Below are 60,948 nucleotides of genomic sequence, written 5' to 3' on the forward strand. Positions count from 1 at the left end.
GATCCTGTTAGTCGCCTCTTACGACAAGCATAGCCGACTTTAACAACAAGCATGAGTAGCTGAAGACCTATTCTACCCAGGATCTTCACCGGTCTTCTGAGCATAATTCCACAGCAAATATTTAGATGCAGTATTAACATCGTATATATATTTAAGAGAAACTAAGGTAAAAGAGAGACTAAAACATCATCATCATCATTAAAATACTTTAATGAGAACGTTATTTCGGACAAATTTTCAGACAAAAAACTCATGACTGTAATACAAGTTTACTGAGTGATATTTTCTTTGAATATTCTACACATAAACGATATGCCATCCGTAGAGCATTGTACTAACGTCTGTTTCAGTGTGTGCTGAGTTATCCATCCATGTTGTTGTAAGAATATTATTGTAAACAAATTTCAATCGATTTCTTTAACAAACGTGTACCAAACCATAGCCATGCCTCCACCTTATAGAAACATACACATTTTCACTGTTGCTTGCTTGGTTTGTTTGTGTGTTGTTTAACGCCGCACTCAGCAACATTCCACCTATATGACGGCGGTCTGTAAAAAAATCGAGTCTGGACCAGACAGTCCAGTGATTGATATCATGACCATCGATTTGCATACGATGCATCAACCAAGTCAGCAAGCCTGACCATCCGATCACGTTAGTCGCCTCTTACGACAACCGTAGTCGCCTTTTTACGGCAAGCATGGGTTGCTGAAACACAGGTCTGTGGCGTGATGACCAAACACATTAAGCACTAAGTTTCATTGAAGAAGGGTTACATTATATCAAAACTTAGCATAGAACAAAATATCAATGAAACTAGAGACAGTGACCACGAAGGTACGTTTAACTATGATAAGCAAATTGACACTTTAATTTGTTTGTCTATCATTCTATATGGATATGACGAACCATAATACGTGTAGTGGTCAAAATTTCATCGTTTTCTTTTAGCTTCTAAAAAGGGTATATTTATTTTTCGTTTCTTTGCAATTTGTAATATTCCCATTCCGTTTTAAGTTCTAAAATTTGTATTAACTGGTCTTAAGCCACTACCCTTCTAAATATATAACAAGGGGAGGTAAATGCTCTGGAGTCAGTTTTTCAAGCCATGTGGTAGCCAGAAGGCACATGTCCAAGTCACCAAGTCATATTTTTGGTCTAAAACAATGGTAAGCCAGTTTCACAATTTCACACCAAGCCTCAAACAACTAATGTAAATGCAATGTAACATTACATACATAATGCTAAACTTTTAGTAATTCGCTAGTGTTAGAACTGATAATTGTTTCATCTGTGTGTGTTAGTTCTTCTGTAGAAGCTCACCTTGCCTTACTTGCCCATGAAGTTCAAATGGGAGCCTAGTCCTCTTGAAGTTAACTATTGTTTAATATGTATAGACATTTAATTGTTTGTTTTGTTAAGCACTGAGACAGCTTCTCATCTGTTTCAGTCAATCTGTATGTGGACTGTATGTGCAAAAGAGCAAAAGAAAATAGATAAGAAAGAATGAAAGAAACCAAAATAAAGAATTAAGAACACAAGAGACTTGGTTGTTACAATACGAATAGTTAACAAACAGTAAGTAATCTTAAGCTTTATTATGTAACCCTAGTTGCTTGGATTCAAAAGTACGTACAAAGTAAGTACAAAATCGATAGAAATATTCTAGCATTGAGTCCCGTATGTGTCGCATTCGGTGGACTCACATATTAGAGCGTGGACCGAGTAACCAATAAAATGTATTTGGCGTAACTCAATATCGTACTGTGCCGTTACGTTCGTGTTTCAGTCAGGAAACGTTTCAAGCTTTGTTTGTTTGTTGTTTAATGCCGCATTCATTAATATTTCAGCTATATGACGGCGGTCTGTAAATAATCGAGTCTGGACCAGACAATCCAGAGATTAATATCATGAGCATCGATCCACCCAATTGGGATCGATGACATGCATCAACCAAGTCAGCGAGCTTGATCACCCGATCCCGTTAGTCGCCTCTTACGACAAGCATAGTCGCCTTCTTCGGCAAGCATGGGTTAGCATTCAGTCGCTGAATCAATATATGTACACCATAGCAATTATGCTCACCCTTGTGAAATATTAACACATGTTTGTTATAAATATCAATAATAATAATTGTTCATCAGCGTTTTATGAAGGGCTCTAAGCAACTGGTCGCTTTCTGGCCTAGATAGATAAATGCAGCTTGGAAATCGATAGCAAATGAATAAATACATTTACAAGCGGCAAACAAGTACAAACTAGTTTGTTGATAAGTTTGCTGTATACCGATCCCGTTAGTCGCCTCTAACGACAATCATGGGCTGCTGAACACCAATTATAACTCGGATCTTTGCGGGTGTTGTCCTTATGCCTGTCATTTATGATGTACATGATATTACATGAAAACAACAGAATTTGTTCACTTAATGTCCTGAAGGAAAGAAGTTTTAGGCATGTTTAATCAAATTGTCAAACATTCCAAATTGTGAGACAAGTGGATTTCCGAAGAGATGGTGCAAATTATTGTATCACTTTTTTCAAACAAAGATGAATAAGAAATGCAAGCTGTATATGACAATATACATTTATGTGTTGAAGAAGTCGTCTGTTCTGAATATATATTCTTCAAACAACCAACGGCCCGGAAACGTATTTCACATTGTCAGATTTTAAGTTTGTAAAACCTTCACTGTCTCGGGGTATTGAAAACAATCACGGATTTAGAATGTGCAATAAATATCTATTGCACATTATATATCTTTACATGTGATCCGGGTAAGAATTGGTCTGCAGCAACCTATGCCTGTCGTAAGAGGTGATCATGCTTGTCGTAAGAAGCGACTAACGGGATCGGGTGGTCAGGCTCGCCGACTTGGTTGATGCATGTCATCGTATCCCAATTGCGTGGATCGATGCTCATGATGTCAATCACTGGATTCTTTGATCCCGACTCGATTATTTACAGACTGCCGTCATATGGTCACTTTTTACGGCAAGCATGGGTTGCTGAAGATATATTCTAACCCGGATCTTCACGGATGAATACACTTATCACATTCCAGTTCATCACTGCCATCAACACAGTCATGCCGTCCGTCACAAAGTCTTTTGTAAAAGATCCACTGTCCGTTTCCGCAGGTGATCTGGATAATTATATTTCATAAACACATACCAAAGTCGGAATCGTACAATCAACTCTGCTTTCAGCAGAGCTTTCTAGTGAATATGGAAAGGGTTTTGTTGTTTATATATCATTAACAAACGTCAATGTTATAATAATATGAACATCCTTACTGTTGCTTGGTATAGATGGTTGCAGAGTAGTAGCTTGTGGGACAGGTCCATCATCTGAAATGAAGTGAGTTGGGTTATTAGCTGCTTTCAACATACCTCCAGCAATATCACGGCGGGAGACATCATGAACGGGCTTCACCCATGAGGGAAATCAAACCCAGGTCTTCGGCGTGATGACCGAACGCTTCAATCACTGCGTTTCATAGACAACGCGTCACATTATATCAAAACATAGAATAGAACAATACACATTACTAGTGAAAGTGACCAACAAGGTACGTTTTAGTCTGATAAAAAGATTGACACTTGAAATTGTTTGTCTATAATTCTATGTGGATTTGAAGAACCACAACACGAATAGTTAACAAACAGTTAGGAATCTGTATCTTTATTATGTAACCCTAGTTGCTTGGATTCAAAAGTACGTACAAAGTACAAAATCGATAGAAATATACGTCAAGCATACAGTCCCGCATGTGTCGTATTCGGCGGACTCACATATTAGACCGTGGATCGAGTAATCAATAAATGTCTACATGTTATCCCTCTAGCCTTAATCGATACCGTTACATTGATGGTACATCCGGGACAAGAGATGAGAGATGTGAATTTGGCTTTGCTATTTTTTTATCTCACAGGCCAGTTGTGTTGTGAATATCTGTCGTGCGTTTTATCATATCCCAAGGATAGCTGACGTTATACGAGTGAGTGAGTACGGTTTTACGCCGCTTATAGCAGTATTACAGCAATATCACGGCGGGGGACAGCAGACATGGGTTTCACACATTGTACCCATGTCGGGAATCGAACTCGGGTCATCGGCGTGAGGAGCGAACGGTTTAACAACTAGGCTACCCGACCGCCCCTGACGTTATAATACATTAATATCACATAAGTTCATACCAAAACACCTAGTAACACAGAAACGATTAGATCATAATGTTACAAAACGACAATGAGCTGGACCTGTGAAGATTCCGGGGTAGAATAGGTCTTCAGCAACCCATGCTTGCCGTAAAAGGCGACTATGCTTGTCGTAAGAGGCGACTAACGGGATCGGGTGATCAGGCTCGCTGACTTGGTTGATGCATGTCATCGATCCCAATTGCGTGGATCGATGCTCATGATATTAATCACTGGATTGTCTGGTCCAGACTCGATTATTTGTAGACCGCCGTCATATAGCTGGAATATTGCTGAGTGCAAACCAACCAACCAACCAACGACAATGAGCTGATACTGTATTTTATGAAATACAAGAGGTTCTTCATTGCTTTTATTTTTTGTTCCCCGAACATTGCAAATGTTTTTGTTAGATGTGAGTCGTCCTTTGAAAAAGAAACTAAACATAACATCAAACATTTTCGCGGGAAATACACCCCTTATGCACCCTTATGTTTTAGGTGTCAAGTCAAAGGTTCTTTCAGGAACACTAATCATACCTTTTCCGATATCATGATGATCGTACTCATTGAATAAAATATTGACTTTGAACATGGCTATTCACTAACATTACAAGAGCCAGTGTTTTGCTCCCCCACGCATCCCCGCCACCATCCCATACTTACAATGGAATGTACAGTGTTAGCCCCACAGATTATCTATCGAATCAATGTCATAACTAATATTAATTAAGTTTTAGTTGATTGATGTATCATTGCTCTTTAAACCTAAACCAGGACAGACGGTTTCAAACACGACAAGCATGGGTTGCCGAAGACGAATTCTAACCCGGATCTCAACGGGTGGTATCCTTATGCTTTGTTTGTTTGTTGTATAACGCCGCACTCAGCAATATTCCAGCTATGACGGCGGTCGGTAAATAATTGAGTCTGGACCAGACAATCCAGTGATTGACATCATGAGCATCGATCCACGCAATCGGGATACGATGACATGCATCAACCAAGTCAGCGAGTCTGACCAACCGATCCCGTTTGTCTCCTCTAAACGACAAGCAGTCACCTTGTACGGCACGCATTGGTTGCGGGAAGACCTATTCTAACCCGGATCACATGCAACGGTATATAATGTGCGTCATTTAATTGGCGTCATGTCAATGACCACTTTTGCTTGGATCATAAACACAAAATGAACTGAATCTTAGAACAGTGAAACATGATGTCAAGGTGGTAGAAATAAAATTAAGTGCACAATCTCTCTGTAAGAAGTACCGTGTCACTTTGCTGCCTTTTGGGGAAATCATTCTCCTGGAGAAGCTAGTTAGGCATCTTCCCAAGGCAAGAGAGTTAACTGACTATGAAAGTCCAGTTGGCTTGAATAACGAGTCTATGCATAGTCCAATCAAATTCGCGCACCGAAATCGAAATCCGGTTCGTAAACTGTCGTGCAGATTTCGGTCTCATTCGTGACCAACTCGTGTTATTCCGGGACAAGCCGAAAAGCGACTCGTGCCCCTCTCATGGCCATTTTAGCGACCGGGTTCCGTCTAAGCGCAAACGGGCATACATAAAACAATTGTCAACTCGTTGCGTAATGCTTCACATATATTTCCCCATATATTATATATATTTCAGATGCAATTTATAGCACATCTGGGCATGCGGAATCATACTGTATGATTGAACACATTTAACTGTGTCATGGGCATATTTCTAGATGCAAGACAAATGTAAAATCAAAAGTTATTTCTGAGGGATTCTTTGATGAAGAACTTGAAATCATACGCGCATTCTGATTGGTTTGTCGTATTTTCGCACATAACATTCATCGATAGGGGGACGAGTCTTCTTGCAGGTTTCGGAAAGGGGCGAGTGGTGACGAATGACTTCGGTCCATTGCAGGATTTGCAAAACATGTGCACCGCCAACTCGTTGTCAGCAGATCTTTTCATGTTATAATCAAGGTGCTCACGTGATTAGACGCATTTCGCGATGTGAGACCCGTTTTATTACAATATAGATCTTGAACATCGATCAGATCGTCTTGACTGGGCGCCACCATTTTATGTGAAGCAAACGCAAGTGATACGAGAGTTGGAATCTGATTGGCCTATAGGAGAGGCTTAGAAGGGACATAACTGGTAATAGCCACTGGTGGCGCTACGATCGAGCCCAGTAATTCCAGCCAAGTTCGGCAAGGGTGAAAACTGGACTTTTATAGTCAGTTATCTCTCTTGCCTTGGGAAGATGCTAGTTAGGTTGATCATATGTATTAGGTGTCATTTATGAAAGGGCGATTTTGCTAACGATAGCATCTATCTATGTCAAATAAAGTTGGATGAGTCAGTGGGAATTCACTTACAGGATTCCGGTTCACCACTGCCATCAACATGACAACGTCGTTCGGGAGGGAAGAACCACAAACGTTTGCAGGGAGCTGCTGTAATATAATAATAATTATCACTTGAAAACGTGTTCCATTTTTACTGGAATCCGGAGAAGATAACATTTATCATCATATAATATTTTGTTTTATGCATTTAGATCCGGTATGCTAAATTCAGAGTCGATTGTACTAACACGGGGTTGTATTTTACGTAAGGTTTTGCAACAGTGTAACTATATCATGGCATAATAATGGGCCTCACACACATGTCCATGTGGGGAATCAATACCAGGTCTTCAGCATCACAGTCCAACGCTTTCACTAAAAGGCTGAGCCACGCATATGAAAGACCAATAGTTGATTCAAGCGTTCAAGTGACATATTGACAAAACACAAAACGACCAATAATGATTAATTTTACACACCCGGAAAAGGTTAAGCACCTTTGTTTATAAATTGAAGAAATATTGTTTTTAAACGGGGCCCACACATATTACCCAACAGTAACATGAAACGACAGTTCAGGATATTGACTGACATGTCTTTGTTTTAAATGTGCATCTTAAAAAACGGTGTAGATCTCTAAAGGCGACCGCCTCCGTGGCCTAGTGAGTATAGCGTCTGAACGGAGAGCGGAAGGTCCGGGATTCGACCCTCTGCCGCGTCATACCAAATGACGTTAAAAGATGGTACTTGTTGTTACCCTGCCTGTCGCTCGGCATTTAGGGGCTGAAACAAGGACTGGTCGGCTCAGTATACTTTTTCTGAGTGGGGTATTGGTGGTTAACTGCAGCATACTATCTCAGTGGGCTAGCACTATAAACTCGGCATTAGTGAGTATAAACCCACCACGTGCGGCGGTGATCTGTAAAGAATCGATTCTGGACAAGACAACCCAGTGGTTGATATCATTAGCATCGATCTATACAATTGCAATATGATGACGAGCATCATCCATGCAAACATGACCACTCGATCCCTTTAGGCGCCTCTTACGACAAATGGGTTGATGATGTCCAATTCTGGCCCGAATTGAATAGTATCTAATAACCTACCAGTTACACTCGATGCTACACTTACGGCATTGTGACCCGTGAAGCTTCGGGTAGAATAGGTCTTCAGCAACCCATGCTTGCCGTAAAAGGTGACTATGCTTGTCGTAAGAGGCGACTAACGGGATCGGGTGGTCAGGCTCGCTGACATGGTTTATGATGCATGTCACCGTATCCCAATTGCGTGGATCGATGCTCATGATGTCAATCACTGGATTCTCTGGTCCAGACTCGATTATTTACAGACCACCGTCATATAGTCGCTTTTTACGGCAAGCATGGGTTGCTGAAGACATATCCTAACCCGGATCTTCACGGATGAATACACTTATCACATTCCAGTTCATCACTGCCATCAACACAGTCATGCCGTCCGTCACAAAGTCTTTTGTAAAAGATCCACTGTCCGTTTCCGCAGGTGATCTGGATCATTTTATTTCATAAACACATGCTTATGATATAGTCGGAATCGTACAATCAACTCTGCTTTTAGCCGAGCTTTTTGTTGAATATGGAAAAGGTTTTGTTGTTTATATATCATTAACAAACGTCAATGTTATAATAATATGAACATCCTTACTGTTGCTTGGTATAGATGGTTGCAGAGTAGCAGCTTGTCAGACAGGTCCATCATCTGAAATGAAGTGAGTTGGGTTATTAGCTGCTTTCAACATACCTCCAGCAATATCACGACGGGCTTCACCTTTATGGGAAATCAAACCCAGGTCTTCGGCGTGATGACCTAACGCTTCAATCACTGCGTTTCATAGACAACGGGTCACATTATATCAAAACATAGAATAGAACAATACACATTACTAGTGAAAGTGACCAACAAGGTACGTTTTAGTATGATAAACAAATTGACACTTGAAATTGTTTGTCTATAATTCTATGTGGATTTGAAGAACCATCACACGAATAGTTAACAAACAGTTAGGAATCTTTGTCTTTATTATGTAATTCTAGTTGCTTGGATTCAAAAGTACGTACAAAGTACAAAATCGATAGAAATATACGTCAAGCATACAGTCCCGCATGTGTCGTATTCGGCGGACTCACATATTAGACCGTGGATCGAGTAATCAATAATTGTCTACATGTTATCCCTCTAGCCTTAATCGATACCGTTACATTGATTGTACATGCGGGACAAGAGATGAAAGATGTGAATTTGGCTTTGCTGTTATTTATCTCCAAGGCCAGCTGTTTTGTGAATATCTGACGTGCGTTTTATCATATCCCAAGGGTATCTGACGTTATACGAGTGAGTGAGTATGTCATCGTATCCCAATTGCATGGATCGATGCTCATGATGTCAATCACTGGATTGTCTGGTCGAGACACGATTATGGAATGAATTATGTTCAAGTCATTTATCATATTAAAATTTGCAAGATGAATATCATGAAACATGAAAATATAATTAGTGGGTACCTTTCTTCCCTTTTATATGAACTGATAGCCATTCAGTGTTTTATTTTGCTCTATATTGTTATTGCTCTTCTACCACGATTTCAATAAGCGTGAAACAACTCTTGCTAAGAACTTGTTTGATCACGGTTACAACATTCAAATAAAGCTTTTAAAACGTTTTATTGTAGACATGTGGAGAACATTTCCAAAACTTGACGCATCAGTGACAAAAACGATGGCCGATGCAGTTCCCAATTTTGACAATTTTATCGCCCTTTGCATGTGTTTGTAACTGTTGAAACCGGTGGTAAAGGATACGCTCACCTTTTCGCGAACACATGGTATCATCGCTTTTTGATAGTAATTCATAAACACATGTTCAATGTATATTCTCTGCCACACAAGAAACGTAGAAGTGATTATAGATATTTCTTTTTCATATAAATAATCAACGTAATAGATTGTTGCAAATGGGCACACATAATTGTCATTGACCAAGGTTTCCTGTGGTACACATAGAACAGTAGATTTACACGATTAAGGTAGTCTGTTCTCAATATCGTGTATGGCCACCAATAGAGTCCAAAAACTCATCCCATAGAAGCAGTCAGATCCCGAATTGTCTGGCGAATGTTCACCCACAGTGCTTGTGCCATCTGTTGGAAGTGGTTGTTTCTGACGTGCTCGCAGTCGTTGATCCAGTGCATGCCATAAATGCTCGATTGGGTATAAATCTGGAGACCTGGAGGGCCGTGGCAGGACATGGATGGTGTCATTTCTGAAAAGGCTGTTGTCAGTCTCACCATGTGAGGTCGGGCATTGTCTTGTTCGAAAATGACGTTCGCTTGATGCATTATGGGAAGGACGTGTGACCAAGATTCTCATCCACCTAACGTTGTGCCGTTAAATTCCCCAGAACTTGCACCACGTCTGTTCTACCAGTGTCGAAGATGGCTGATAACATCATCACACTACCACCACCAAATCTGTCCACTTTCTGTTTGCAGTTTCGTGTATACCGTTCCCCGCGACGCCTGTAGACACGACGTCTACCATTCGCACGTCTCGTCACTGACCAAACTTGTCTCCGTCGCAGTTGTGGCCATACTCTGTGACCTTGCCACCATTGACGTATCAGCCGACGATGCAGTCCGTCAAAATGACACCTCGAAGTTGTGGTCTCGCGAGAATTCCTTTAGCACGTAAACGGTTCCTTATTGTCTGGGCAGATATCCTACGCAATCCTGGTATTGTCGAAGTTCTTGGGGTGGCCGTAAATGACGTAGCAAGATGAATCCGTCCTGTGCTGTAGTAGTGATACGTGGTCGGCCGGATCTGGGAAGGTCACGTGTTGTCCGGCGGCGATAAACAACAAATCAAGCCAAAATACTACAATAACGCCGTTCAACTTATCCTTGATAATACATTTTGACCAGAAAGCACAAAGACAAACGAATGAGAGAGTGCAATACATATTCCGTCCACATCCGATGGCCTTAGACTTTTTAGGGATATATTTGCTTAACAGTAGCTTTATGACAAGATTGTTCATAAATTTCATTTATGCCATTTAACAAGGTGCTCGAATACCTACATTCTCTCTGGTTAAAGATGCTGAACCATATCGACAATCTATTGAAAATATTAGACTCTTTACCTTCGCTAACATTAAAGAGTTCGTGCTAACTTCTTCAAGAGAGGGTGAAGACAAGGCTACTGAATTGTGTTCAATTATGCCTTACGAATAACTTTTAAGTTATGAATTTGAAACCTCGTCAACAAGCTAAAGTAACCGATCTCAACTAAGATTTAGATGTCTCAAAATCAACTACACATACCTTAAAATTAAGTTAGCTATATCTCATTAGAGCCTGATTGTTTTAACTAGGAGTGTACCAATACGCCGTATCTTTATTTGTTCAAATTTGTCAAATTGTGCATTTGATTAGTTCTAAATCAGGGAAATTCAATCGGCCACCAGAATGTACAGTTTTCTGGTGCGTAGAGCGATGTTTTTATCAGCACATTGTGCATGTGCAGTGCTGTTTATTCCAGTGTTGCGTTTGTAGCCAAGGTGTTGATACTTGCAGGTTTCAATGACAGGATGTAAACATTTATTATTAAATTTCTAATGACCCCTTTGGAGTGGATTGCCAAGTCACAACGCCTTGCATGAGATTATAAGGATTATCAATACTATGTTTAAATTATTCACTATTTCCTACAAGTGTTTGTGGCAGTGCTGCCATTGGAAATTGCAGCATGAATATTGTGACTGAAAAGTATCGATTAGTTACACCAGTTCAGGCATATTTTTGCATCTAAATTCATTCAGAGCTTTGTTGGTTATGTCTCCAAACTGTCAGAACTAGCCAATTATAAATGGAAAGTAATACCATCATTCGTTGTTTGGCATTGCCTGATTCCAGAGTAATGTTTCTTCACAAGTGTTTGTTTATAGGCAAAGAGGATCTACTAGAAATCAGGAAAACGTGTTTTTTTTTCACTTTATATTAAACTGCTGTCAATATTCCAAGACAATTCAGATTACCTACAGTGCCTTCTGATGTCCTTCACATCAAATTACACATATTAGTCAATATCTTTGTTATATCCTTTACACATCAAAAAGTAATTTTTTTTTACTGAAATCAAGTCATGTTCTGTGTGAATCCACCACAATTATCGAGTCTATTATAATAAATGTGCAGGACACATTCGCCTCTTTAAATTCATTTATCTCCGTTGGTCCTATCTCTGAAGTAACGCAGAATTTCTCTGGCCCATGACAGTTATTTCACTGGTTGGCTATTGTAAGCATTGTGCTATTGGAATTAGTCTCGAAATAATGCTATTGTATTGAATGGGCCCTAGATTATTTTTTATACAGAACAGAGATATATATAATTCACTGTTTAGTACGAAATATAAAAAGGGTCACCGGGATGTACTGTTTCCTGGTGCGTAAAGCACTGTGTTTATTATCACGTCCTATTGATCATTCCAGTGTTGTTATACTTTGTGGTTTCAGAGACATGACGTAACAATGTAGTATCAAGTTTATTAGGGGATTGTTTGTCAAGTGACCGTAAGACAGCTTCATCCTTTCTCAAAACATCCAGGTACCAACAGCATCATGTATAAGATTAAAAGAGCCACCAACGCTATTATTTTAATAATCCATTATTTCTTACTACTGGTTCCGATAAACGGGAACTCATGCATGGTAACGACTTGTATTGGCCCCACCCATGACAATGGTAATCCATCAGTAAATGAAAAACATATAAGGGAGTGATCATGTAATTTCAGGGCGAGGGCCAGGAATAATAATTATTAAGCACCAGTTTTACTGAAAAATGTTACATATTCCTCGCATTGTTGGAAAAGAATACTGACTTATTTCTTTCAGACAGTGGATATTTATATATTAAAAAGTCAAATATAATTTGCAACTCCTATTTAACTGTGAAGCCGGAGTGGTTTGGGGGACAAGCAGCTATCTAGCACCTCAAAACCAGACGCTTCAGAAAAAGGGGTCTCCTCAGCCTTGGGTGGTTGCTCTCTTAGGAGAAGGAAAACTCTCATTCCCAACCCTGATGCTTTTCGGCTGTACCCATCCATGACGAAGGCTATGGGAAAACCAGAGTCGGAGTGGTATGCTGTATGCTGTTGTCTCCAAAACCCTTCATGACCTCGGAGAGATGAGTGATGTACGCAAGACCGCTGTCATCAACAACAAACTCTGAAGACATCGCTATGCTACAGGAGCTGATCAAACCAGAAAGCATGGCGTTGGCCTTGCTGTCATTGACCAAATGGTCAGAATGGCAAGAACAGAATGGAGAGACTTCTGAAGCTATGACTCGTCACAACCGACAGACCTCATTGGGGTGTACGTTCCAACCTTCTGCTCCACACAGAAGGCGAAGGACGAGTTCCAGTTCTACGGCCAGCTCCACAACAACCATCAGGTGATCCGATTCCAGCCAAATAGGATGCAACAGACTAAACTAGAGGCAAAGGCTCGTATCGATGTCAGCAAGATGTCACATCCGACGAGACTGGACTCTTTTACTGGTGCCTTGTTTGATTATCTGTTTACAGAACCTCCACAGGAAGATGCCAAGTGGCACGGAGCTGTGCTCCAATAAATCAGGGTGTCATAAAATAAGAATATAGTAATAAAGAAAAAATGGTAATAGGTACACGGGTTAATTAAATAACTACTAATTGTACTAATAGTTGACAATTACCGATAAATCCAATCTCCGCTCACACAGATCACAAATGAATTATGGCAAACATGGGTTGCTGAAGACCTATTCTACCCCAGAATCTTCACGGGTCTCCACATAGGAGGCGAAGGACGAAGGACGAGTTCCAGTTCTACGACCAGCTCCAAAACCGCCATCAGGCCGGGTGATCTGATTCCTGCCAAATAGGATGCAGCAGACTAAACTAGAGGCAAAGGCTCGTATCAATGTCAGCAAGACGTCACACCCGACGAGACTGGACTCTTTTACTGATGCCTTGTTTGATTATCTGTTTACAGAACCTCCACAGGAAGATGTCAAGTGGCACGGAGCTGTGCTCCAATAAATCAGGGTGTCATAAAATAAGAATATAGTAATAAAGAAAACGTGGTAATAGGTACACGGGTTTATTAAATAACTACTTATTGTACTAATAGTTGACAATTAACGATAAATCCAATCTCCGCTCACACAGATCACAAATGAATTCTATCAGCGCATATATATAAACAAGTTTTAGCCAACAAACTGCATAATAGCTATAAAAGGGAGGGTAGCTAAATTAACACTTTGACAAGATACGGACCAGATGCGTAGACTGAAAATACAATCGATTGTGTCCAATTTACACCACACTTGAATGATTGAATAACCTCGGCTGGTTATCCACGGATTGCCAGAAAAACTGAATATTAGAAACAATAGTTACTCAGAGCTAAGAAATCACGGGAAGGTTGGTTATCCATTGATTACTAGATAAACAGTGTATTACAAACCCTAGTAACTAAGACTAAATCAGAATCAAGATCGACATAGCCCCGAACCCACTTACTGACGAAACCTGAGTTTCGACCTTGACCACACAAGCAGCGAGACCATCGTGAATGAATTAACAATGTGAGGGTGAAGATACGAGATCTTACAAAGTTTATATGTACATTGCGCGCGGACGTCAGAGGGGTCGTCCTCTCCTGGACCGCCAGGGAATACAACGCACAGGGGTGCCTAGCTAAAGAATAGCAACTAACTACTATATCATCCCTGGATAGGTAAGTACCAAAATAAAGCGCGAACGGTATTATTCAAGATTTACAGGAAGCTATGTACAATTATTGATGAGGCAAAAATGACCATAAATCTGAATGTAGATATATGTATTCCCTATTGTTTGCAAATAATTATCAAACGAGAATATGGTAGCGAACATATATAAGAGTTAACATACATGCAGTCATTACATGATTTAAGAGTGTCATTAGATCACAAGAGAAAGAAATTGTCGAGCCATTAATTCCCTAACACAAAACGATCTGACTCGTGAGAGATAGCGACCGTCGGCGTTTGACGAGCAGTGCCGGAAATAAAACCGGTGAACAGAGCGGCACTGGGCCGTGACATGAGCAAAACTGATGTATGGTGACACCAAGCAGAGATGGGACTAGAGACTAGTACAAGCAGCCATCTGAGAGACGCTCTCCACGCTGCTTCATCCGTGGTCTAGTGGTCATACCAAAAGACGTTAAAAGGGTACTTGTTGTTACCCTGTCTGGCGCTCGGCATTAAGGGGCTAAAACAAGGTCTGGTCGGCTCGGAGTCAGTATACTGTGTCTGAGTGGGGTATTCGTGTTAAACTGCAGCATGGTATCTCAGTGAGCTAGCACTATAAATGGGCATCAGTCTGGACTAGTACAAGCAGCCATACACACACACGTACATGCACGTCGTTATATAAGTGCAATAATCTTGGACGCGACGTTAAACCCCATTTCACCTCACATCACCTCACCTCAGCAGGGGAGAACTCAGAGCCCACTCCTGCGAGCTCATCCTTATCACTGAGAAAAAGGCGTAAATTCAAACACTACCTCAACCAAAAGACCCTGCAAGCTCTCACAACAGACGGAAGTAAATTACAGTGAAAAAGCAATAATATAAGAAAACATGCTGCATATCTGTACGGGCATTCAATAAGCAACTGATGATGGGATCACCCAAGCTGCATATGACAGCATCAAGAAAGATATTGGTCCAACTCAAAGCAAGAAAGAAAATCTACAACGAGCAAAACGATCAGTGACAGTGGCAAGCAGATGGGTTGAACACTACACAGTTGGACTGAAGGCAAAACAACTGACTCAGCAAGTAATGGAGGAGCTGAGCAAGGTCATTGGGGACAGTTTTACGGATTAGTGCTCGGAATTGATTGGATCCCTACAGATATCGATGCCGTCAACTAAATAAAGAGGCTTCTGCTAAGCCACCTGTATAAACCTCTGTGTCAGCGGTTGGAAGAGGGAGTGGCGCCCCAAGACATTAGAGACAATATCGTCACCTTGCACAAAAACAAGGGTGATAGATAAAGCGTGCGTACGTAACAACTAATTGTGGATCTCTTTTCTGGACCCGTGAAGATTCCGTGGTAGAATAGGTCTTCAGCAACCCATGCTTGCCGTAAAAGGCGACTATGCTTGTCGTAAAAGGCGACTAACGGGATCGGGTGGTCAGGCTCGCTGACTTGGTTGATGCACGTCATCGATCCCAAATACGTGGATCGATGCTCATGATATTAAACACTGGATTGTCTGGTCCAGACTCGATTATTTACAGACCTCCGTCATATAGCTGGAATATTGCTGAGTGCGGCGCTAAACAACAAACCAACCAACCAATCTCTTTACTGATCATCGCAGGAACGCTCCTCGCTTGTGTGGTCCTGAACAGACGACTGAAACTTGTTAATATGGTTATCTCTAATCACATTATGGATTCAGGGCAGAATGATCCACGACCGACATGATTTTCTCAGTCGACAGCTGCAGGAAAAGTGTTGAGAGCAAAAGCAGCCAATCTTTGTCCCATTTATCTACCTCACAAAAACCTGCCGAGATTATTTCCTAAGTATGTTCCAGTCACAACATACGGATATGAAAGGTACCGTGCAGTTTGATGGCACGTCCTCTGAGGTTTTCAACATTTGGAGTTGAGTAATATAAAGCAGGGCCGTGTACTTGCACCTATCCTGTTTATTATCTGTACCCTGAAATTGCGCCGCTTCTCACACACGGGGAATCCGTGATTTCGCTTTGGAGATGATTTCATTTGTCTTTTTTATCGTCTGTTTTACGCTATTTCCCTCTTTCAAAGTGAATTTTCGTCAAGTGTTCGTGATTAATTGTGCCCAAAAAATGTGAAAAAATCTACAAAGTTGTTATGTTGCGTACGGTTGCCCTTTCATGTATCTAGGAAAATTTATATTCGCAACAATATTGCAGAATCAACTGACACTACCAGCAATCAAGTACAGTACACTATGGTTATAACGAACTCAAAGGGACCAATAATTTCTGTTCGTTATAACCGTAGTTCGTTATAAGCGTTTCAACTGAAGGATACCGCCAATGGCCGAGACCAAAAACGACAGTTCGTTATATCCGTCATTTCGTTGTGAGTATGTTCGTTATAAACGTAGTTTACACATCAGTGCTCGTATCTTCAGCATTCAATACACAGAGTGAGTGAGTGAGGTTTTACGCCGCTTTTAGCAATATTCCAGCAATATCACGGCGGGGGACACCAGAAATGGGCTTCACACATTGTACCCATGTCGGGAATCGAACCTGGGTCTTCCGCGTGACGAGCGAACGCTTTAACCACTAGGCTACCCGACCGCATCTTCAGCATTCAATACACAGACAGAAAGATATGCACAAATTGCGATGTGCGAATTAAACAAAATGTGATTAATACAATTTCGGCATGTTACTATTCTGGAATGTTTTTGTGGTAAGAGCATCTGTGATAAACCAAGAAAGATAAGTAGAATAGTATTTATGCACACGCACACGCACACGCACACGCACACGCACATGCGCGATGTCGAAAAACGATTTGTGAGTAAAATACGTAAGATAATTAATAACTATATTTGAAGATAACGGCGATGATAAAAACAATGAAGTGAGATGATGACGTGTAAGATGTTATTTGCACTAACCAGCGAGGTAGAATATGATATGAATAGTCACACACATATACAGACATACGTGTTTTTGTTTATAGTCCAATACTTCTTATGTTTGTGACAAGTAAAACGATTTATGAACAAAATACATTAGACTTTTAATAACTATATTTGATGATGACAAAGATGATATTTTTACTTACGTTTGGGATGCGGTCTCACAAGACTTGTACACGAGAAAGTCAAGAAAAGTACAGAAATGACTAGGTTCATTGTAAATGTTGATATCAGTACTTCTGTAAATCACATTCGGAGAGCAGAACGAACCCTCAACTGATAAACACCATACCATCAGTTCAAGTATAGAATACTGTAAGGGACATTCTCGCGTTCTTTTCTTTAAACTATTTCTTACACTGTTCAATCAATACACGTTGATTCCTCAGAGAATATAACATATTGTTCACTGGCTTATTTGAAATACAATTATGCATTGCTCGCTTCTGCAGCACTGCTTATTAAATCATGTTATGTTCATATCAAGTATCAGTATTACACATGCATGGCAATACCGTTTCATACGCGAGGGATTGAGAACACAAGTGTGTATGCGATGACAAATTTAAATTATTTCGCCGTCAATGATAAAAAACAATTGTGACCAAAAAAAAGAGTAAACATGTACCTTATTAGGCTTAGCAGCAATCACTATTCAGTCTGTCAACTCGACAAAAAACAACAAAGCGCCACTCTCGCATCAAGCTTGTTAATTCACAGCTTACATATTGTGAGTAGTGTCACTGATTATGATTCCTGTAATCCGACTTTGATTAGCACTGCCGCTGTGATTTTACTCATGTTACTGTGTTTTGTTTCTCAATAACGATTATGATTGTCTCCCCAAATCCCTACATGCCAAAAACCCTACACGTAGTTAAAACAACGAGTGGAATTTACCTTTGTAATAGTAGACTAGTCCAATGAAGGTTTAAGCTGATTAACCCATGAGAGTAACGATAAGCTGAGACGAAATACGCTGAAGTTTACAATATTATTATTTGTTTGATGTGATCAAAGATATGTATGCTGAATATATGACCATAACTATTCATTGTGCTTAGAAAATGATATTTTGTGTTTAAAATATGTATTTCCAACTACGGACACACATTAAAAAAGCAGTATTGTTTCAACAGCTGAGGGACAACAATCACAGGAATCATCAGTTTTGCGTTTTATCATTTTCAAATATTTATTTGTTGCTATAATTCTTTGTTGTATTCTAAACTGGAACCGTCAGAATTTGGCCTTTGTGTTTACATTTAAAAGTGTATTCCATTCTTCAGTAGTAAAATGAGTTCCGAACATATCATCCTATGTAGTGATTTTCCTTATATAATTGGCTTGCTATATATATTTTCATTGAATTTCATATTGAGTACCCGTTTCCTTATTGGTGGTACTGTTATTACACATTGTCATTGTCTTGTAAAAAATTCAGCTTCTTTCTATATTCTTCTTAACGATAACTATTCACCTTGTTCTTTCATTGTATCATTAACGTTTCTTATTCCTTGAGCGTCTTAACTCCCACTTTTATTTGATCGTTGTACCATAAACTTTGTGATACAATATTAAGTTGGTCATTATAACTTATACAAATTTGTGCTAATAAGAGCACATCTGCCTATTTTTCATATTATTTGATATTTCCCAGGATCTAAAAACATCAATTCAATTCTTGGATGCTGTAGACCATTTAATCAAACTTGGATATTCACTTGAAAGCATAAGTCGAATCTTTGTGCCTGATGAATAAAACGTGCAATGTATTTTGTCATTATTAATGGATTAATAATACAAAAATACATTATTATCTCCACACAAATTGGTTCTTCGTTTGGAGAAATCCATTTAATTAAGAAGGTAACAGACAAGGATAAGTTGCACTCGACTGTGAAGTTTATTGTTTTGAGCTGAAGGATTTTTTGGAATGTAGGATTTGGAGGAGGATACCAAGATTACGTTTACAATTGGATTAAAAGATAAGTACATAATTGATTGAAAGGTTGGTTTAAATTGCACATTATGACACCGATGTAATTAGATTGTGAGGAAAGGTACTAGATGTACTTGCGCTTCTGAAAACTGTTTATGTGGCCAACCCCAACTTCGGGATAAAGGTACAAAATTCAACAGTAAAGTCAAAGTTAGAACCGAATCCAAGTTTCGGGATAGCGCTACGTACTTTTATCTCGATCTTAAGATAAGCTGGCAAATTTATATGTATTCATGTACTGAGCCGGTCGGGACCGAAGAATAAGTTGGAGATATCGATACATTCGAGATAAGGGGGTTCGTTATTACACGTTTCGAATGTATATATGTATTTTATTTAATGTAACATGGTCACATATTATATTTCGTCAAAACGTCTTCCCCAGTGTGTAAAGGTGGTTTCTTCATAACACGTTCAGAACTACATAATGCATGTAAAACATATTCCCATGTAGCCTGTTACAACGTGATCCGACCCGTGAAGATTCCGGGATAGAATAGGTCTTCAACAACCCATGCTTGCCGTAAAAGGTGACCATGCTTGTCGTAAAAGGCGACTTACGGGATCGGGTGGTCAGGCTCGCTGACTTGGTTGATGCATGCCATCGATCCCAATTGCGTGGATCGATGCTCATGATATCAATCACTGGATTGTCTTGTCCAGACTCGATTATTTTACAGACCGCCGTCATATAGCTGGAATATTGCTGAGTGCGGCGTTAAACAACAAACCAACCAACCAACAACGTGATCCGAAGAACTATCATGAATATAAGCGGCTGTCAATAAACGAATTATATTTAGGTTAATGTCAGCTACCTTCATACACTTTACTGGCAACGTTAAAGGTATCATAAAGTATGTCGGGACATAAAGTCAAAGAGTTGCTTCCCTTAGTCGTGTCGGGATCCGCTAATCGCTCTGATTATGATCTGATATACATGTATATCAGCACATTTTGTCAAGGAGTATCTGTGCCTGTGGTGAAATTGTTCCTGTGTCCTATTTTCCTTCATGGGATTTATATTTACGGAACACTTTTTACTGTTTTCCACGCAACATTTACAAAGGCAATATTTGTTCCGGATGGAACTAACTCCACGTCGATCTGATCATCGTTGAAAATAATTTTTACTCTTGCTCCTACGTTTCAACAAAGTGTTACCAATCACAACGCTCCTCTAACATTAAACTGACATGCTGTGACGCTAAAACATGCTGTTCAAAGTGGCGTTAAACCAAGTTCCCTCATCTCAATGAAAAGTGTAATAGAGTTGGCTTAAATTTGAATTAAATATTACATCAACGCATATACAGTAAGTAACAATCACAAAGACGGAGAAAAATGTCAGTGAATCGGTGAACCCCAATTCCTAGTCATGTTAGTATTCGTATTCATGAAAAGAAACAAAATTGAAGAGAGATTTTATTTTAAAACACATGCCAGGTGAAATGTTTCATTTGAAATCAGATTTTGGTCAATCACACACCCTTTGGAAAAGAAATGAGTCAATATCACCAATCCATGATATTTCTAGAGAGGAAATTTACGCTTTTTTTCAATAATATACGTACCATACGTGAATACCTCAATATTGGTGATTAAGCGTAAATAGATATGAACTCTCACAAACTGCTCAGTAACATTATTGTAATTTGTTGATATTCCCGTACAGTGCATATGTTTTAGTGTGTTTGTTTGTTGTTTAACGCCGCACTCAGCAATATTCCAGCTATATGACGGCGGTCTGTAAATAATTGAGTCTGTAGACAATCTAGTGATTGTTATCATGAGCATCGATCCACGCAATTTGGATCGATGACAAAACAATAGGAGCATCTCAACTGAGCAAGAGCAGCTCTGAATTTTGAAACATTTACTACCTTGATATAGCTTTCTAAGCCAAATGAAATTTTGTAAAGAGAGTAACTCTGGGATTTAGTGCTAGATGAAACAGCTGCATGCCAATCTTGCTCAGACGAGGCTTTTAAACGGTTTACAAATTCCAAGATAAAGCTTCTATTATTATTACTAAATTGCATCTCCCATATGTAGCAAAATCCAAACGAACAGAGAATGTGTTTGATTTTAGAGACCCAGTTGATCTTACCATTATTAACATCAAGTAATAATAATCTATAACATTTCTTAACTAATCTATTTTCAGGCAAATGTAAAATTCTGTACCAATAAGTCACTACACGCTTAAAAGCACATATGTACATAGGATACCTTCCGCATTCCCCCCGAACCACATGATTTGATGAAGATTGTTTAACCCCAAGAAAGCGTTAACATGCTAGTATCTGGATTTGCTCTAATTCTTTGTAGGTATCTACACCCCAAATCTCGGCACCGTATAAAAGAATTGGAGATATTTTAGAATCAAAAACTTTGAAAAACAAGTCATAAGGAAGATGTTGAAGCATTTTTAGAGATTTAATGACACCAAATAGGACCTTTTTAGCTTGTAAAGCAGCACTATTAACATGCAAAGACCAGGAGAGAGCTTTTGAAAGAATTGTACCGAGATATTTATAAGAACTTACACACTGAAGTTTTTTACCCTTGAAATACCACTTTTCATATTTTGATAAAATACCCCCGTTTTTAAATACCACTACCTTAGTTTTATTCAAGTTGACTGTTAGATGATAGTTACTACAAAAACTTTCCAGAGCTTTTATGCGTTTTTGAAGGCCATACACAGTATCAGCAATAAGTGCAACATCATCAGCAAACAACAATAGAAAAATCTGTACAGTGTCAGGGTGTAGCTGTACACCTGGAGTGCATGTTGATTCTATATACAAAGCTAAGTCGTTTATAAAAATAGAAAATAAGAATGGACTCATTACGCAGCCTTGCCGAAGTCCTAGAGGGCGGTTTTAATTGAATGGTTGTCTCATCCCTTTTCTGGTATTTCTGGAATTTCACCGATAACACAGCATTGTGTTCCAATCAATACTAAACTAGTTCCTGCGTATGGAGGTTTCTAGGCCTCTAATGCCCCTTTTCAGAGGATCCACTTCTAGTTAAAGCTGTATAGTTTACACCAGGTTGTGGAACGTGTTATTTGTCAAGGCGACACTTCTAGAAGATTGCTTGGAGAAATTATTTATGTGATTTACCGTCCCGGTTTCTATACGAATAGGAGATTTGCAGTGCAAAGTTCGATTACGATAAGCGGATTTTCTGAGAAATATTGCTTTTTTTTGTCTCGAACAAAGTTGGAGACAAAGTCAGGGGTATTAGTGATCCCTGCTAACCTTTAGCCTTGTTTGAAAGGATTTTTTAGTGTGGATACAAAATCTATGGAAAAGCAATAACATCACTTTCGTTAACTTGGTTTCTCAAGCAAAGGACATTTCTGTTTGGTTGAGTTAGCGAGTGAATAAGTGAATTTGATTTAATCCCGCTGAGCAGTTTTCAGTTTTTGCATTGTTTCATTTTGATGCGTCAGGAGGGTCCAAAATGAAGCAGCCCATAGACGTGTACTGCTTTTGAGAAACCATTGAGCAAGGCTATGGGTCGTAACTCGGCACGACGAATTGTGATGCTGAAGTAGACTTGGTCACCCGGGTGGACGAATGTTTAGATATTGTAGCTTTTGGCCACTATGCTAAAACACCAACTATGTCGCTCGGCTGGGATCCCAGTTACTGCTGCACGACCACCTGCTTAAGTTGCCTCGAGATCCGTCAGGTATGCTGTATGTATAGAAGCATGGCAGGCGCATAATATCAACCTGGAGGCAATGAGTATTTTCTCACGCGTCTTGGGGGCACACAGTTTGAGCCTGATATCAAAGAATCGGATATAGAACAGGGGGAGTGGTTTGAGCCTAATATCAAAGAATCGGATATAGAACAGGGGGAGTAGTTTCAGCCTGATATCAAAGAATCGGATATAGAACAGGGGGAGTAGTTTCAGCCTGATATCAAAGAATCGGATATAGAACAGGGGGAGTAGTTTCAGCCTGATATCAAAGAATCGGATATAGAACAGGGGGAGTAGTTTCAGCCTGATATCAAATATTTGGATATAGGTGAGGTGAAATTGGGTTTAACGTCGCGTCCAAGATTATTGCACTTATATAGCGACGTGCATGCACGTGGGTGTGTGTTTGCCTGCTTGTACTAGTCCGGACTGATGCCGATTTATAGTGCTAGCTCACTGAGATACCATGCCGCAGTTTAACATGAATACCCTACTCATACCCCACAGTATACTGACTCCGAGCCGACCAGTCCTTGTTTTAGCCCCTTAATGCCGAGCCCCAGACAGGGTAACAACAAGTACCATCCTTTAACGTCTTTTGGTATGACGCGGCCGGGGACCGAACCCCGTATCTTCCGCTCTCCGGGCGGACGCTCTACCACTAGACCACGGAGGCGGTCCTAATTAGTTAAAGAACAGGGGGAGTAGTTTTAGCCTGATATCAAAGAATCGGATAAAGAACAGGGGGAGTAGTTTGAGCCTGATACTCAAAAAACGAATATAGGTCAGGGGTAGTAGTTTGAGTCTGATATCAAAGAATCGGATGTAGGACACAGAGAGTATTCTGATAATAAATCATAGGTTTTTTGTATGGTCATTTAAGAGAGGCACCTGGAGTTTTTCCAAATAATGTTAAATATAAAACTGTAATAAAATAACTGGTACTAAAACACCTGACAAACAATATGTGGGATTGTTCTTAACCTGACATTTCAGAATAAATGAGGAAGAGGGGTTGAACACCTTTATAATACAAGATATGTTTGATCTTTTCTGTAATTATTTTAGTTCAAAACAAGGGGAGTCATTTGGACCCAGTAGGGGAGTTAGCTTAGCCTAGAGGGAGTGGTTTGAGCCTGGCTAGGGGAGTCATGTGAGCCTAGGCCCATATGACTCTAGAGTCAAATTTAGGAGGAATCGTTTGAGCCAACTACACCAGCACTAAGATATTATATGTAGTATGGAGAAGGGTTTTTGTTTGTTTTGTTTGTTTGTTGTTTAACGCCGCACTCAGCAATATTCCAGTTATATGACGGCGGTCTGTAAAATAATCGAGTGAGGACCAGACAATCCAGTGATTGACATCATGAGCATCGATCCACGCAATGGGGATCGATGACATGTATCAACCAAGTCAGCGAGCCTGACCACCCGATCCCGTTAGTCGCCTATTTACGACAAGCATAGTCGCCTTTTACGGCATGTATGTGTTGATGAAGACCTATTCTACCCCGGAATATTAACGGATAAGGGTAGAAGTATCAGAATAGAAGGTGAACGTGGGACACAAGTTGGTCTGTCTATGTTCATGTGTGTGTCGTGCATTGTTGCTATAAGAGTTACCTGCCTTGTCCCTATTCGTGTCCGTGCAGCAGTTGTGTGCATGACCAGTTTCATTCACAACACAGCACGAGTCAAAGACAGCAATAGGATGAGACTTCCTGCGTATGACTGAATTTAGACGGAATCTGATTATAACCTTAAGGCAAAAGACATGAATGTCACACTGACCAGAACATACTCGCTGTGATTCATTTTCCCCCATTGTAAGTGGAAATAATGTGATAATACCGAGCCCTTAAAACCTCAATGGGCCCCAAATCTCTCATGTCAATGTGTGCTAGTCAATAGTTTCATAAATAAAAAGGACTTGTTTCAAAAGCGTCAAAAGATGGACTAAGTCATTGTATAGCGTTACACACTTGACAGAACATTAATAGTTTTCACCCCATTTAAATTTTCACAACTCTTTCGACAATTTACACCCAATAGAATCTGTATCGGGGTATATTAGAGGCAGGGTATTTTCTGCATTTTACGTTTTATATTTACAATGGGTTAAACATGTAAACCAACAACACTGCATGGCTACGGTACTGGGTTTAAGTTTTTTGCGCTATTGTGTCACTGGATTTACTGGTCGATCACTTCAGTCTAGTCAAGTCGCGATTGTTCACAGGTTGCCGTCGTGTGGCGGGAGTACTGTTGTGTGACGTCACGCAACAAACACTTACTGTGTAAATAACACGCAATGAGGTGTAGGATTACATCAGTGGGTTGCAATCAGGGCATACCCCATGTTTGATGAAACTGATGAGGAACCGATAACAGCCTAGCTTGCATCCGTTCTGCATTATCGAACTGCCATCCTAAAAAACTTTATCTCAGCACATGTTTGAGTACAAGAGATACAGATGTCTTTGTCAGCTGTCCTGTTGCGTAATTGTTATAATATAACTTAACTTACAATAGATTTATGTAACCGTTTGTCCTCCCGAAATGTGACAATTTTTGAAGATGTGTCAGGGTAAGGTGACCCTTTTCTCAATCCGGCAAATATCACAGCAATTAATATTACGGCTGGGATTATTAAGGCAGAAAATATAACATTCATGAAAGAGCAATTGACACATATAAATGTACAAAATATCAAATATTTATTGAACCTACCCATTATAACATTGTTGAGGTCAAAGATATGACTCTTATATTTCTCTGGTGATAGAATTATTCATTGAACCATTTGGTAAGACAAAACAAATGTTTATCGATAGATGTTTGTTGAGACACACACAGCGATACCACCAGCCTGTCTGTGAATAATCTATTCACTGAAGCATTGCCGCCAGCGTATGATGAGATGCTATCAACTAAATCGCAACACCTAAACACCGACCCATATAGTCGCCTCTGAGTGAGTTAAAATTTAACGTCGCATCGGCATTATTTCAGCGATATAGCAACGATATTCACCTCTGACGATAAACACACATGAATGTTGCTCAGTAGCTTTTCAGACCTGGTGTCACTCCGGTGTTCATTTGTGTCTGTAATTATTCAAAATCTCATCTTCTCAATAGTTTCTTGAACCTTTTATCCACACCCAACCTGTTATGACTCAACCCATGTGCAGTCAGCTCAAATATTCACTCGCCTGTCACCTATGAAGATCCGGGTTAGAATATTTCTTCAGCAACCCATGTCGAAAGAGGCGACTAACGTGATCGGGTGGTCAGGCTCGCTGACTTGGTTGATGCATGTCATCGTATTACAATTACGTAGATGGATGTTCATGATGTTAATCACTCGATTGTCTAGTCCAGATTCGATAATTTACAGACTGCTGTCATTAAGCTGTGCGGCGTTAAACAACAAACAAACAAATACTCGCCTGTCCGACGTCTCCTAATGTTAAGATCTTCAAAGCTACAGCAAGAAGGACATTGTGGTTGCTGTGTCAATATGCTTCATAAATCTGTAATATATTTTGTATTATGAGTACCACTCGGGTGGGCAAGGCACGGGTCGTCTACAGAAGGGAGGTAACTGTGTAAGTCACATTCATAAGGGGTATCCGACACCTGACCTTGACAAAACCTGAAATAAACAGCTCCTCACAGCATAAACTAGGTAACCTGAGAAAGGCGTGTTATCTCCCGAAGACGCAGGGTCATAATATATCCGGGTCTACCCTTAACACTCCATACGCCTCTCTCGGGTATTCCCAGTCTCGGGTAATTGTTCAGCTGAATAATTGCGATTGGCTCAGTCTCGTATGTCTCTCTATCGTCACGTCAGGTGACGTATATGTACATGTAGTGCAGATATTTATTCCTACATCAGATGTTACAAATACTGTTCATGTGCGGGCTATTTGGAGAATGGGACAGTTGAATTACATGAATACTTACTGACACATTGAAGCGGTACAAGTTGAAAGGCGAATCTTCAAGGGCCGTGGCTTCGCATTTCTGTCAGGCCTGGTAAATGTATGTATGAATCTGATACACCGTTGTGGACAGACATATCTGTTTATTGAAGGAGCCTTGTGTCTCGTGACGACAACAGTGTGAATACAGATGATTCTACTACCAAGATGTCGGACGCTCGCGTACATATAGTCACATGATTGAATGTTGACTGTGAAATACAGTATGCTCGAATGTGTGAAGATCTGGAGACCCGGGGGGTCGTCTGTGTCATGGAAGGGAGGGGGGATTATGGCATCGGGTCTACTTTTGTGAAGAGGTTCAAGGAAATTGTGGAAAGCACCCTTGTGACAATAATACACCTGTGCCCTGACATGATCAACCGCCTATCGAGTTTAACTGACGTTCTCCGAGATCACCAAACTCAGAAATATTTATTCATACACGTCAAATCTACGCCGAAAGAAGTTCCGGAGGTTTACAAAAAAGTTACAAAGATGCTCTTAGTGAATGATTCATACTATAACAAGATCATTGACAAGGTTGTGGAGATTGCCCAACAGCGTCCTAGCTGTGTGTCGTTTGCTACTGAACTGGCCCACACGTCTGCTTCAGATTTGTCGTCTGCTACAAGGGAGGAGGATGGTTATGATTCTGACTCTGGTACTTGTTCTGACGTCTTTGTCAGTCATGTAGAAAATCAGCAGTGTAGAGACACCGGGGTTTACTTTCTGTCCAGCAAGATACAGTACAAGCCTCACCATCTCCTGAAATGTGAGTACATGTAAATATCAGATCCGGGGTGGGAATAGGTCTTCAGCAACCCATACTTGCCGTAAAGGTCGACAATGCTTGTCGTAAAAGGCGACTAACGGGATCGGGTGGTCAGGCTCGCTGACTTGGTTGATGCAGGTCATCTATCCCAATTGCGTGGATCGATGCTCATGATATCAATCACTTGATTGTCTGGTCCAGACTCGATTATTTACAGACCGCCGTCATATAGCTAGAATATTTCTGAGAAGGGCGTAAAACAACAAACAATCAAACAAACTAACATGTAAATATCACGTAAATGTGATATATTTCACTGATATTCAATGACCTAATCAATCAAGCAATCAAAGGTAGCAGAACACACGAGATATGATTATATATACAAATATATATATATATATATATATATATATATATATATATATGTGTGTGTGTGTGTGTGTGTGTGTGTGTGTGTGTGTGTGTGTGTGTGTGTGAGAGAGAGAGAGAGAAAGTCGCTACGTAGCTTCAGCAATAACATTTTCGAAACACACTTCCCTTAAGGACACATTGTACAATAAAAAAATAAAATTTACATTTCAAAAGATATATCAGTATATCTCAAACGTCTGTATCACAGATGCAACGTTTGTTTGCTTGGTTGCCAATACATTTTCTGGCGGTTGCTGCTGAAGATCACACCAATATATTTATACTGATTTACAATCTCAATAAGTTCATTACTAACTTTCAAGCTGTGTTTACATCCTACTGCCAAATAAAACTATTTGCGTGTGTTTTCTTCAGATTCATTTTACAAAAAAAATCATTTATAGAATTCAGTGAATTCTGTAATTCTAGAGGGCTGTCAGCTAGCAGCACAGTTGCTCGCATATAACAATACTAGCAGACAGATAATTATATGTTTGTTTGTTTGTTGTTCAACGCCGCACTCATCAATATTCCAGCTATATGACGGCAGATAATTATAGACAGTTCATCACCACCAAGGCTATAGCTAAGTGTTATACTTTCCATATTATTGGATACAAGTTAATTTTCTATGTCATTTATGTAGTAGTCATAAGTAGTGATAAATGTTCACCTTGCATTGTCTTACACCACTTTTACAGAATATTTGTCATTATGTTCCACACAGGGTATCGTTCATAGATTTGATTAGTTTAAATCTGTTACTGTTTATATTATATCTCAAATGTTTTCGCCAGTGACAAGTTCTCCAACCATTATCGAAAGCCTTACTAAAATGTATGAGTGTGTGAGTTGAGTTTAACGCCGCTTTTAACAGTATTCCAGTTATATCGCGGCAGTGTCAGCTTAATGTGGGAGGAAAGCCCGAAGTGATGCAGGTCTCAGACGTTTACCACTTCGGTGAAACCCACGAGCACGGGTATGGTGCTGACAAACCTAGAAACATAATCGGTGCGAACCGGGATTCGAACACACAATCACAGGTTTCTGGCGCGCCCAAGGGACGCAACTCTGCACAGCGAATCGCGGCGCGTCACACGACTGGCTGAAATGTATGGAGGCACAATTATGTAGTATATCAGATAGTTTATGGAGCATAAATATGTGTTTATAGGACTATCTGAAGTATGGTTTCAGCTTGTAAGACTGTACCTAGAAACGTAGATTTAACGACTGAAACAAATTTTGAAAATTTGAAATCAGTGCACAATTTTATTTCATCTTCTTGCCGATTTAGAGATATTGTCTCTGGTGTTAGTTTTGCTATGTGATACTGCGATGTTGTGCTGGATGTAAATAATAACGTAGCTGTAGTTACGAAAGATAATCCACAGAGCAATACTTATCTTTAATGTCAATTTTATAATGTATGCTATGTCTCATGTCACTTTCAATTCATTGTAATTTGTATGTTTATCATGTTTGGGAGAATTTGCTTGTTTGCCAATCCCTCTACTTTATGGAAGTAAGTATGTTTATACCTAGAAACGTCGCTATTTGCAATGAACCAACTTTGATAGAATGCCAAGCAAACAGAATAATATTATGTTGACTAAACACTCGTTTAAAAAGGTTGCTGATTGTTTACTAAAGAAACTTATAATCCATCATGTGATGATTACACCTTAACAATACCACGTCTATTTGGAAAGTACTTGTTGATGTTGGTTTGTTGTTTAACGCCGCGCTCAGCAATATTCCAGCTATATGACGGCGGTCTGTAAGAATCGAGTCTGAGCCAGTCAATCCAGTGATTGATATCATGAGTATCGATCCACGCAATTGGGATCGATGACATGTATCAACCAAATCAGCGAGCCTGACCATCCGATCCCGTTTGTCGCCTTTTACGACAAGCATAGTCGCCTTTTACGGCAAGCATGGGTTGCTGAAGACCTATTCTAGCCCGGAATCTTCACGGGTCTATCTGGAAAGTAAGTGGATTAATGTCACCGAAATCTATTACTGAGAATTATAAATGGCATACACTCATTGGCGTTAGTTTGTCCGACACTAAACTGTCCAGGTAGAGAAGTGTCTATATTTGCTACTTTTGTACAGAAAAGCTCTTTAAATGTGTTTTACTGAAACAATTGACGTTAGTTTTTTTTCCGATAATAAACTGTCCGGGTAGGGATGTGTCGATACTTACTTCATTTGTATCAGCAAATATTTTTATAAAATGGATTATTGATACAACAATTGATGTTAGTTTTGTCGACAATAAACTGTACAGGTAGAGAAGTGTCTTCAGTTGCTGTTTAAATGAGGTATTTATATTACAATATAAGTGAACAGCATAGCGGCCATGCTCGATGATCGATCCAGTGTATTATGTATCACTGTCAAATTATAAATACCCCGGAACCATTTGGTACCGGATATTTTCATGCGAATGGCAGGACGCTACAGACAGCCATGGAAGCAAATAGTACTCTCACGTGCGAGATAAATGATTGGCAAAGTACTGATGTCGGAGATGGAGATGCAACGTCATATCAATAATTAAACTAGGACAGCGAATGGGTTCAGGGTATTTATCATAACTGAAAGGATACTAGTATATATTAATACATTTGATAACGAGTATACATAGCGCAGAGCATCAACGTTCACACAAGATCATAGATATAAATCAGTTTGAATGTTGCATCAACAAAAATGTAGTGAATGGGCATAAAAAACAGTCATATATGCAACTTCACAATGATATCGAAAACCATGTCACGTTATGTCGCCATAAGTTTGCACTGTTCGTTAAGAATGCAACACTGATAACTGCGCGCAAAGATAACAACCGAGAGTGTATGACTGACTGCTGTAGCGTGCGTTATAATAACAGGCCTAGGACGGGAACAAAATCCGCCTTTCGCAATAAGAACCTTATTTTGGAGAGGTGACAAGCAGGTTCTTAGAAAACAGGTCATTGTTATAAATACGTAGCAGCATGCGTCACCGCTTTTTATCTCTTTGCTATCGTTAACTTTATAAACTGAATGAATGTGAGTCTACAGAATTTGTATTATTCCTTTACGCTGGTCATTTGATTAATTTGGCATACCTTCTACTCGAATTGCCAAAACAGCAACCGATGTTTACAATGTAGAGCTAAGTTACATGAAGACGTGGTATTCTAATATCACGTGTCGATTGTGTGCAGGTGTGCAAGAAGATCCAGTTTCTAAACACCAGTCGAGCGTTCATCATCTGTCTATATTGTCGCAAAGCGGACAAATCAAAACGCTGCATTTACTTCCCTTTTTGGCGTCAGTCATTTAATGTGACCCGTGTGTACTGACTGACTATATAGTGACACTAAAGAAAAGTTTAAGAGGTAAAATCAACAACCCTTCCCATGAATACACTGTACGTCGTAAGAGGGATATCTTCAGATAGAGTGTTGACCTGTCATTTATTGCTCTGGCAGTGAGATATGTCGGGTATTGTTTGGTGCATATCTAGGCCTACATGTGTGTGACCTTCCCAACTTTATAATGTCACCAAATAAAAGTATAAGTGGCAATACAAATACACTCTGCACTTAAACGCAGTGTACATGTACGTTGTAAACTGGATGCTTGCACTTCTTTTCTTTGTTTGTTTGTTGTTTAACGCCGCACTCAGCAATATTCCACCTACATGACGGAGGTCTGTAAATAATCGAGTCTTGACCAGACACTCCAGTGATTGACATCATGAGCATCGATCCACGCAATTTGGATCGATGACATGCTTCAACCAAGTCAGCGAGTCTGACCACCCGATCCCCTTAGTCGCCTCTTACAACAAGCAGCGTCGCCTTTTACGGAGGCTTGCAGACAGATGGTTGATTAATTATAGTCATAGCAGTGGAAGTGAGATATGTCGGGCATTAGATATAGACTCTTCTGGCATTAGATATACACTCTTCAAAAAAAGAAACGCACAGATATATTTTTAGTAAATGTATTTACCTAATAAAGTGGATATATTGTTGAAGACCTATTCTACCCCGGAATCTTCACGGGTCAGTCTTCAGCAACCCATGCTTGCCGTAAATGGCGAATATACTTGTCGTAAAAGGCGAGTAACGGGGTCGGGTGGTCAGGCTCGCTGACTCGGTTGATACATGTCATCGATTCCAATTGCGTGGATCGATGCTCATGATGTCAATCACTGGATTGTCTGGTCCAGACTCGATTACGGTTCAGACCGCCGTTATATAGCTGGAATATGCTGAATGCGACGTTAAACAAGAAACAAACAAACAATCATTTATTAACCAACATATACTGTATTCGCGTTTCTTTTGTCGGTGAGTATATGAACATCAAATGATTCTTTGTAGACTCAGTTAGTCTTAGGGATATATTTAGGGCACCTTTTTCTCTTTATCTGGTCTTATTGGTCACTGTTCTTAATTCCACATCTATTTTCCAAATTATCAGGGTCATCCAAAGGTGAACTTCGAGAGATGTGCCGCCAGTCTAGACTTTATGACAGTAGCAACAGATCAAACACAGTTCGCTGTCTTCTGACCAAAGTCCTTCCAGAAATCTTTGCAAAGAAGGATATATCTGCAATAGTGGAACTTCTGGCGGTTCCAGTTCCTGTGATACAGAATAAAGTTTTAACTAAACTCGGGGACATCCTACTTTCAACTAAACACGACACTATTGATCGGGATGATCTGAAGTCAGCTGAAAAGGCTTTGTTTGAACGCTGTCTGACAGAGACTGATGTTATAGACCCCGTATTCCTGCATAATTTGATTTGCACGTACCTTCTGACTCTCACCTATTTGGCAGTGTCCCAAGAATCTCGTCATTCATCCTTGGATTACACGATCACACGGGTAAAGCAATACATTTCACAGCCAAGCTCAGGAAACGAGGTTCCTCTGAGTGACATCAGTGTGTTTGTCGATGACATACAAAAACGTATTGATGACGTCACCAAAGCAGTCACAGCATGTGGAACGAATTGGAAGCAACTTTGGTCCGTGAAGAAGAAATCCTGGCCTGTTCATTTCTCTATGATCTTGGGGACACTTATGGAGGTAAAACAGCAACTTATGTTGATAGTAAACATTCTAAAACACAATACCTAATTTCAAAACTCTTCATTTCCTCTTCAAGTCTTCTAAATTGTGGAATTTGTTTCTTGAAAGCATAGAGATAATTTTTGTTTGGTGTATCAACTTGCCTAGAATTGTATTACCCTTTCAGGGATTTCCGTTTTGTAGACTATACACTGGAGCACTGTTATCATACATATAACAAAGTACATGTATGGCACAAGGTCAATATGTTTGCCGATACATTGCCGGTACATTGACAAACACCTCTTTGATACCGACCTATTATCATGCCATATTTGAATAGTGAAGTGACATTTATATGCTTTACTTTTCTTTTAGATAGAAAAGTTTGATGTTGCACTTTGTTACATTTCCCAAAGCAACCCACAAAGCTCGAAATTGGAAAGTTTTGTGTTTTGATAAAGTCATAATGGAAATGTAAACCTCAAAGTAATGTTTGTTGCAATCGACCAATCGGCGTAAGGCAAGTAACGCTGCAATGATATGAAATAACACTTCCGACTTTTAGTTGTTTTAAGAATTTTATGCCCACAGCTCAGTGGCACAATTAAGCTTTAAACTAAACTGTTTTGTTTCTTGAAACAGGTGTTTCATGGCGACCCACAGACTGCCCTCGTGGCCTTAGACACACTTCCAGCACTACTGAAGCTAGGGAAACTCAGAGTTCGAAACGTGTTAAAGAAACCAAAGCCACAAAAGAGAGTTGTACAGTTGGTCACTACTGGGATGGTTGCTTACCTGAATGTCTTAGGTAAGTGCATGCGTGGCTGTCCAAGGATTGCGTGGAATGCCCATTCAATTAATCATTATGTAATTTAACAGAAATGCATTAACATTCTTATATCATCCAAGTGAGTGAGTTGGGTTTAACGCTGCTTTTACCAGTATTCAAGTTATTTCGCGGCGTGTCAGCTTGATGTGGGAGGAAAGCCCGAAGTGATGCAGGTCTCAGACGTTAACCACTTCGGTGAAACCCACGAGCACGGGTATGGTGCTGACAAACCTAGAAACATAATCGGAGCGAACCGGGATTCAAAACCACAACCATAGGTTTCTGGCGTGCCCAAGAAACGCAACTCTGCACAGCGAATCGCGGCGACTTAGACGACTGTGCCACCCGTGCCCACTAATATCACCCTCAATAACCAGTTGTTCGCATATCCCCTATCAACGAACCTAAGGACGTTGGTTTGAGGTTTCTATTCAGTATGAAGAACGTTACAATGGAACGACTTTGCGAGTTATGAAAGGTGTATTTCAGTAAATCACTGTCACTTCGTTAACAGGAGATGCAGTAGGTGAGGATATAGAAGATCGTGCAAAGGCTGCTTTCACAGCTCTTGGATTGTCACTGAAGGACTTGGACAGAAGCATTTATGTCATGACAAGATGTTTATTGTTTTCGCAAAGCCCTGTGATCAGACAGGGTGCCGTTTCTCTGTGGAAAGATGCCAACGCTGAATCAACACACAGTTTGATGGTGACAGAGGTTCTGACACATCTACATCCAATCAGCATCAACCGCCTGCACAAGCAACCAACCAACCATTCTACAAGCAGCACAAGCTGGAAAGTAGCTTCTACTCAAATTGGATCAGAAATAATCATGATACACGTCAATTTACCAACAGGTATAAAACTAGGAGGTGCCCAGTTTCATTAGAACACAGCTAAAGGCTATGGTCCAATGGGTGTTTTGTTATTGTTGGTTGGTTGGTTTGCCGTTTAACGCCGCACTCAGCAATATTGCAGCTATATGACGGCGGCCTGTAAATAATCGAATCTGGGCCAGACAATCCCAGTGATTGACATCATGAGCATCAATCCGAGGAATTTTTGATTAATGACGTGCATCAACCAAGTCACCGAGCATGACCACCCGATCCCGTTAGTCGCCTTTTACGACAAGCATAGTCGCCTTTTACGGCATGCATGGGTTGCTGAAGACGTATTCTATGTTTTGTTATTGGTTCAAATGGGAAGTGTAAAAGTGATGCTTACGCATACTGTACACTTTGTACATCAATGTATTACTCGTTTAGCTCAAGTATTTGACCGTTTTAAAACAGAGTATTAGTGACAGCACTTTTCCTGAATAAAAAGGGTACAGTTCTGACAAACGTTTTACTGGGCTTAGCTTCACCATTTGTTCTCGCAACTGTACCTATATATCTCGATAAGGTACTGTAATTCTATTACTTAGTTCGTTAGTTTGTGCGATCGGACATCAACACTCCACGTTATGGTCTTGTTGCATACAAACTGTGGTTTAAGTATTTTCAAACTTTCCAGAGGACGTCCTTGTGGAACATAGCAGAAGTCCACCCAAATCGTCGGATTGTGGTCACCTCACTACAGTCGAAATTCTGAGAGCTCTTTCTACACATAAGGGTTTCCTGTCTATGTGGGCGTACAGAATCGACCAGTTCCCTGTTTTCTACATCACTGAGGATTACAGCCAACAGAACTTCCAGAATGTGCTTTATTACAGTGCCAAGAACAAGGACTGGTTTAATCCTCTTGAGCTCGTGCAGTTCCTGATACAAGCCCTGGAAGCAGTTATCGCCCTTCATGAACATGGCACAATACACAGAGATCTTACTGCTGCCAGTTTCGCATATAACAAACAGAGCAAATCTGTCAAGCTGTGTCGCTTCATATTGACTCGAACATGTGGACGAGACGAAACTCTTGTTGGTATGTCCATACATGTTCTACTTTTGGTAATGCATTAATAAATACACTCATCTGTAATGTAGACAAATATGTATTGTATTTATGCTTGCTACGTATATTGACTGACTTTATTGTTAGACAGAGAATGTTCAACCATTCCCACGAGATGGTCTTCTCCAGAGTCTCTCAAGAAACGCCATTTCTCTATGCGGTCTGATTATTGGATGGTTGGGCATCTCATCTATGAAGTCATTACACACGGTTGCCTCCCCTACTCTGATCTCAAAGGACAAAATGAGACCTCCATTGGCAATCTGGTGAATGTTTTGGAACACCGTAAATGTGACAATAACTGTATATTTGTTTTACACTATAAGCAACACTGACCAGTATTCGTCAAAGGACATAGGGGCTATTCATCTCACCGAGATAGTTGATGCATGTCATCGTATCCCATTTGGGGAGATCGATGTTCATGGTGTCAAAACTGGATTGTCTGGTCCATACTCGATTATTTACAGACCGCCGTCATGTAGGTGGAATGGTGCAGCGTCAAACAACAAAGAAACAAACATAGGCTTTGATTGAAAGTCTGATCAGCGTGGTGTTTGTTTTTGTTTGTTTGTTTGCTTATTGTTTAACGCCGCACTCAGCAATATTCCAGCTTGTGACGGCGGTCTGTAAGTAATCGAGTCTGGACCAGACAATCCACTCAATTGGGATCGATGACATGCTTCCACCAAGTAATCGAGTCTGACCACCCGATCTGTTAGTCGCCTCTTTCGACAAGCATATTCGCCTTATACGACAAGCATGGGTTGCTGAAGACCTATTCATTCCCGGATCTTCTTTGGTGCTATATGGTATTAGTAATTTAACCACATACAACCCGGTTGCCTCCCCCACTCAGATCTCAAAGGACAAAATGAGACCTCCATTGGCAATCTGGTGAATGTTTTGGAACACCGTAAATGTGACAATAACTGTATATTTGTTTTACACTATAAGCAACACTGACTAGTATTCGTCAAAGGACATAGGGGCTATTCATCTCACCGAGACAGTGGATTGGTACCTGTGAAGATCCGGGTTAGAATAGGTCTACACCAACCCATGCTTGCCGTAAGAGGTAGTCAGCCTCGCTGACTTGGTTGATGCATGTCATCAATCCCAATTGCGTGGATCGATGCTCAAGATATCAATCACTGGATTGTCTGATCCAGACTCGATTATTTACAGACTGCCGTCATATAGCTGGAATATTGCTGAGTGCGGCATAAAACAACAAACCAACCAACCAACATACAAGGCACCATTGGACATTTTTTAATAACAAATGTATGTCTGGATGAATTGTGGTAGAATTTTGTGTGTGTATGTATGTATGTATGTATGTGTGTGTGTGTGTGTGTGTGTGTGTGTGTGTGTGTGTGTGTGTGTGTGTGTGTGTGTGTGTGTCTGTATGTCTGTATGTATGTATGTATGTATTGTCCCCTGCTTGTTTAGAGTGTACAGTCAATTTGCTTCTCATGCTCCAGATAAAGGAAGACAGAAAGAAGTTGTGCCAAGAAAGGTGCATCCCTACATCCGTGTTTGACGCCATTCAATGCTGCACCCGCTATGATGATACCCATCGCCTGTCCGTGTGTGAGGCAAAGAGCAGGTTGGAGGAGACCTTCGAGCGTTACAACGGCCGCAGGGGTAAACCCATATAACATTTGTTCCTACAGCGTAATAATTATGCTTTCACTGTTTGACCCATTGTTCATCCTTGTTGCTAAGGACGCAGTTGCCAAGGAGGTCAATGTTTAAGAATTTCCTAATGGGTTAACAATCATTGTTGCGATTACATACCTTGGGCGTCGGGCCGTTTGACTGTCCTCTTATTTTCTGCTCCTGAATGTAATCATAATATGAATACCAATATTATTTTCTTTGATTTTATTAAATCGGTATGCTGTAAGATTTCGGTTTCCTGCTTCTAACATGGATTGCATTAATAGTTGGACATATATTTCTCCGTTAGAGAATAGGTCTTCAGAAACCAATGCTTGTCGTAAAAGGCGCCTAACGGGATCGGGTGATCAGGCTCGCTGACTTGGTTGATGCATGTCATCGTATCCCAAATACATAGATCGATGCTTATGTTGTCAATGACTGGACTGTCTGGTCCATACTCGATTATTTACAGACCACCATAATATTGCCGGAATAGTGCGGCGTTAACAACAACAAAACAAACATAAGCTTGATTTTGATATGACACTCATACGCTGATGTTAGCTTAAATTAACCTGGGTATCGTTGTGAGTGCGGCGTTGAATAACAAACAAACAAAATAAAACAAACATAATTATATTTCTCATGCTAGTCATTTATCAGTTTCTAGTCATTGATCTGACTGTCTTTATTTCATATAGCTGCCTTCATATTAATCATGTTGTGGTACGTGGTTGTCTGTCTTCTGTATATGCATTGTGTGATATCTTCTTGTAGAACTACCTGAAAAGATAACTTCAGTGACACCAGACATTTTGTTTCCTGGACTTGACAGATCATCCTATCAGGCTCTCCCAAAAGAAGTAGGTGACCAAGCTGCTTTTGGCGATCTCATTAACAATAGACTAAATAATGCATGTGGATTGTCTGGTCCTCACTCGATTATTTACAGACCGCCGTCATATAGCTGGAATATTGCTGAGTGCGGCGTTAAACAACAGGGTGTGAGTGAGTGAGTGAGTTAAAATTTTAAGTCACATCTGCAATATTTCAGCCATATCGTGACTATCAAGGGTTTAATATAATAAATACTATTAAACTTATAATCAAAACCTGCCAACGAAGGACAGTAAAAACACTAGATTTATCACAGAAAAGATATAAAACTAGTATGGAATCATAAAAAAGAGAACTATTCATTACAATAACATGAGAAAAAAGGGCTTTAAATCGCCAGCCACTGAAGGTAGATCACCACACTGGGGACCATGGGGACTAACAGTACCTTTGCTACCTGCTATTTATACTAGTATATATATATTTACTTTCAAATTACTTAATGGTGCGAATCAGAACAAAACGTTTTATTGTAGATTTCATTATAATTCCTATCATAATTGGATCTAGTACAGGACATAATCAAAGTCGATCCATTAGGAATATTAGGAAATTCACGGAATTAATGTTTTGTTTTTCAGGATTCCGAAGGCGATAATCCATATGGTACGTTCTTACTGTCATAAAACCATATTCAGATATACACCCTGTATTGAGTGTGAGGCAACAGGTATAAAAAAATTCTATGACAATCAATGTTTTAGGCTTACACCGCGCATTAACATCATATTAGGATGTCCATTCCTTTCTCATCCCTCTCCAACTTCAAGTCATAAAATTAATTTAGTCATGTTGAGTGCACTATTGTTAATATCACTATACAAGATATAGAAAATGCATCTCCGCTAGTTTGTTCAAAACAGTGATTATTTCTGCTCTCTCAACAGTTAATAAAACATGTTTGTCTCGGTTGATCCAGCAAGTTCATGTGTGTATTAATATAAATTAGTTTGCTGACAATTACACATACCTAACGGGTACGTAAGTGAGTAAGTGAGTGAGTGTGGTTTTACGCCGTTCATAGCAACATTCCAGCAATGTTACGGCGGGGGACACCAGATATTAACTTCATACTTCACACCCATGTTGCGAATCAAACCCGGGGTCCTTGGCGTGACGAGAGAACGCTTTAACCACTAGACTAACCCAACGTCTCTCCAGGGTATGTTCGCCGTGTAGGTACCTTTAAGACTGACTGTAGATAATTTGTCTTCTGCAAATCCATGCTCATGGGGTTTGCTCATTGTGAAAAATAATCACCTACAGTCATTTTAATATTTCCCCCTTGCGAGTCACACTCATTGTCTACACATAACTGTCATCTGTAACTTACTCGTATTTTATATATCTTTATAACATATCTTGCAGACGAGTATGCGTACCAAAACTTTGAAAAAAGTCAAACTACCTCCACAAAAGATGAACCGTTGTACGAGGATTTTGGCCCAAGCTACGATGTAGATTTTCTGGTAAGGTACTTTCACATCGTTTTTCCTTCCATGCATAACGCGTTGAAGTGATTGCCCTCCAAGCAGAGTAACATTGTTCCTTGTCTTCACACCAAGGATCCCACATATCAAACTCAACCATAACATGTACACACAAGACTTCGATCTTAGTATATTAAACAACGACCGGTTCTGATTCCCTTCATATAACGATATTAGTTTCAATGCAGTAACACCATTGTATATATAAAATAGTAAGATGAAACTTCATTCATTGTACGTCAAATGCATGTCATTCTAGTGACTAGCACAAGATGGCTGAAATTTTCTGATTCACATAATCCGAATTTTATATGCCAATCAGATCTCATTTCAATGCAATTATTCATTTATTAGACAGTTTAATTTTAACAAAGAGAGGAATGCAAATATATACAGATATCCTGTTTGTATTTGTCTTCTCATCTTTCTATTCCTTATTGCTTTCCATCTGTTTGCTATTTTTTAGAATTTTTTCATAGTAGATTTCCATTACTTGGACCTAATCCATTTTGTAATTTCAAAATATGTACTTTAACTATAGACCCCTTTAATACATACTTATCTTCCCATGATTTTATCTATGGTGAGCCGTTTACTTAATACAGACATTTAAAGATTACTATCTAATCCCTTGTTCGTTTCTTAGCTTAAACCAAATCAGAGAATGGACATACTGTATCGTCGCCTGACGCAGACAGAAGAATCACAATTGAACACAGAGAGCATCCCAGGAATTTACGGCCATGTGGCTGTTGAGAAAAGGAATGAAACAGAATACATGGTAAGATTTTTAGTAACAAAAGCTTTTCATACCGACATGGTGGCTACTACGTATAGCATAGATGCTGTGGTTAGCCCTGTGGTTAAATCGTTCACTCCTCAGTTCGGGTTTGATACCCCATATTGTCACAAAGTGTTTATTGGAGTGACAAAACCATTTCCGAAATCATAAGAAATATCTTCCGAAAGCGTCCAATATACATTTCCAACTAAATCATAATTATGTGTTTATGAATCACCATCAAGTGATGATACCAGATGTTTCTGAAAGGCTGAGCGTATCCTGCCATATAACATATGCAAAGACAAGTTCACCCGAAAAAACACGGGAACATACGGTACACGTAAAGGTAGGGAATTGCATCGGACATCATTTTTGTCATTGATGGGTCAAATTTAGAAATATCCTCAATATGTCTACCTTTAAATGTTTGGAAAGCTTTATTGAGGTCATGAATGTTGTAACAGCTTTTGGGCAAGCAAGAGTGTTATGATGCTCTTTGAAATCTCCGTACAAAGAGCATATTCGATTGTACCTCAAAAGTTGTGGAATGTAGACATCAAAGGCTGGAGCTGCAGGAATATTGCTCGACATGAAGGGAAAGTTGACTATTGGAAAGCTGAAGACATCTCTCTTGTCATACGGTCTTGTGGAGAGTTTCTTGTCACTCTTCGCTGGTCTCTTTTATTTCTAGTTCAGGTGGGGAATCAGTTCCCATGTTTGGTGTGCCAGGAATATAACTAAAACATTCGCTGATTACTTGCACAACGATAAAATCCAAGATTATAAATTTACATTCGCACACATTGATATATAAACCAGAGTCTGTTATTTACTATCACGACTTCACATTAGCAGTCAATTAGCATCCACCTATGTTTAGTGCGCACAATATTATCAAGACAGCCTACAATACCTATTCTCATACTCAATTTGACCTCCACCAATTTTTCGCTGCTATTATGTTTCAACGTTTCTCTGCTTTGTCTGTTTGTCTGTTTGTTTGTTTCTTGTTTAACGCCGCACTCAGCAATATTCCAGCTATATGTAAATGATCTAGTCTGGACCAGACAATCCAGACATCATAATCATAATCTATCCACGCAGTTGGGATCAATGACATGCATCAGCCAAGTCAGCGAACCTGACCACCCGTTAGTCGCCAAACGACAAGCAGTGTTGCTTTTTACAGCAAAGTGAGTTGCTCAAGATCTATTCTACCCCGGATCTTCATGGGTCGGTTTGTCTGCACCATACACGTGGGTTTCATCAACGTGTTAAACAGGTCTGTTATAATGTTTGGGAACAATGTTTCAAACTGAAATTTTCTTGTTGCTTTTAGTGTTGTTTAACCAGACAATGTGTGTGTGATATTCCAAGGTGCGACCGGTGGCTGAGTCTAATCATGATGGACTGTGTTGATGGAGTTACTTCCTTGTTGTTTTTCAACATAATCCATCTCCCAAAGCAAACACTTCTGCTGGAGTGTCTGGATCAAACTGGTGTAAAATGCTATTACCCTAGTGCAGTAACATGTCTTTCACAGCAGAATTTGCATAATGCTTGCCAGACAGTACTTTCATCACGTTTGGGAGAGGTGGAAATCTGACGGTGCCACATGTGGCGAATATGGAGCGTGTTCAATGATTTCAAAGCCACAGTCATGCAGTGCAGCCATGGCGACAACAAGTGTACTGACCTGGTAAACAACACACCTTTAGTAAGTTTTCGGGTTGTAGGATTTCTTTCGAATCACAGAAAAACGAAGCCATCACCTTGCCATCTGGATGGGACAGACTTTGCCTCCTTCTTCGGAGGGAACATGCGGTGTCTCCACAACTGTGACTGTTGTTTAGTCTCTGCACTCATCCGTGATTACAAATCGCTCAACAAAATCAGCTGAGTCTGCTTCAAAACGATGTAAAGTCTCAAGACGGATGATAAAGCTTGAGCTTTCAGATCAAGGATCGACAGCCTTGGGACCCAGCATGCTGACGTCTTTGTTCTGCTCTGTTTATTCCTCTGAAACCGCCTCTGTGGTCTAGAGGTAGAGCGTCCGCCCGGAGATCTCCGGCCGCGTCATACCAAAAGACGATAAAAGATGGTACTTGTTGTTACCCTGTCTGTCGCACGGCTTTCAGGGGCTAGACCAAGGACTGGTTAGCTCGGAGTCAGTGTACTGTGTCTGGGTGGGGTATTCATGTTAAACTGTGGCATGGTATCGCAGTGTGCAAGCACTCGAAATGCACGTTGTGATATAAGTACAATAATCTTGGACGCGACGTTAAACCCCATTTCACCTCACCTCATTCCTCAGATGCCTAGTGAACTGGCTATGTGGCGTGTGGTGAGCTATCAATAATCCATAATCATATGTATTTTAACATTTGCTTTCGTGGCGGCAGTTAAAGGTCTTCCTGATCTTGGTTCATTTTCGAGTCTCTCTCTTCCCCTCTTCAACTCCGCTGCTCTCCTTTGTACAGTGGCAAAGGAAGGAGCATCATCCCCTTAAGTAGACACCAAGTCCATGTTGAGAAATGTTGGAGTTAACCGCCTCAGTCGGAGAAAATTGATGACAGTGCAGTAGCCAGTTTGTCCTTTGTCATCAAGGGGGATTACCTAATCACTTTCATGCCAGAGAAATGCTGCTTGGTTGAGTATTTGGTTCGATTGCAGCCTGTAAGTATGAAAAGTAGTGTACTTAACACTTCCATACGTCCTTCGTAGTTTGGCTTAGAACTGTTCAGCCACCTCTCGTTTGCATTAGATGAACGTAACAAATGAATCATAACAATTATGTTGGTAGCCAAGGTAATGTTTAATGCGCAGGTGTATGACTTCCCAACTGAAGATTGTGTCTCACTGAGCAATGTGATGGATGTTAGGAGCCTCGGCCTATGGTCTGTGGAGTACATTCGCTGTTTGAGTGCAGTGGCAAAGACGTTGTCTCTTCTACATCAGCAAAACTGGGTCCATGGTTGTCTATGTGCAGATAATATTTGGATAGCTTATACTGAAGATGAAGGCAATTACACGGTAAGATCATAAACCTATTTTCTTGGGTTCGAATCCCGATTCTCCCGGATTATGTTTCCAGGTTTGTCAGAACCATAAGTGGCAGGGGTAGGACTTTTCTGAAACTGACACGTTAGTAAATCTGTTTTTCAGTAACAATTGTAAGTTGATTCCACAATCAATGTTAATTGACAGATAAACCTGTCTCTGCAGAAACCTAAGAGAAATAACAACACTACGTATCCTCAAGCATGCTAAAATGATATCCTCGGGATGACGTGTCGTTCCTTTGCCCAATTGTCAATAACAGATGCCAAGTCAATCCACGAGATAAACATGTTATTTGACACAAAGTGTGTACTCATCAAACCTACCTCTCTCCCTGCCACAGGTATACTTCACAGACCTTGGATATATCCGTATGTCAAGTGACACTGAGGATGGAATGATTGCCGATGACAGTTTTGTTGTGCCACAGGATGACCATGTGTACAGAAGGTATGTTCTGGAACTTAATACTTTGTACTGTTTGTTATTTCACAGTGGCCTATCTGAAAAGTACTTGACAGCAAAGATAAAAATTAGCAAAGTGGTACAATACATAACCGTTTGCTAACAGATGTGTATCCACTAAGGAATCAACGAAACGCAGGTATTTGCTATGCAGAGTAGTGTCCCTCACTTATGCCAGGTGGCGGCTTCTAATACAAGATTCATACAGATTGTTATCCTTGGTTTGTCAACTTCAAACCCATGGTCGTTGGTTTCATCAAAGAGGTAAATGGCATCCCTTTCCTCTCAGTTTCAATTGACACACCGTGATTTCACTGAAATATTGTTCAAGGCAGCATAAAGTTTTTGCAACCCCATTCACTCACAACAAATTATTGTTTGCTGCAGCTTCGTCCCTGATGATTTATTATTATTATTATTGTCAGATCGCCCCCTGAGGCCATACGAGACGGTACCTACTCATGGGCGAGTGACGTCTTCAGTTTTGGCCTGATCTTGTGGAATGGGTTCTCCAACTATAGCACTTACCACAATCAAAGCCATCAAAACATACTCGAGAGTATTCCGAAGGATAAGGTTACGACATTGCTGAGTGTATTTATCGTTATTTTCTATTTTATTCTCTGCAACTTTCTTAGTTCCTGGGTTGGTAACGGAGGCTGGCTCTTGTTCTGTACCCTTTGTCATATTGGGTTTCAAGTGGTAAACGTTTACGGACTGTTTTCCTTAAACATGCATCAAATACCCAGAGTTAAAAAAAAAACTCAACCATCCATTCTGTATTTTGCCAGCCTTCAGATATGTGGTAAAGTGTTCCTATTTTTACAGTTATATGAGTACCTGACCACAACATCTGGACAACAGATTCTTCCCAAACCGGAAAAGTGCCCGGATACAATCTATTCTCTCATGCTGCTCTGCTGGAGCCCAGAACGACATGAAAGGCCACGGATGACAGTTGTTCAACAGAAATTACTGGAACATATAAGGTATTTTCCAAATCACGACTGTGCAATCATCATTCTCAAAAATACATATTTCAATATACTAGTAATTCCGTCTGGTCTAACAGTAGCATGTGCTGTCTATAAATACATGTAGATTAAGCCATTTAGTATGCTGTCATCCATACATACTTTCTTTATGAAATTTGATTGTGTAAATTCATATCCAATTTGGAGTGTGTGAGTGAGTTACTCCGCTCTGCGGCGGAGGTCATGGACGCTTACTTTTTAAGTAAACCCATGAGCCATGGATACCAAGTGTCAAGATCAGATCCTATCTGCAATTTTGGGATAGGGATCAACCGTAAAGGACGAACTAAATCAGATATATTACCTTGATATTAAACCACTGTTCATCCCATGCCCGGCAAGAGTTTTTTATTGCCCTACTTGAGAGGCTGAAAATATTACAAATTGTTTTGCCCGTTTACTATCACGTCAACATAACCTTTACCATTAAACATAATGCTTCTTTCAGCAATGAAGTCCGTCCCTACAGAAATCCGGATATGTATTATACTGTAGATACTGAGGGGCAATCAAGTGAATATGACTCGTATGCTTATCCTGATAATGCAGACATCATACTGCCAGATGACTATGATAGTGTGGAAGGGTCTTCCTTACAATGTGATGGGCCGCGCTCGTCCTGTACGTTATCTACACTTGTCGGTGGCGGCACCGGTTTTTCGGTTGACAAGGAAACATTCAAAGTTCACCCGAGTCCCAGTAAACCAAGCCTTAAACCAAAACCTTTGCCAAGAAATGAGACAAATGGAAAAGTCTTACAATTACAAAAGTACTTTGCGGAATCTGGGAGTTCGTCTGAAAGCTCCGGATCAAGAAAAAATATTTACTGCAGAGATCAGAATACAGTGTGTGGTCAACTACCCCATATTGGCAAGCCAGCTCATTTTTCCAAATCTAACCTGGAATCTTTCCACGAAGACTTGAAATCCGTTAGTAGCGAGAATTACCAGTATGACATGTTTAATGTGAACAATGTTCAGAAGACGAAAACGAATGAGAAACCACGTCCCCCTCCAAAGCCAAAACATCTGTCTCGCCATACACCAGATGTACCCACAAGTGATCAACCATGTGGTTATGCATCTTCAAGTGATGATCATATATATGATAACTGTAGGCATCCTGTAGATACAAGTCTCGAATTGCCTCCCAGAAACAGACCCGAATCACAGCAACCAACAAACCAAACTGGTCTGAAGCCAAGCACTGTGCCACAACGGGTCAATGGACCGCCTTCGCTCGACAGTCCACCACCTCTACCACCGCGACCGCCCCCACGACGTAAAAGTGAAAACTAACCGGTGATGCAACAGTTCAGGTCGAACTGTATGGAAAATGAAGTAGCAACATGAAAACTGATTGCACTTCATCCAAATGGGGAGCACGGGTGACCTAGTCGTCTAAGGCGCCGCGATTCGCTGTGCAGTGTTGCGTCCCTTGGGCACGCCAGAAACCTATGATTGTGGGTTCGAATACCGGTTCGCCCCGATTATGTTTCCAGGTTTGTCAGCACCATACCCGTGCTCGAGGGTTTCACCGAAGTGGAAAAACGTCTGAGACCTGCAGCACTTCGGGCTTTCCTCCCACATCAAGCTTACACGCCGTGATAAAACTGGAATACTGTTAAAAGCGGCGTTAAACTCACTCACTCACTCATTCTCTCACTCATCCAAATGCAATCTCAGATGCTCAGTGGGATTCGTAGATTTTTAGGCTACTTGACAAATACTTGTGTCCTAGAGTACAAACTGACATGAAATAGAATGATATATTCATGTGAATATATTCGTGTCCCTTCTTGGCTAATAAATACAATTAACTGTAGATTGATTTAATTTCTTTAGTGACCGAAATGGATTATTTATCATTTATTTTTTTACACGCACAGGTACCTGTTTCTCGAACTATCAAAGCACTCCTTAAAAGCTTGCAAATAGCGATCTTTAGATAATTCGCATCGGCGCCCTTTCTGTACGCATTCTTGCTGTCTTAAATACTTATTGTAGTGAGCACTTGAACACTCCACACTTCACTATAACATGGGACCCGTGAAGATCAATCACTGGATTATCTGGTCCATATTTACAGACCGCCGTCATATAGCTGGATTATTGCTGAGTGCGGCGTTAAACAATAAACCAACCAACACTATTACATGGACTGTGCCGTGTTATTACTGATTATTGGTTGGTTTGTTGTTTAACGCCGCACTCAGCAATATTCCAGCTATATGACGGAGGTCTGTAAATAATTGAGTCTGGACCTGACAATCCAGTGATTAATATCATGAGCATCGATCCACGCAATTTGGATCGATGACATGAATCAACCAAGTTAGCAAGCCTCACCACCCGATCCGGTTAGTCGCCTTTTACGACAAGCATAGTCACCTTTTTACGGCAAGCATGGGTTGCTGAAGACCCATTCTACCCCGGAATCTTCCCGGGTTATGTGGGGCGGTCGGGTAGCCTAGTGGTTAAAGCGTTGGCTCGTCACGCCGAAGACCCGGGTTTTCGATTCCCGACAAGGGTACAATGTGTGAAGCTCTTTTCTGGTGTCCCCCGCCGTGATATTGTTGGAATATTGCTAAAAGCGGCGTAAAACCATACTCACTCACTCACTCACTCACTCCCGGGTTATGTGACTACACAGACATGATACTTCTGTTATTTGATAAGAGTATATCTAATCTGACACGTAATTTACTTATTGGTTTTGTATATATCCATCCTGTAAATACTTCTGTAATGACAGACAATAGCATCCATAAGGGTATAGAGTACTTAAATAAAACTTGTCTGCTGTACATGTGTCATATATGAACATCCAGGTTGCGAAATTGTCCTTCCTGGTGACTATAATGCACGGTGCGGTAATTTGAAAGATTTTATTATCGACGACAACAACATATTTATTACATGTTTAGAAGACATGGAGTATGTATCGGACGTATTTGACGTGCCCCGCAGTACCAAAGAAGATGTGTGTAATGAATAAGGGAGTGATCTGGCAGACTTTTGTTGTACGTTTTCTGTCCATATTGTACATGGACGATTTGCTGAGGATAATATAAGGAAGGATCATTTATTTGTTTTAAGGAGGGTGGCGCTAGTTGGTTGATTATGTACTATGCTCAACTTGTTTATTTGACAACATTTCCGACTTTAGCATCCATACTCGCTGTAAATCAGATCACTTTTCTATCATACTTACCCTACATGGATGTGAGATGCGTGTAAATAATATTCCTAGATATACATGGAGAAATGAAATATGTGATGCCTTTAAACATGATGTTTCTGAGTCATTGTCTGTTTTCACATGGATGAGTTTATGCATTTATTGTCTTTGAATGTTGATTTAGCTGTTTAAGCTTTGACCAATGCTGTACATAATGGTTCTATTTCTTGCGGACTACTTTCTAGAGCTAGAAAATCGAAACGTAAATCTGGCGAAAAATGGTACGATAAAGACTGTGAGGATATGAAGGTTAAAAAGTTTAATGTATTATATAAGTTTAGAGCTACTGGCGATAAAGAGATTCTTTCTGAATATTCTACATTAAGAAATAGTTACAGGCTTTTATGCAGGAAGAAAAGATTAGAATACGAAGAGACTTGTGTTCGTGAACTAGTATATATACACTAGTGGAGATAGTTAAACATTCTGGAAAAAGATAAGTGCATTGACAAAAAATACAAGTTGTAGTCCTGTTTCCAACAAGATTTGCCAAGAAGATTAGTTTGATTATTTTAAGAATATTTTAAACCATACTGATATACTTGTGGACTCGGATATTATTGAGCAAGTAGATGATGTTATAAATAATCATAATGAACAATTGTGTGATTTCTGTACTGATGATGATGTAAATAATATTCTTAATGGTGATATTACACAGGAAGAGATCGGATCGTCCATAAGAGATCTGAAGCAGGGTAAAGCTGCAGGACCAGATGGTATTAAGGCTGAGATGATCAAATGCTGCAGTACTGTTTTAATTCCATATTTGTTAGTTACATAGAATAATATTTTGTCAACGGGTAATTTTCCATCCGAATGGGCTAAGAGTGTTATTGTACCACTCCATATAAAAGGAAGCTTTGACTGTGCTAATAATTATAGAGGCATATCTTTGAGGGATATTTTGGGGAATTTATTCTCCTCTATTCTAAATGCGCGTCTTAAACGTTTTTCTGATCACTTTGACAGTATATATACCTGAGGCCAAGGCAGGATTTAGAAAAGTTTATTGCACAAAAGATAATATTTTCACTCTGCAATGTCTTGTACAAAAGTATTTATCTAAAGGTGGCCGAGGTTTTTACTGTATTCATGTAGACTCTATTCATTTGATTCTGTTGATAGGAAATTACTGTCGTATTCAAAAATGAAAAAAAGGCGTTCATGGTAAATTATTCTCTGTACTGAGAAATATGTATTCGAATATAAAAGAAGCTGTAAGAGTATGCAACACTATTATTACTGATTATTTTGATAGTTTAACTGGAGTCAGACAAGGTTGTGTTATCAGTCCGTTTTTATTTGCAATGTTTATTTCAGAATTTCAATCCATGATGGAAGATGCATAAGTAAGAGGTTTATTCATAGGTGTAGAATATTTGGAACTACTGTTATTATTGTATGCTGAAGATTTATGTATTTCTGATGACAGTGTTATTGTTTTGCAAAGAAAGATTGACATCTTATGTAAATGTTGTAAATCATGTGGCTTACAGATAAATATGGATAAGACAGAAATATTAGTTTTTCGAAGTGGTGGTTATTTACGACATTATGAGAAGTGGTATTTTGATGGCGAGCTACTAAAGACAGCAACTTATTATAATTATTTAGGCATTATGTTTTCTACCAGGTTGTCATGGACAGTGTGTACAAATACTCTTGTTTCAAAAGCCATTAAAGCTATATTTGTTATTAAGCAATTACAGCATAAATACCCAAATATTCCTGTAAATATGTTAAGTTGTTTGATTGTAAAATATAACCTATTTTGTTATATGGGGCGGAGGTGTGGGCTTCCATGAAAGAGCTGTTATTGAAAGATTTCATAATAATTTTTGTAAATATGTATTGGGTGTTGGTAAACATGTACCGAGTGGTGCAGCTTTAGCCGACTGCAGTAGACATGGACTTTATATAGATTACTACCAAACATGTGTAAAGTACTGGTGTAAATTGATAAGAATGTCAGATGTTCGTTACCCCAAACAATGTTAGATACTTATTAAGAAGTTAGATTCAGCAGGAAGGAAGACATGGGCATCCTGTGTAAGATTGTTGTTATACACGTATGGTTTTGTATATGCATGGGTTAGTCAAGATATTGGAGATATTCCATATCTTCTGTCGATGTTCAGACAGAGATTAGAAGATTGTGGAAAACAAAACATTTTAGTATTATCAATGATTCTAAACGACTTGCACATTATAAGAATATTAAGTCATTGCTGACTGTTGAATATTATGTTACAAACATCAATGTACGGGAATTAAGAAGATATGTGTTTGTTGAGTTTGCATGAACTGCCGTTGCTTTGTCATATCAGATGTAAAGAAGCTATAACTGTTAACCGAATTTATAGGATGTGTAATACTAACAGTATTGAAGATGAACTCCGTTTCATATTTGATTGTGAGGCATATGTATTGTTGAGGAATAAGTACATACCGAAGTGGCATATTTCATCAAACATTTGTAAATTTCTGACCTCTAATGATGTGTCAATCCTTAACAAATGTGCTAAGTTCGTTACAGAAGCTCTGAAATGTACATATGCACTTGATAGTAAGTATATTGTGTCATCTACCACCTAATTGCCATACATGTTTGATAGCTTGTCTCAATTGTGTACATTGGCCGATGGCCTTCAAAACAGAAATAAACTTCTACTTCTTCACCTGAACACTATTAACATGTAATTATTCCTAGCAATAGCTGTCATGGTGTTGTATCAAATGCATCAGAATCATAGAAACAGTTATGAATATCCTCATCATTCAGGGTTTTTTTCCAGAATTGAGCATATGCTTCAATAAGGCAGTTTTTCTCTTACCGTTTTGGTGATCCACACAAATACAAACCTGTGCTTGACCAACATATGAGTGAGCGAATGAGTTTGGCTTTGAACAGCATTTCAGTTATATTCCAGGCGTGTCAGCTTAAGGAAAGCCCGAGGGAATGCAGGTCTCATATACGTTTACCACAAGGTGAATCCCGCAAAGTCCCGTGAGGATCCGGGTTAGAATAGTTCTTCAGCAACCCATACTAGTTGTAAGATGCGACCGACGGGATCGGGTGGTCAGGCTAGCTGACTTGGTTGTTGCATGTCATCGTATCCCAATTGCGGAGATCGATGCTCATGATGTCAATCACTGGATTGTCTGGTTCGGACTCGATTAAGGCGCCTATGCTTGCCGTAAGAGTCGACTAACGGGATCGGGTGTTCATGCTCGCTTACTTGCTTGATGCATGTAAGCGTATCCCAATTGCGAGGATCGATGCTCATGATATCTATCACTGGATTGTCTGGTCCAGACTCGATATAGATTATTTACAGACCGCCGTCATATAGCTGGAATATTTCTGAGTGCGGCGTTAAACAACAAACAAACAAGTAACAGACTCGATTATCAACAGACCGCCGAATTTAGCAAAGACGAGAAGAGTACTGACAAACCTGAAAACATAATCATTGCTAACCGCAATCCGAACCCCCCGAACACAGGTTTCTAGCAAGCCTGGGGGACGCCACCCCGAACAATATATGCCGAGAAAAACGATGGTTATGACGTATTTTCATGGTACAGATACATCGTACATATTTCTGGGAATGATACCTTTGTGCATTGTTTCAATTATTTTTTACATATTTTTTTCCTGTATTTATCATAAAATGTATCATTATCCCCGAACCGTCTAGAAGCATGTGTTGTTTGTCTGTCAATTATTTTAAAGAAAAGATAACGTAGCCATAAATACCTCTCAACATAATTCCACTTAATCCAGAATACATTTAACATTGCCATTATTAAGAACAGTTTATAGAATAATTAATTAATGCACTTAAATCTTTTACTTTTCTATGGACAAAATAACGTTAAGTATATATACATCTGTAGCAGAATAGTCTGGTATGAAGACAGCTTTGATCTTTGAAATTTCAAAGAAACTTCGTTACTGATATAAAATAATGTACAAGAGTAAATTGTGCTCACAGCAGACAGAAGTGACACCCCCGGTTCTTAATCAGTTCAGATTGGTTCCGAATCCACTACAAGCGCTCTCGGGGCATTTCAATGCAAAGAGGGTCAAATATTATATTTACGATTAATCTCTTTTTGTAAAAGCGGAGAGAGAAATTGTAAAATTCCTTCATTTGGGGGAACATATTATTATGATATCAAACATGCATGAAACTCCAACTAGGATATCATACACACGAGGCTGTAACTATTACCATACACACGAGGCTGTAGCTTGATGGCATACACAGGAGGTTGTAGATGGGTGTCATACACACGAGACTGTAGCTAGGTGTTGCATGTATGATGATGCAGTTAGGTGGCATACACAGGAGGCTGTAGCTAGGTGTTACATATATGATGCTGCAACTAGGTGTCATACACATGAGGCTGTAGCTGTGTGTCATACACACGAGGCTGCAGCTAGGTCTTACATTTGTTATGCTGCAGCTATATGTCATACACACGAGGCTTTATCTAGGTGTCATACACAGAAGGCTGTAGCTAGGTGTGACATTTTTTTATCCTGTAGCTAGGTGGCATACACACAAGGCTGTAGGTGGGTGGCATACACGCGAGGCTGTAGCTAGGAGGCATACACACGAGGCTGCAGCTAGGAGGCATACACACGAGGCTGTAGCTACGTGTAACATTTTTTTATGGTGCAGATAGGTGGCATACACAGGAGGCTGTAGCTGGGTGTCATACACACGAGACTGTAGCTAGGTGGCATACACACGATGCTGTAGCTAGGTGTAACATTTTTTTGATGGTACAGATAGGTGGCATGTAGCTGTAGCTAGGTGTTACATTTGCTATGCTGTAGCTAGGTGGCATACACACGAGGCTGTAAATAGGTATTACATATATGATGTTGTAGCTGGGTGTCATACACACGAGGCTGTAGCTGGGTGTCATACACACGAGGTTGCAGCTACATGTACATGTAGGTGGCATACACAGGAGGCTGTAGCTGGGTGTCATACACACGAGGCTGTAGCTAGGTTTTACATATATGAGTCTGCAGTTCGGTGGCATACACAGGAGGCTGTAGCTAGGTGTTACATTTGTTATGCTGTAGCTTGGTGTCATACACACGAGATTGTAGCTAGGTGGCATACACACGAGGCTGTAGCTAGGTGTTACATATATGATGCTGCAACTAGGTGTCAAACACAGGAGGCTGTATCTAGGTGTCATACACAGGAGGCTGTAGCTAGGTGTTACATTTTTAATGCTGCAGCTTTATGGCATACACACAAGGCTGTAGGTGGGTGGCATACACGCGAGGCTGTGGCTAGGTGGCAAACACACGAAGCTGCAGCTAGGAGGCATACACACGAGGCTGTAGCTGGGTGTCATACACACGAGGCTGTAGCTAGGTGTTACATATATGATGCTGCAGCTAGGTGGCATACACAGGAGGCTGTAGCTAGGTGTTACATTTTTTATGTTGTAGCTAGGTGGCATACACACGAGGCTGTAGCTAGGTGGCATACACACGAGGTTGCAGCTACATGTAGCTGTCATATACACAAGGCTGTAGCTGGGTGTTACATATATGATGTTGTAGCTAGGTGTCATACACGAGGCTGTAGCTGGGTGTCACACACACGAGGTTGCAGCTACATGTAGGTGCCATACACACAAGGCTGTAGCTAGGTGTCATACACACGAGGCTGTAGCTAGGTATCATACACACGAGGCTGTAGCTAGGTTTTACATTTGTTATGCTATAGCTAGGTGGCATACACACGAGGCTATAGCTAGGTGGCATACACACGTGGCTGCAGCTAGGAGGCATACACACGGGTATGTAGCTGGGTGTCACACACACGAGGCTGTAGCTAGGTGGCATACACACGAGGCTGTAGCTAGGTGTTACATATATGATCCTGCAGCTAGGTGTCAAACACAGGAGGCTGTATCTAGGTGTCATACACACGAGGTTGCAGCTACAAGTAGGTGTCATACACACAAGGCTGTAGCTAGGTGTCATACACACGAGGCTGTAGCTAGGTATCATACACACGAGGCTGTAGCTAGGTGTTACATTTGTTATGCTGTAGCTAGGTGGCATACACACGAGGCTGTAGCTAGGTGTTACATATATGATGTTGTAGCTAGGTGTCATACACGAGGCTGTAGCTAGGTGTCATACACACGAGGATGCAGCTACATGTAGGTGTCATACACACAAGGCTGTAGCTAGGTGTCATACACACGAGGCTGTAGCTAGGTATCATACACACGAGGCTGTAGCTAGGTGTTACATTTGTTATGCTGTAGCTAGGTGGCATACACACGAGGCTATAGCTAGGTGGCATACACACGAGGCTGCAGCTAGGAGGCATACACACGAGGATGTAGCTAGGTGTTACATTTTTGATGTTGTAGCTAGGTGGCATACACACGAGGCTGTAGCTAGGTGGCATACACACGAGGTTGCATCTACATGTAGCTGTCATACATACGAGGCTGTAGCTGGGTGTTACATATATGATGTTGTAGCTAGGTGTCATACACGAGGCTGTAGCTGGGTGTCATACACACGAGGTTGCAGCTACATGTAGGTGTCATACACACAAGGCTGTAGCTAGGTGTCATACACAGGAGGCTGTAGCTAGGTATCATACACACGAGGCTGTAGCTAGGTGTTACATTTGTTATGCTGTAGCTAGGTGGCATACACACGAGGCAATAGCTAGGTTGCATACACACGAGGCTGCAGCTACGAGGCATACACACGAAGGTGTAGCTAGGTGTAACATTTTTTATGGTGCAGATAGGTGGCATACACAGGAGGCTGTAGCTGGGTGTCATACACACGAGACTGTAGGTAGGTGGCATACACACGAGGCTGTAGCTAGGTGTTACATATATGATGCTGCAGCTAGGTGTCAAACACAGGAGGCTGTATCTAGGTGTCATACACAGGAGGCTGTAGCTAGGTGTTACATTTTTTATGCTGCAGCTAGGTGTCATACACACAAGGCTGTATCTAGGTGTCGTACACACGAGGCTGTAGCTAGGTGTCATACACACAAGGCTTTAGTTAGGTGTCATACACACGAGGCTGTAGCTAGGTGTCATACACACGAGGCTGTAGCTAGGTGTTACATTTGTTATGCTGTAGCTAGGTGTCATACACACAAGGCTGTATCTTGGTGTCATACACACGAGGCTGTATCTAAGTGTCATACACAGGAGGCTGTAGCTAGGTGTCATACACACAAGGCTGTAGGTGGGTGGCATACACGCGAGGCTGTGGCTAGGTGGCAAACACACGAGGCTGTAGCTGGGTGTCATACACACGAGGCTGTAGCTAGGTGTTACATATATGATGCTGCGGCTAGGTGGCGTACACACGAGGCTGTAGCTAGGTGTTACATTTTTGATGTTGTAGCTAGGTGGCATACACACGAGGCTGTAGCTAGGTGTTACATATATCATGTTGTAGCTAGGTGTAATACACGAGGCTGTAGCTAGGTGTCATACACACGAGGTTGCAACTACATGTAGGTTTCATACACACAAGGCTGTAGCTAGGTGTCATACACACGAGGCTGTAGCTAGGTATCATACACACGAGGCTGTAGCTAGGTGTTACATTTGTTATGCTGTAGCTAGGTGGCATACACACGAGGCTATAGCTAGGTGGCATACACAAGAGGCTGCAGCTAGGAGGCATACACACGAAGATGTAGCTAGGTGTAACATTTTTTATGGTGCAGATAGGTGGCATACACAGGAGGCTGTAGCTGGGTTTCATACACACAAGACTGTAGCTAGGTGGCATACACGCGAGGCTGAAGATAGGTGTTACATATATGATGCTGCAGCTAGGTGTCAAACACAGGAGGCTGTATCTAGGTGTCATACACAGGAGGCTGTAGCTAGGTGTTACATTTTTTATGCTGCAGCTAGGTGGCATACACACAATGCTGTATCTAGGTGTCATACACACGAGGCTGTATCTTAGTGTCATACACAGGAGGCTGTAGCTACATAGGTGTTACATTTTTTTATGCTGTAGCTAGGTGACATACACACAAGGCTGTAGGTGGGTTGCATATACGCGAGGCTGTGGCTAGGTGGCAAACACACAAGGCTGCAGCTAGGATGCATACACACGAGGCTGTAACTGGGTGTTATACACACAAGGCTGTAGCTAGGTGTTACATATATGATGCTGCAGCTAGGTGGCATACACAGGAGGCTGTAGCTAGGTGTTACATTTTTGATGTTGTAGCTAGGTGGCATACACACGAGGCTGTAGCTAGGTGGCATACACACGAGGTTGCAGCTACATGTAGCTGTCATACACACGAGGCTGTAGCTGGGTGTTACATATATGATGCTGTAGCTAGGTGGCATACACACGAGGTTGTAGCTGGGTGTTACATATATGATGCTGTGGCTAGGTGGCATACACACGAGGCAGTAGCTGGATTTTACATATATGATGCTGTAGCTAGGTGGCATACACGAGGCTGTAGCTAGGAGGCATACACACGAGGCTGTAGCTGGGTGTTACATATATGATGTTGTAGCTAGGTGGCATACACACGAGGCTGTAGCTGGGGGTTACATATATGATGTTGTAGCTAGGTGGCATACACACGAGGCTGTAGCTGGGTGTTACATATATGATGCTGTAGCTAGGTGGCATACACACGAGGTTGCAGCTACATGTACATGTAGATGCCATACACACGAGGCTGTAGCTGGGTGTTACATATATGATGCTGTAGCTAGGTGGCATACACACGAGGCTGTAGTTGGGTGTTACATATATGATGCTGTAGCTAGGTGTCATACACACGAGGTTGCAGCTACATGTACATGTAGGTGTCATACACACGAGGCTGTAGCTGGGTGTTACATATATGATGCTGTAGCTAGGTGACATGCACACGAGGATAACCATAACCGATTATTGGCGATTAACATTGCACCGTGCACGACAAAAGTAATAATGTGTGAAATGTTTAATTTAAAATGAAACTTAAAATCAATAAATTTAATTTTTGCATGAAATAGAATTCGAAGAATTTATACAAACATCAACTTCTTGAACTCACTGACCTAATCCTATATGATAAGATAAACGTACCTGTACAAATTTTGTTGATGGAATGAGACAAAATAAAAAATAAACTAAGCAGCATATGTCATTCACTGTAAAGAGGTTAAGGTATGTGATGTGTCATTTTTTACATCAAATTGAAAGCCAAATATAAGTTTGCTGTTCCTTCAGCAGGACAATAATTAATTTTTTGTTTGATTTCAGAATGACAATAGAAACCATGTCAGAATAATGAAATAATTAAGGTTGCAATCTGTGTCTGTAAATACATTCAGTTCAGAGTGACAAGATTAGATTTAAGTTGTCTTCTTTCAAACTTGTGTATATGTTCCTTCTTTGATACTGACCACTGGCTACCAAACTATTTATACACCAAATCTACTAAACAAAATTACACTGGTATAAATTTGGCAACCTCCAGGATAATAGTTAGTGGAACAGGTTTTCAAATGTACCAGTAAGTGTGTCTGGTCTAAATAATGAAGTTCATGCAGATAAATGTATGATTTGATAATACTTATGACCAAACACAAATATCAAAGTAATCAAAGTTTCAAAAATAAATATACACATATATATTTATAGTCTATTTACACTCTATCTTGAAAGCTGGATATATGTAAATATAACATTGTTAATGAATTATCCCAAATTGATTATATATACCATATCATATATGTACATTATCAAGTTTTTTTATGAGAAAATCTGAATTTCGAAGGAAGTATTGAAATTATGTCATTGTTATATGATGTCAATTATTAAATCATTGAGATATCTCACACAAAGTTCAGCATGCATATAACCAAAATCTGATGATATTATCGTAAATCGTCTTTTTTGGTACCTACGAACATACCAACCTCAAATTTTACCCCAAAATGGAATAAATTTCATCTTAGAGAATTACTAATATTCCCAAAGTCTATTCAGTCAGCAATATAATGTCAAAGTGGGTCGGGAAAAAACATATCATCCCTTAACATTGTTATTTTTTCTATGATTCCAAAACCCGACAATACGTTTAAGGAATCTATATTTATCTAATTTGGACAACCTGGAAACCAAATAATTAAAATCAATTCTTATATCTAGAACAGGCAAATAAAATGTGTGTTGGTTCAATTAAATAATTCTTATTTATATTTTAGTCGGATATTTGTGAGTACCTGAAATATAGCTATCTAAAATCATCTGGATTCCTCATATTAACAATCTGGATTTCTCATATTTAACAAAGAAAAACAAACCAAGATTTGCATGTCTTTAGTTCTCACAATATAAGCTTGTTTATCGTCCACTTCAGTTATTTAGACATTAAAAAACTTAACATAACCCAGGTGTCTTTGTCAGTGAAAAGCTCCTAATCAAATTCCAGGAGAAAATGATTTTCTTGCTTGTAAACAAATGGCACAATGTGGTTTTTATTCAGAATAGTTATATTAAAAAATCATGAGTCATAAATATTGGCCATGTTGTTGAGTTCCTCGTCCTATTTAAGTGAAATGTGACAGGAAGCACGTTGTAACCGGTGTGTTACTGTCAGCGGAAAGCTCCTCCAGACATCCATCACCTGATACTTCATTGTGTTTGACTCTCTGGACTCAAAACCTGAAATAAATAATTCAATAATGATGTAATAATATTTCTACTTCCATGATTTTTTATAAACAATGCATATTCACCTTCTCTAAAAATATTGCTTATTCAGAAATCAACATTCTTCAGAAATACAGAAATTTTATGATTAATAATAAATGATCCATTACATGGCATTTGCTTGCTGGTTGGTTGGTTGGTTTGTTGTTTAACGTCGCACTCAGCAATATCCCGGCTATATGACGGCGGTCTGTAAAATAATCGAGTCTGGACCAGACAGTCCAGTGATTGACATCATGAGCATCGATCCACGCAATTGGGATATCGATGACATGTATCAATCAAGTCAGCGAGCCTGACCACCCGATCCCGTTAGTCGCCTTTTACGATAAGCTACTCGGCTTTTACGGTATATTGTCAACTGAGATGTATGAAGGCGGTGCCACTGAGTGGGGGTTAAAGTAGTGTAAAAATATTGCCCCCCTGACAGTGGCACGTGAGTCCATCTATATTGAAGTATTAAATATCAACTAGTGTTTTAATTCCTTGGTTGTGATTTGACTTTTGATATTGGTTAGCTTTAAATACAATCACTGGTGACGGCATAAATCCTGCTGGGAATCATGCAGGAAGCAAAAGCACTGTAAGTCCCCATGATCCCCAGTTGGGTGGTCGAGCTTTCATTGCCAGTTTTTAATTTATATTAAATAATTGACTGAACAATATTATTCTTTGTTTTAATATAGATCAGGTTTGTGTTATATCTAAACTGTGATATTTACCTTACTGTTTTACTGACCTTTGTTGACAGGAATTGTATTATAATCAACTTGTTCTCATCGGGATATGGCTGCAATATTGCCGATGTGACGTAAAGCATTACCTCACTCACTCACTCACTGACCTTTGTTGACAGGAATTTTATTATAATCAACTTGTTCTCATCGGGATATGGCTGCAATATTGCCGATGCGATGTAAAATTATAACTCACTCATTTAAATATTTACACACCGTTTATGTAATAATTCAGTTGAAATATTACACCTCATGCTATCTAATCTGTCGACATTGTCAATTAAAATAACTACTGTTCACAATCACAGCAGCACTGGTAGATCTTGAGGTCTAATATTTTATTGGAATGTAGTGGAGTCAATTACAATTTACATCAAATACACAACTGATGCATAATTCTGATTTGTTTATGATTATAACTTCTCAATAGGTTACAATAAGATAAATAAAATCAACACATCAATTTAGTTAGTTTCGGACATCTATCTAGATATGGTTAAAGGTCAATGTTTTCTACTCGACTTCTAATACCACTTGCAAAGTTATTCAAACTCACACCTTGACTAAACACACAAATAAATAGTTTGGGTTGATAGTGTGTAAACAATGAATTATTCTTTACACGATCCAAGTAGTAGGGTTCACTCAAGGATTTTATGTGAACATTTCAAGTATTCCAGAGGTACGCCCATACATCACAATGTTA

General features: G+C 40.0%; 2 protein-coding genes across 2 annotated transcripts in view; one reads left to right on the plus strand and one right to left on the minus strand.

The window, feature by feature from the left end:
* The window catches only part of LOC124125442 (collagen alpha-1(XII) chain-like), an 11,161-nt gene extending 2,887 nt beyond the window's left edge, over positions 1 to 8,274 (minus strand). The window contains exons 1-3 of the mRNA XM_046488754.2: positions 8,218 to 8,274; positions 6,562 to 6,639; positions 3,298 to 3,351 (exon numbers count right to left, since the gene is read on the minus strand). The gene's annotated coding sequence lies outside the window, so the exon portion shown is untranslated. The remainder of the gene's footprint in view (positions 1 to 3,297; positions 3,352 to 6,561; positions 6,640 to 8,217) is intronic.
* Positions 8,275 to 26,797: 18,523 nt separating this feature from the next.
* LOC124125445 lies at positions 26,798 to 47,006 on the plus strand. The gene is made up of 16 exons (XM_048392060.1): positions 26,798 to 27,812; positions 32,714 to 33,324; positions 33,952 to 34,117; positions 34,653 to 34,997; positions 35,659 to 36,063; positions 36,181 to 36,359; positions 37,581 to 37,743; positions 38,539 to 38,624; positions 39,240 to 39,264; positions 40,027 to 40,127; positions 40,795 to 40,929; positions 43,759 to 43,965; positions 44,336 to 44,442; positions 44,883 to 45,033; positions 45,286 to 45,446; positions 45,940 to 47,006. Exons 1-16 carry the CDS (start codon positions 27,272 to 27,274, stop codon positions 46,787 to 46,789), a joined length of 4,233 nt encoding a protein of 1,410 aa, XP_048248017.1. The 5' UTR covers positions 26,798 to 27,271; the 3' UTR covers positions 46,790 to 47,006.
* The last annotated feature ends 13,942 nt before the right edge of the window (positions 47,007 to 60,948 follow it).

Source organism: Haliotis rufescens, unplaced genomic scaffold (assembly GCF_023055435.1).
Source record: "Haliotis rufescens isolate VD_foot unplaced genomic scaffold, xgHalRufe1.0.p SCAF_108, whole genome shotgun sequence".
NCBI classification, from domain to species: Eukaryota; Metazoa; Mollusca; class Gastropoda; order Lepetellida; family Haliotidae; genus Haliotis; species Haliotis rufescens.

Excerpts from the sequence above, each read along its gene's own strand:
- LOC124125445 (XM_048392060.1), top strand. The coding sequence starts at position 27,272 with ATGTGTGAAGATCTGGAGACCCGGGGGGTCGTCTGTGTCATGGAAGGG. Across the intron at positions 27,813-32,713 it reads GCCTCACCATCTCCTGAAAT|GGTCATCCAAAGGTGAACTT; the intron begins GTGAGTACATGT and ends CCAAATTATCAG. Across the intron at positions 40,128-40,794 it reads GCTACGATGTAGATTTTCTG|CTTAAACCAAATCAGAGAAT; the intron begins GTAAGGTACTTT and ends TTCGTTTCTTAG.